The sequence below is a fragment of the Ceratotherium simum genome, chromosome 11 (assembly GCF_057802395.1).
Source record: "Ceratotherium simum simum isolate JZ-2026a chromosome 11, ASM5780239v1, whole genome shotgun sequence".
NCBI lineage: Eukaryota > Metazoa > Chordata > Mammalia > Perissodactyla > Rhinocerotidae > Ceratotherium > Ceratotherium simum.
Window position 1 is genome coordinate 27,413,527 of NC_141910.1, and position 72,089 is coordinate 27,485,615.

The 72,089-nt window shown below is 35.4% G+C and overlaps 1 long non-coding RNA gene across 1 annotated transcript; it reads right to left on the minus strand.

The window, feature by feature from the left end:
• Positions 1 to 7,070: 7,070 nt before the first annotated feature.
• Positions 7,071 to 36,046, minus strand: LOC147915961 (uncharacterized). The gene is made up of 3 exons (XR_015553569.1): positions 35,877 to 36,046; positions 34,974 to 35,152; positions 7,071 to 7,848 (listed from the first exon to the last, which is right to left on the minus strand). It is a non-coding gene; the product is annotated as an uncharacterized LOC147915961 (long non-coding RNA).
• Positions 36,047 to 72,089: the final 36,043 nt, after the last annotated feature.

A 72,089-nucleotide genomic window follows, 5' to 3' on the forward strand; every position in this document is an offset into this window, starting at 1 on the left:
AGCAGTATGGTGCCGAATTTGTTTCAATTTCTCTTCACATACTTCGATCTATAATTGCCAGGAAGTATTATTCTCTATAGAAATCAGTGTTGAGATTATTTGTACATGAATCTTATTCTTCGTAGTCATGGGTATGGTGTTCATTTCTTGCTCTAATTATCTTATTTTTTCATTGGAATGTTACTTCTGTTGCAATTTTTCCATTCAGATCTGTTAACATTTTTTTTTTGCTAAGCTTTTAATGATATTATTAAAAATAAATTACAGTTTATACCAAGTAATGTGGATAATGCAAATCACTCAAGTCTAGTTTCTGCCAAAGACCATGATTCACTTTTTACAGAAGATCACTCTTGTTTCACTTTTTTTTCCTATTGCATCTCATGTCTTGTCTAAAATAAATCTAATTGTTTTATTTTGGTGATTATCTCCAGAACTACAGATTGGAAAAAGAGAAGCAAGCAAAAAAATGCTTAGCACGACCAGCCAAAGATACTCCATTTTGCAAGACTATATTGCATTGTTGTTATTGGAGAGGAAGGAGTCACAAGTTAAATTTTTTTCTGCTCTTACTCAAGTGTTTCCACAGCTGAAATTCACCTTTTAGTTCAAAGCAGTCACCTACAAAGGGATTAGCAGCACAGTTCAAACCTTCAGACACAGTTGCCTTTCGTTTCAAAGATGCAGGGCAAGAAATGTGATAAAGAATTTCTTCTAGGCCTGAAAGACATAGTCAGAAGAACAAATGTTTGGGTTATGGGTTGTACGGTGCCAGCACTACGTGCCAGATTCCGAGTGATAGAGGTGCCTGAGTGTCGTCTAATACATTTATTTTGTGCACGTGTGTGATATGCAGGGCCCCCTGTATCACATGGCGCAGAGCAGGGGGATCCCTTGAATGGGTCTAAGGATGGTACTGGTTGGTCTAATCTCACTTCTTTATGCCAGTCCTTTAGTTTTTTTTTTTTTTTTATTTTTTTGTTTTTTGTTTTTTTTTTGTTTTTAATAGTTTACTTCTTTTTTTTTTTTAATTTTTTGTTTATTGCAGTAACATTGGTTTATAACATTGTAAAAATTTCAGGTGTACATCATTGTACTTCTATTTCTGCATAGATTACATCATGTTCACCACCAAAATACTAATTACAACCCATCACCACACACATGTACCGAATTATCCCTTTCACCCTCCTCCCTCCCCCCTTCTCCTCTGGTAACCACCAATCCAATCTCTGTCCCTATGTGTTTGTTTATTGTTGTTATTATATACTACTTAATGAAGGAAATCATACGGTATTTGACCTTCTCCCTCTGACTTATTTCACTTTGCATTATACCCTCAATGTCCAGCCATGATGTCACAAATGGCTGGATTTCGTCGTTTCTTATGGCCGAGTAGTATTCCATTGTGTATATATACCACAGCTTCTTTATCCATTCGTCCCTTGATGGGCACTTAGGTTGCTTCCAAGTCTTGGCTATTGTGAATAACGCTGCAATGAACACATGGGTGCATGTACCTTTACAAATTGGTGTTTTCAAGTTCTTTGGATAAATACCCAGCAGTGGGATAGCTGGATCATATGGTAGTTCAATCCTTGATTTTTTGAGGAATCTCCATACTGTTTTCCATAGTGGCTGCACCAGTTTGCACTCCCACCAGCAGTGTATGAGAGTTCCCTTCTCTCCACATCCTCTCCAACACATGTTGTTTCCTGTCTTGTTAATTATAGCCATTCTGACGGGCGTGAGGTGATATCTCATTGTAGTTTTGATTTGCATTTCCCTGATAGTTAGTGATTTTGAACATCTTTTCATATGTCTGTTGGCCATCTGTATATCTTCTTTGGAGAAATGTCTGTTCAGGTCTTTTGCCCATTTTTTAATTGGGTTGGTAGTTTTTTTGTTGGTGAGATGCATGAGTTCTTTATATATTTTGGAGATTAAGCCCTTATCAGAAGTGTGGTTTGCAAATATCTTCTCCCAATTGTTAGGTTGTCTTTTCGTTTTGTTGATGGTTTCCTTTGCTGTGCAGAAGCTTTTTAGTTTGATGTAGTCCCATTTGTTTATTTTTTCTATTGTTTCTCTTGCCCGGTCAGACGTGGTGTTTGAAAAGATGTTGCTAAGACCGATGTCGAAGAGCGTACTGCCTATGTTTTCTTCTAGAAGTTTCACAGTTTCAGGTCTTACATTCAAGTCTTTAATCCATTTGGAGTTAATTTTTGTGTATGGTGTAAGGTAAGGGTCTACTTTTGTTTTTTTGCATGTGGCTATCCAGTTTTCCCAACACCATTTGTTGAAGAGACTTTCTTTTCCCCATTGTATGTTCTTGGCTCCTTTGTCAAAGATTAGCTGTCCATAGATGTGTGGGTTTATTTCTGGGCTTTCGATTCTATTCCATTGATCTGTGTGTCTGTTTTTGTGCCAGTACCATGCTGTTTTGGTTACTATAGCTTTGTAGTATATTTTGAAATCAGGGAGTGTGATACCTCCAGCTTTGTTCTTTTTTCTCAGGATTCCTTTAGCTATTTGGGGTCTTTTGTTGTTCCATATAAATTTTAGGATTCTTTGTTCTATTTCTGTGAAAAATGTTGTTGGAACTTTGATAGGGATTGCATTGAATCTATAGATGGCTTTAGGACGTATGGACATCTTAACTATGTTAATTCTTCCAATCCAAGAGCACGGAATATCTTTCCATTTCTTTGTGTCTTCTTCAATTTCTTTCAGCAATGTTTTATAGTTTTCGGTGTACAGATCTTTCATCTCTTTGGTTAAGTTTATTCCTAGGTATTTTATTCTTTTTGTTGCAATTGTAAATGGGATGGTGTTCTTAATTTCTCTTTCTGCTACTTCGTTGTTAGTGTACAGAAATGCAACTGATTTTTGTATGTTGATTTTGTATCCTGCAACTTTACCATATTCGTTTATTACTTCTAAAAGTTTTCTGGTGGATTCTTTAGGGTTTTCTATATATAAAATCATGTCATCTGCAAATAGTGACAGTTTCACTTCTTCCTTTCCATTTGGATCCCTTTTATTTCTTTCTCTTGCCTGATTGCTCTGGCTAGGACTTCCAGTACTATGTTAAATAGGAGTGGTGACAGTGGGCATCCTTGTCTGGTTCCTGTTCTTAGAGGGATAGCTTTCAGTTTTTCACCATTGAGGATGATATTAGCTGTGGGTTTCTCATATATGGTCTTTATTATGTTGAGGTACTTTCCTTCTATACCCATTTTATTCAGAGTGTTTATCATAAATGGATGCTGTATCTTGTCAAATGCTTTCTCTGCATCTATTGAGATGATCATGTGATTTTTATTCTTCATTTTATTAATGTGGTGTATTACGTTGATTGATTTGCGAATGTTGAACCATCCCTGCATCCCTGGAATAAATCCCACTTGATCATGGTGTATAATCTTTTTAACGTATTGTTGTATGCGATTTGCTAGTATTTTATTGAGGATTTTTGCATCGATGTTCATCAGTGATATTGGCCTGTAATTTTCTTTTTTTGTGTTGTCCTTGTCTGGTTTTGGTATCAGGCTAATGTCAGCTTCGTAGAATGAGTTAGGGAGCTTTCCCCACTCCTCAATTTTTTGGAAGAGTTTGAGAAGGATAGGTATTAAGTCTTCTTTGAATGTTTGGTAGAATTCACCAGGGAAGCTGTCTGGTCCTGGACTTTTATTTTTGGGGAGGTTTGTGATTACTGTTTCGATCTCCTTACTGGTGATTGGTCTATTCAAATTCTCTACTTCTTCTTGATCCAGTTTTAGAAGGCTGTATGATTCTAAGAATTTATCCATTTCTTCCAGATTGTCGAATTGGTTGGCACATAGCTTTTCATAGTATTCTCATAATCTTTTGTGTTTCTGAGGTGTCTGTTGTAACCTCTCCTCTTTCATTTCTGATTTTACTTATTTGTGCCTTCTCTCTTTTTTTTTTGGTGAGTCTAGCTAAAGGTTTGTCAATTTTGTTGATCTTTTCAAAGAACCAGCTCTTGGTTTTATTAATTTTTTCTATTTTTTTTGGTCTCTATTTCATTAATTTCTGCTCTGATTTTTATTATTTCCCTTCTTCTACTGATTTGGGGCTTTGTTTGTTCTTCTTTTTCCAGTTCCTTCAGGTGCATTGTTAGATTGTTTATTTGAGATTTTTCTTGTTTGTTGAGATAGGCCTGTATCGCTATAAACTTCCCTCTTAGAACTGCTTTTGCTGTATCCCATAAATTCTGGCATGTCGTATTTTCATTTTCATTTTTCTCCAGGTATTTTTTGATTTCTTCGTTAACCCAGTCGTTATTCAGTAGCATTTTGTTTAATCTCCATGTATTTGTGGCTTTTCTGATTTTCTTCCTATAGTTGATTTCTAGTTTCATACCGTTGTGGTCAGAAAAGATGCTTGGTATTATTTCAATCTTCTTAAATTTATGGAGACTTGTTTTGTGGCCTAATATGTGATCAATCCTGGAGAATGTTCCATGTGCCTTTGAAAAGAACGTGTATTCTTCCGTTTTTGGATGGAATGCTCTGTATATATCTACTAGGTCCGTCTGTTGTAGTTTGTCGTTTAAGGCCAATGTTTCCTTATTGATCTTCTGTTTGGATGATCTATCCGTTGGTGTAAGTGGAGTGTTAAAGTCCCCTACTATTATTGTGTTACTGTCTATTTCTGTTTTTATGTCTGTTAATAATTGCTTTATATATTTAGGTGCCCCTACATTGGGTGCGTAGATATTTACAAGTGTTATATCCTCTTGTTGGATTGTTCCCTTGATCATTATGTAATGCCCTTCTTTGTCTCTTTTTACAGATTTTGTTTTAAAGTCTATTTTGTCTGATATGAGTACTGCTACCCCAGCTTTCTTTTCATTGCCATTTGCGTGGAGTATCTTTTTCCATCCCTTCACTTTCAGTTTGTGAGTGTCTTTAGGTCTGAAGTGTGTCTCTTGTATGCAGCATATAGATGGGTCTTGTTTTTTTATCCAGTCAGCCACCCTATGCCTTTTAAATGGAGCATTTAGTCCATTGACGTTTAAAGTAGCTATTGATAAGTATGTACTTACTGCCATTTTTTAACCTTTTTTTTTTTCTCAGTGTTTTAGTAGTCCTTCTCTGTTCCTTTCTTCTTCTATACAGAATTGATGGTCACTTTAGTTTGACCTCTGTCTGAAAGCTGTACTCTTTAACTCCCTCCTCCCTCATGTTTTTGATATCATATCTAACCTCTTTCTTGTGCATTTGTATCCATTACGTTCTAATAATGGAAATAGATAACTTTTCCTATTTGTGGTCTTTTCTTTTCCCCTTAAATCAGTCCCTTTAACATTTCTTGTAGCACTGGTTTCTTGGTGACAAACTCCTTTAATTTTTGCTTATCTGGGAAAATTTTGATCTCTCCTTCCATTGTTAATGATAACCTTGCTGGGTAGAGTATTCTTGGCTGTAAGTTTTTTCCTTTTTGCACTTTAAATATATCGTGCCATTCTCTTCTAGCCTGTAAGGTTTCTGCTGAGAAGTCAGCTGATAGCCTTATGGGCTTTCCTTTGTATATACCTTGACACTCTCTTGCGGCTTTTATGATTCTCTCTTTATTTTTAATTCTGGACATTTTGACTATCATGTGTCTTGGTGTGGGCCTCTTTGGGTTTATCTTGTTTGGGACTCTCTGTGCTTCCTGTACCTGGAAGTCTGTTTCGTTCCTTAGGTTAGGGAAGTTTTCATCTATTATTTCTTGACATAGATTCTCTGCCCCCTTGTCTCGCTCTTCTCCTTCCGGGACACCTATAACACAGATGTTAGTGCGCTTGATGTTGTCCCAGAGGTCCCTTAGACTGTCCTCCCTCTTTCTAATTCTTTTCTCTTTTACCTGTTCACCTTGGATAATTTCTTCTAGTCTTTCGTCCGGCTCACAGATCCGTTCTTCGGTATCCTCTACTCTGCTTTTGAGTCCCTCTAATGAATTTTTCATTTCCAGTATTGTATTCTTCATTTCTGATTGGTTCTTTTTTATATCTTCCATTTCTTTGTTGACATTCTCACTGAGTTCATCTATTCTTCTCCCCAGATCAGTGAGCATCCTTAACACTCTTAGTTTGAACTCTCTGTCGGGTAGGTTGCTCATTTCTGTTTCACTTAGTTCCTTTTCTGGGGTTTTGTCCTGTTCCCTTACTTGGAATGTATTCTTTTGCCTCTTCATTTTGCCTCTTTCCTTGTGCTTGTGTCTATGTATTAGGTAGGTCAGCTACGTCTCCTGCTCTTGGATAGGTGACCTTATGTAAGTGATGGCTTAGGAGGCTTCCAGTGTGCTTCCCTCAGTTCTCAATGTTCCAGGGGTGACCCTTATGTGGGCTACGTGTATCCTTCTGCTGTGGCCTGTTTGCTCTCCCTGTAGGCGCCCAGGGAGGCTGAGTTATGCTCTGGCCAGCTGTTGTAATACTCAGCTGCTTGTAGTTGTTGTGGGCCCTTCAGTCTCTTTATCAGGTATGGGGAGCCCCAGCACAGTTGGCTGCAAGTTCTAATACCACATTTGTGTTGCAGTATTTCTTTTACGTGAGTAGGCCCCCAGTGTGGCAGGTTGTTAGGCTCAGGGCCTTACAATTGCTGTAAGCCTCTAGCCTATTAGGTCTCTTGTCAGCTCTCTGAGGATTGCAGCTGGGTGGGGCTGGCCTCAGGCACAGGAGCACCCAATTGTTTCAGGTTTTGGAAGGTGGAGCAAACCTCCTGTGTGGGTCTTTGAGAAGCACAAGTCTTCTGGGGCTGAGAAGCCCTGCCGCCCACAGGTCCACACACACAGTCAACACAGTCCTGCCCCGTGTGAGCGCCCCGACCTCCCGAAGCGGACCCAATCTCTCCACGGTGGGAGCCCCACACACCTTGCCACGGCCCCACACTCTCTACCAGCTCCTTGTGCACACCCTGCCCCGCTCAAGTCGGCTCAGTTGCCAGGCTGCAGAGAATCCAGTCACCAATCTATGCAGGCCCACAAGGTGCCTGAGGGCTTGTTGTTGGGTGGGGCCAGTCTCTAGGGTGGGCTGCCTGCCCTGGCTGAGCTGGATTAAATCGGTGCTCTAGCGGGTGGGGCAGACCCTGGGCTAGCAGGCCTCAGGGAGAACTCCAATGGTGTCTGTGTCAGCATGCCCACATCAGGCCACAACAATGGCCGCCGCCAATGTCCCAGTCCCTGGAGAGGTCTCACCCCTCACCGAGATGCACTCAGGGCCTATTAGGTGAGTCTCTTGTCACCAGAGCACTGTACACCTTTCTTTCTGGTGATTTTAGGATCCTTCCTGAAACGGGTGAGTTTGCGCACGGGCCCTTTAAGAGCCAGTTTTAGTTTCTTTGTGAACCGGGTTTTCTAGGGGTGCTCCCCAGTGTTTTAGTAGCAGGCACAGTCAGATATTATGCCGCTGGTCTCGATTGTGCTGGGTCCACAAAATGCCCACAGTGGGGGCGCTCCCCGGCTCAGGGCCCCGCGCCTCCAGGGAGGCTGCGTACCTGTGAGCTGCTCCCGGCGGCCGTGAAGCTGGCGGCTTGTGAAGGCGGCGTTTTTCCTCTCCAGAAGGGAGCCTCTGCCTCTTCCACCTCAGTTAGGATTGTCCGTTGTTGCAGGAGTTCCTCTCATCCAGTTTTCAGTTCTGTCTCAGGGGTAATTTTTCCACGAGTAGTTGTAAATTGGCTGTGTCCACGGGAGGAGGTGAGTTCCGAGTCTGCTTACGCCGCCATCTTGACCAATCGATCCAGTCCTTTAGTTTTGATGATGGCTATTGACGTCTTCTATTTTCAGAGCTAACCATTGCCAATTTCTTCAACTCTTCTGTTGAAAATGCTCGGGTTATACCATCACCTGGAATTTGAAGTAAGTAACCGATAATTACAAGGCTCCAGGCATTAGCACAAAATTTAAGAGGTCTTTTCTTTTGTTCAACTTTTCTCTTCACTTTCAAATTCTTTCTTGGTACCTCCCCAGATTCCCCCTAAATCCGTGAAGCCTTGTCCAAAGAATGTTTCCCCTTAGTCAGTGGGACTTATTAGCAATGCATTGTTGCTAGCACGGTCATCCAGAGGCTTTATCTCTCAGAAAGGGAGACACTGAATCTGTGTTATAAACTCTCCTTTTATTGCATGTGGTTGATCCATCATACTGGAGCTCCTTGTTGGACCCTTTTTCTACCTGGTTACTATGCTTAGCTACCTGCCAATTCCTTCCTGCCCTTGATACAGTTTATTCTTTTTTCCTAACTATTTCATAGGTCTCTTTCCTACTTATACACAGAGAAATACATGTCCAAACTTAATAGATAGAAATATAACTAAATAGAAAAAGCGTAATGACTACAACAACATCTTTCTTATTCGATATACTTTCCAGATATATCCACCGTTCTGGCTCTCTTCCTCTCTACAGTCTTGGGCTTTTGACATCTGTTCTTTAAATGTGGCTGTCAGAGCTTAAGCAACTTCGGACATTGAAATTCAAAATAAATTGGGAGCTAAAATCTATTTCTCTACACCTATGTCTATTTTTGCAATCTCCAAACAAATTAGCTTTATGGAGGTAGTAATTCCAAATTGTTGCTACTATTAAGTTTATGATAAAAAACTGGTAGAACATTTTGCCTTTTCATACAAATTGTTAAAATATATTTATTCATTGAAGTTTGGGTGTGATTACAACAAGAACGTGGAGAGCATAGTGTAAATGAACTAATATCAAAATCCGAAGTTTAGATTGGTAACGGTAAAATTCTGTATTAGTTCAGAGAAGTAAATGGGATGCCTTCCACCAGTCTCAATGGGAAACGTCCTGAAGGGAGAAAGCCAAGTGTCTCTTAGTGTGAAGTGAAGGGCCATCTAAGGAAGAGACAGAAGATGTAGGGGGAGTTTGTGCATGACGAAGAAAGGAATCCTTAGGTTGAATGGAATTTAGACTAGGTAGTATGTCTAAAGGAGAAAGGTAAACAAGACAGAGATAGAAGTTTGGGAAAAGATAGCTATCAATGGTGGTTCTTATGTTAGGCTGGCCAGGATGGGTGACTGGATGCAGGAGACTATGAAGGAAGTTAAAGACAATAGATATATTAGCAAGAAGGGAGGAACCTGTGGATCAACCGGTTCTAACCATTTCTACAGTGCCTATGGTGATACGCAAATATATTGCATATGCAAATTTGTATCAGTATATAAAAGTAGGCAGGGATTAAATCGGATTTTCAGATGATATCCTACACTAAGCCATTTCACCTGTCATGAAAATACTTCATTTAAACCAGACACATCCAGAAATCCTTTTATAATATTGAGATTTATCATGACATCATTTCAAACAGTGGAGAAATTCACAATGTTAGTTTTGCATATTATATTAGCTTTTATAGCATATTTCCTTATCTCATCAAGATGATGCTGTTACATGTGAATGGGGAAATCCAGGATATTAAAGGAAAGCCACTAATCCAAAAGTTACTCTAATATTGGGTTGTGGTAAATACTACTGCATAAGCCCTAGAGGCACAACAAACTAGATTGAGTACACTGGCTTAGGTGTTTTTGGATAATAGACTGGCCCTAGTTTTCTTACTAGTATGCCAAGGAAGAGTATATGCTATTGCTAGCATTTCCTGCTGCACGTGGAGTAATACTACAGAGATAGTTGAATAATCCATACACAAATTAAAAGGGACAGCAACTTGGTTATTAAAAATAGACGCTAAAGGTCTCTGGGACTTGTTCTCCTTGTCAAGATTGAGGAATCTTCAGTGCTGGCTCTGAAGTGCCTTCTAGTCCCATCTTATATGACTGTAGTTATTCTTATTCATCTCATGTCTTCAGATGTCTGGTCTCTTGAGTCTTAAATGATGCTGCATAACTGCTTTCTTGTCAGATGGCACAAAAACTCATTCTTCAACAAAAGGAAAATAAACTGCTTCTGTTCTACTCAGACTGAATACCAGAACATTTATCTAAATCCACTTCATAGAACATCTGCTTGTAATAATGTATCTAGTGGTGAAGACCTGGAGGCTATTAACGTAAAACCCAATGCTGCCCTCTTCTGTATTTTCAGGGACAATAGGGGTCCATAAAGTGGGCTGTTAAAAAATTTTTCAAGCCTCTATCATGCACATCTGAATGCCTGTTATAGCCTTATTTATCTCATCCTTGACCTGTTTGAGAGCTGTACTCTTCCTTTGAGATTTAAATCATATAAAGACCATTTGTAAAAAAGAGTTTACAATCTGATTCATAAGTGAACCAATGACTTAAACTCAGAATATTGCCTAAACTGGTATTCTTCTTTTATTCCTTTATCTTGCCCAGTGATTGTCTACCATGGGTGACTTTTCCCACAAGGGGACATTTGCAAATGTCTGGAGACAGTTTTGATTGTCACATCTGGCAGGATGGGATAACATACAGCTAGTGGGTAGAGACCAGAGATACTCCTCAGCATCTTAATAATATATAGGGTACCCAGGCATATATAAACTCACAACAAAAAATTGTCTAGTCCAAAATATCAATAGTGCCACTGTTGAGAAACCCTAAGCCAGCCCTTTACATTTCTGCTCAGAGAGAACCACAAAACTTATTTCTTAAGTGATGTAGCTCTTCTTTGCCCAACAATCTTGAACTCAACTTTGTTTACTCAGTTATGGTGGTCTTTGTATTTTGATTTGACATGAGGCATAAACCGAAAGGATATTTAGTAAGATACTAGTTTTTGTATCAAAATCAATCAGACTATTTGTTTGAATGAAGTGACAAGCTATTTAACTGGTGTAATCCATCAACTGCTTAAAATGGTGAAGCCAGTTACCCCATTTTGTTATCACACATGGCAGGACATAGTATGAAGTGAGTTTTGGGTTTCTCTTGCTACTAAATATGGAATTTCTGTGACCATCAAGGAAGTTTAGGATTGTTCTAGTCACATCCAGGGAAAGGAAGTCTTAGGCCCAGTATAATCTCTGTGATGTCTCAGAATCAAAGCTCTGCCATCACCATCTAGGCCCTCATGGGATTTATTTTTGAGACAAAAACTCTTCTTATCTTTGAATTTCAAAAATGCTTTAAATCCATTTGTGTGGGACTTCTTTCATAATTTTCATTTCACTTACTCCTGGTCATTTATTCTAGGTCATAATCATTCCCCAAAATTTGTTCTTGTTTTGTTGTTGTTGTGTTGTTTTGTTTTAATTTTTGTTTTCCTTTTCTGCAGCTGGATGGAAGGCCTTGCCTTTTAGCTTTTTATCTGTCTAATTTCCAGTCTTAAGAACTTCAGCTCAAGTACGACAAAATTTTCTAATCTGATACTTGGCCGTTTCAACATACACAAGATTTCCCTCTTAAACTGTTTTTACAATGGCTCTCTACTTTTGAATAAGGGACAGGATCTAAGTCACTTGGAGGTGAGGAGTGTTTACACGCTACTGCCTCCATTTCTTGCCCTGCTCTCCCACATTGTGCATTCTGACACTACCCTAGACCCTCAATGAAAACCATTCCTCTTTAGAAACAATGGCCCGTAGCACTCTTTTGAGAACACATTGTTTTATAGTATTCTTACTTTCTGTACACATCTTCCAGATCACACTGCAAGTGTCAGAGATTTTATCCTATACCCCTTGGTAATCTACATCTTGCCTAGCACAACTGTGCTAGGACATAAAAGTATCAACGATAAATACTTTGTTGAAAATCATAGTTCTAGACAATGAGGTCCCAATCCAAAAAAACCTTTTGAACGCATTAGGATGAGATTTCCAAACTTACATATGTGCAGTTAAACAGCTTGGCTCATTTTAATAAAAGAGCTTTATAGCCTGACCCAGGATGAGAAGATGAATGTGAAAGAAAACAGTTTAGGTTTGATTGCATTAATATTTTATTGGAAGCAGATAAGCAAGTTGTAGATTGATTGTAAACAGCATACAATCAGTGGCTATGGAGAATTTCGGCATCCAACAAGCTTTTAGCTTCCTTAAGAAGCAGGAGCAAATTTACAGAAAAATAATTCAAACTTTTAATTTCCTAATTTAAACAGTATCACTCACTTAAGTAGCTTAGCTGATTATAGTTATTAAAACATGCCGTGTATTTAGCAGCAACTTGCAAGTTCTCCTGTGGTCCAGATTACTAATAGATTCAATGATGCCGTTTTTTCAATATTAATGTTAAGATTTTTAGTACATGAAACCACTGACACTGAGACCAAGCATTTTATCTAAGGAAAAGAAAAAAGTGCTTTCTCCTTTTCTCTCTGTCAGTATGACAAGAAACAAAACAATTATTCATGGCTATTACTTTAGTTTGCCTTCAAACATATTTGCTACTTTAATTAGGCCATCATGAATTAATAGATGTAAATGCAGTTTATAACCAAAATGCTGGCTCTTTGTGGAATAATAGTGCATTGCTTGAGGCTCTGAAGCAATGCTTTTACTGCTCCCTGTGCTTTATAGAGAAACAATGATTATGCCTTATTTTACTCAACTTAGAAAACCAGATCAAGGTGGAGACAGGGTGCTTTCAGGTCAGTTCATGTCAGTATTTACTGAAAGCCTGCTCTATGTCGGGGACTGTGTAAAGACCAGGGAAATAAACGATGAATGAGATGCCACGACTCTCAAGGCGGGCAGACACTAGAGCTGGGATACAGTATCATATGGAAAGAAACAGGATAAGAATTGATAAGCAGGCAAGGAGAGGCCAGAGGTGGTTAAAAGAGGAAAAGTCTTTTTTGAGCTGAGGGGAAGTTTAATTTTTTTGCTAACCCCAAGTCAACTATTCTTGAAAAGTGTCAACTATTTCTCAATCTCAGTCTCTCCTTGCCATAAAATTCTTACTCACTATTAAAGGCATTAATGGATATCAGGAACCATTATTATTATTATATAATAATATATTATACTATATATAATACTATATATAATAATATTATATAATACTATAATATATTATTATTAGCTTTTACATTCTTTTTTTTTCCTCCCAATACTCCGCTACTTTTAAACATAAAATAGGAGATTATTCTTTCCTTCCTTCTCTCCAACTCCATACCCCAACTCTTATTCTGAGATTTGGTTGCTCAGATCCCTGAGTTCCTACCCATCTTCTTGACATACTCCCCTCTCCCACCCCCCCTTCTCGCTGTTATCAGGTAACATCTGGTACTCTCTTTGAAGTATGTTCTATATTCTGGAACTTCTTATATCCAAACTCCCAATCAAAATATCTCCCTACCATGCCTTATTCCTTCACATCCCAGTGTTCCGCTAGGTGAAAGTTAGATAATCTGATGTCACAATTGGTGCTGATACATTAATCAATGTTCCCACATGACACATATCTGCTCTTTGAACCTCTCTGAAAAAAAAATTCTATAAGTAGAAATTCTCCAGTTTTGGGATTTTTTTCCCAGTAAGGGTATCTGGGCCCAGATGAACTCATCATATAATATTGTTATTCCTCAAGCCCATCATATAGTCAGCCACATGTCCTATATGCAATTACATCTGTTATCTAAGGACATCATGTATGTGCCATTCACACCAACAAGGAACTGAATGTATTTTAGCACATGAATGAAAACTAAGGTAAAAACTATTCATTCCAAATCTGTTCACAAACCTCAGCCCTTGATCATATCCAACAAACACATCAGCAAAGAATATTACTATGACATATCATTACTCACAAATATACATGTATTATACCACATCCTACCTTAGTTTCAAAAAAGCTATTTAAAATGTTCAGTAGTATGTGAAATAACTTTCTCTCATATACTGTTTCTCTCTCTCTCAGGATTTCAAATGTCCCAGAAGGCCAAAATATAACATATTTGTCTGCCTTGTATTTAGCAGTTATAATCAATTATTGTTATTACAGTGAAATCAGAGGGTGAACAGTTTCTAAGATATGAATTATTTTCTATCTACTTGAATTCATGGAGAAAACAGTAGGCATCTTCCAGTAATTTTCTGTGCCTTAAAATTGGGACTTTCTACGCAAATGTAAAAAATATAATTAGTTTCTTTAAGGCATAGTAACACAACGTCTCTCATTTTCAGACTTTCTAGAATCTTCTAGATTAGCAGTTCTTAATAAGCACGTTAGATTATCCTGGGGAGCTTTACAAAATTATCATGTCTAAGCCGCACTTCAGACCAATGAAATCAGAATCTGGGAGTGGGACATCAGCACTTTTTAAAGCTCCATTGAGGTCAAGAACTACTCTTCTGGAGTGAAAACAAGATCAATCATCCTGGTGGACATGCTGACCTTGGGCATGTGAGAAACACTGACACTGAGGAATGTGCAAGAAAAAAATCCCAGCTCCAGATGAAATTGCAGATTGGTTGTACCACCTGGTTTCTTGGCCTCAAGCATCTTACAGTGTTGTGGGGATGAGAAAACTATGAGAGGCCAGGTGCCAAACACAAGGGTTTGGCAGCAGCATGGTTAAGTAGTTCATTAACTAATGAGCCGAGAACTTGTGAGGATCAAGACAGTGACAGAAAGGAGCAACTAATGCTGCTCATGATCAAAAGCCACACCCTTAGCGACCCACAGAATGATGGGATTGAATACTGATTTTTAGGATAAATTCACAGAGTCAAGATCAAATGCAAAGGCTTTTGACTTTTTTTCAAAAGATTTGAAAATCATAATCAGCCTATGGGCTAAATAGCACTGGGGCTAAAATTACCCTGTTGACAAATGTGGTTGACAGTGAGGTCCTGAGAGAAGGTATGTAACTCGTCCAAGATTACACAAACAGTGATAAGCAGCACTTGAAACAGATTTGCTAAATCCTACTCCTACTGTATGTCTACTATGCTATTCTGATAGTGAAGGAATTGATAGACCTAATTTCACTATGTTAGAAGAGAAAATGTAATGTGCCTCACTTTAACTGTGTCTAATAAGTACTTAGATGAATATGCTTATTGGTATAAAATCTAGATTGTCCATCTATGTTTAATATTAGTATTTCTATAAAAGAAGTACTACAAAATCATAAAGCAGGCAAGTAAAGGATAAAGCACCTAGGCCTCGAATTGGTGGTAAATAAATGTATCTCTTATATAGCGGTGAAGTGCGGACATTGAGTTTATAAAATAGTAAGTCTAGATCTAGATTTTACACTAAAGAAAATCTAAAAGCACCCATTTGTTTTCCTGAATTATGCATGGGAGATTGGGATTTCTGGAATACTCGGCACTGATTATTGCTAAGGAATGCTATAGGCTTAACTGTACTATTAGATGAGATAAATCGTTCTCAGAAGGGCAATGACATATACCCCATCCTGCCAAACTCAATGCTTTCTTTAAATAGGTTTGGTCAAAGTGTATCAAGATCATCCATTTCACTTGGTGTTATCTACAATTGTCTTATGCCCTGCTAGCACTTTTAACAATAAATCTGAGCTACAGATTGTCAGTATAAAGCATGATCTTTTATTACTCACTTTTATCTTTTAGATTTCTTTTATAGATGAACCTTCTTGATAAAGAAACAGAAGTTAGAGCCCAAATGACATAGGTGGCACTAGTTAGATGTCTTTGCTCTAACCTTCAAGGGATAGAAGTGTGTTTAGGAAGTAGCTCCAAATTTAACATTCCCTATGGTGTTTATTTTCTAATTAGAATTTCCATGTCATATATATATCTTGAATACAAAATACAAAATTTCTTTATATCTGTGATAAGACAGATGTTTTTTTCTTATTAAAAGTGAACAAAGAATTAAAAGGACTTCCAATTTCCAGTCCAGCATGTAAGAAGCTTGGAAGTCACCACTCTATCCTAACAACAAGTAAAAATCTGAACAAACAGAAAAATCGACAACTCTTCTTAGATATGTAAGAGAAGTGAGGTCACAGTGCCCACAACTGCCTCCAAAATTGGAGAGACAAAGTGGCCAATACAGGGAATCACAACTTACCAGAGCAGAAACCCATGAGGATAAACCTCCCGGGGAACCAGTGCTGGGATAGGGACACCTGAGCTGTAACTGAGTAATTGTTGGAAGCTCAGTGTGGACAAGTTTGAGGTAAAAACTCCAGAGGGACCTAATCATGGGGTTGGGAGGAAAGATGTGCAAACTTTCCTGAGTTTTACTTCCTGGAGCTCTAGCAGGTTCTCATAGTGAATATCAGAGAAAAATCTCCTTGTACTTCCAGAAGAGAGAGGGTAAAAGGAACAATTTTGAAGTAAACCAGAACATTCTGTTCTTCTTACAAGTCTGCCCTCAGGAGAAACTATTTGACCAGAGCCTAACATGCTGGGATTTTATCAGAGCCTAACTGACTTCATGGAAGGGAAATATCTAACTCCAATTGGCTCTAACCTTTCACGTGGAGGAAAGTAAATACCCAACTCCAGCCCACTCTAGCCATTCTGTCCCACCTAAAAAGGGGGTGGGGAAACAGAAGCACTTGTGAAGTTCACAGTCCAGAGGCACAGGCTCACTAAAGGATTGAGACAGAATAGTAGGATTATAGAATGCTTCCCCTCCCCTCTCACCTTACCACCACCACATTATTAAAGGCCTATTTGTAGCAGCTCCTTTTACCCAGTACATTATGTCCAGCTATCAAGAAAAAATTACGAGGCATACTAAAAGGCAAAAAACAAAACAAAACAAAACAGTTTGAAGAGACAGACCAAGCATCAAAACCAGACTCACATATGGCAGGGATGTTGGAATTATACAACCAGGACTTTAAAACAGCTATGATTAATATGCTAAGGGGTCTAATGGATAAAGTAGACAGCATGCAAGAATGGACAATATAAGTAGAGAGATGGAAATTCTAAGAAAGAACCAAAAAGAAATACTAGAGATAAAAAACACTATACAGAAATGGGAGAATGCCTTTCAGGAGCTTATTAGTAAATTGGACACAGCCGAGGAAAGAATCTCTGAGCTTGAGAATATCTCAACAGAGACCTCCAAAACTAAAGCAAAGAGAACATGGACTGAAAAAAAACAGAACAGAACATGGAAGAACTGTGGGACGACTACAAAAGATGTAACATACATGTAATGGGAATAGCAGAAAGAGAGGAAAGAGAGAAAGGAACAGTAGAAATGTTATAAACAATGACGACCGAGAATTTCCCCCAAATTAATGTCAGAAACCAAACCACATATCCAGGAAGCTCCAAGAATGACAAACAGGATAAAGGCCAAAAGAAAATTACATCTAGGCATATCATAGTCATACTAAAGACCATTGGAGAAGGAATAAGTGAAGACAAAATAAAATCTTTTATTTTTCTTATTCTTAACTGCTCTAAAAGATAACTGTTCAAAATAATAATAGCAACAATGTATTCAATTATGAATTATATATGTGTTAGGAAAAAAAACAGTTTTCCTTCCTGTATGTCTTCTTTATTATTTACACAGATCACTTCACTTCTGGTCACCAAATACGTGGTATTTGTTCTCCCACCAAGCAATTCTCTGTGACACCAGCTGGGTGTCCTACAATTTAACTCAATCTCCAGGTAGATAGTGTCAGATCTCACAGGTTAAGGGCTCAGTCCCACAAGACTGTCCCTGACTTCAGATGCCAATCTTAAGTCCAGGTTGTCACCTGTGCTTTTGACTGATTGATTGTAAATGAGAAATTCCCAAAACCCCCTCCTCGGGTTCAATTAATTTGTTAGAGAGCTCACAGAACTCGGGGAAACACTTACTTAGGTTTACCAGTTTATTAAAGGATATGATAAAGAATACAGATGAACAGCCAGATGAGGAGATACATAGGGCGAGGTCTGAGAAGGTCCCGAGTGCAGTAGCTTCTGTCTCCATGTGTGCCACCCTCCTGGCAAGTGATGTGTTCACCAACCTGGAAGCTCTCTTAACCTTGGACTTTTGGGGTTTTTACAGGGCTTCATCACATAGGCATGATCAATCATTAACTCTATTTCTAACCCTTTTTGCGTATCTGGAGAATGGGGGATGGGGCTAAAATTCCAAGCTTCTAATCATGGCTTGGTCTTTCTGGTGACCAGCCCCCATTTAGGAGCCATCCAGGAGCCCACCAAGAGTTGTTTTGTTAGAACAAAAGACACTCCTATCGCCCAGGAAACTCAAGGGATTTAGGAGCCCTGTGTCAGGAATTGGGGTCAAAGACCAAATATTAGAAAAAAAGCTGCTCCTAGTGCTCTTGTCACTTAGGAATTTACAAGGATTTCAGGAGCTCTGTGCTAGGAACCAGTGGGAGAGACAAATATAATACGTATATTTCCTATTATCTTACAATACATCCATATATGTTTATGTATGCTTATGTATAAGTAAAATGATCAATAGCAATGATCCAAGGGATGGGAGGGAGGAATTAAAATTATTTTGATTAAGATTATTTTGTTATTATAAGGTGTTTGTACTACCCATGAAGCAGTATAGTGATATCTGAAAGTGGATTTGGATTAGTTGTAAATGTATATTGCAAACTCTAGGACGACTTCTGAAAAAAATTAAAAAAAGAAGTGAAACTGATATGCTAAGAAAGGAGAGAATATGAAATCATATAACATGCTCAATTACAACCACAAAAGGCAGAAAAAGAGTGGAAGACCACAATAGGAACAAAGAACAAGGGCAACAAATAGAAAACAGTAACAAATATGGTAGACATTAATCCAACTGTATCAATAATCACTTTGAATGCCAACGACCTAAATGCACCAATTAAAACACAGAGATTCTTAGAGTGGATCAAAAAACAAGACCCAACTGTATGTTGTCTACAAGAAATCCACTTGAAATATACAGTGACTTATAGATAAAAAGTAAATGGATAGAGAAAGAGATACCATGTTAACACTAATCTAAAGGAAGCAGGAGTAGCTATGTTAATTTTAGACCAGATTTAAAAGAAAAGAAAGTTATCAGGGATTAAAAAAAAGGCATTAAATAATGATAAAGGAGTTAATTCTACAACAAGAAATATAAATCTTTAATGTGTATGTGTATAAAAACAGAGCATTAAAATATGTGAGGCAAAAACTGATAGAATTGCAAGGAGAAAAAGATGAATCCACAATCATATGTGGAGACTTCAATACCCTTCTATCAGAAATGGACATATACAACAGGCAGAAAATCAGTAAGGACATAGTTGAACTCACCAGCACTATACATAACTAGATATAATTGTTGAAATCTACAGGCTACTTAATCCAACAGCAGCAGATTATACATTCGTCTGAAGCTTACATGGAACATTGACAAAGATGCAACACATTCTGGACCATAAAACATACTTTAACAAATTTAAAAGAACAGAAATCATACAATATTTGCTCTCAAACATTAGACAGTGGAATTGAGCTATAATTGAATAACAAAAATGTAGCTGAAAAGTTGAGTATACTTGGAGACTAAACTACGTAGTTCTAAAAACATGGGCTAGGGCCGGCCCCGTGGCTTAGCGGTTGAGTGCGCGCTCTCCGCTGCTGGCGGCCCGGGTTCGGACCCCGGGCGCGCATTGACTCACGGCTTCTCCGGCCATGCTGAGGCCGCGTCCCACATACATCAACTAGAAGGATGTGCAACTATGACATACGACTATCTACTGGGGCTTTGGGGGAAAAAAATAAATAAATTAAAAAAAAAAATTAAAAACATGGGCTAAAGAAGAAATATCAAGAGAAATAAAAAAATATTTTGAACTAAATAAAAATAAAAATATTTTCAACTAAACTTATCAAAGTTTTGAGGATGCGGTGAAAGCAGTGCTTAGAGGGAAATTCATAGCATTCAATTCATATACTAGTGGAAAAAAAGATCTAAAATCAATAATCTAAGATTCCACCTTAGTAAACTAGAAAAAGAATAGCAAATTAAGTTCAAAGTAAGGAAAAGAAACAAAATAATAAAAAGCAGAGCAGAAATCAATGAAATTGAAATTATGAAATCAATAGAGAAAATCAATGAAACCAAAAGCTCTTTGAAAAGATCAATAAAATTGATAAGCTCTAGTTAGCCTAACTATGAAAAAAAGAGAAAGAACACAAATTTCCAACATCAGAAATGAAAGAGCAAACATCCCTACAGATTCCATGGACATTAAAAGGATAATAAAGGAATACTATGGACATCTCTATGTCCACAAAGTTGATAAACTAGATAAAATGGATTAATTCCTTGAAAGACACAATCTGCCAATATACAAGAAGAAATAGTATGAATAGGCCCATATATATTAAAGAAATTGAATCAATAAGTAAACACCTTCCAAAACAGAAAGCACCAGGTCCAGATGGGTTCACTGGTGAATTATACCAAACATTTAAGGAAGAATTTATACCAATTCTCTACAATATCTTTCAGTGGATAGAAGCAGAGGAAATACTTCCTAACTCATTCTATGAAAGCAGCATTACCCTAACATCAAAATCAGATGAAGATGTTATAAGAAAAGAAAACTATAGGCCTATATCTCTCATGAAAATAGATGCAAATATCTTCAACAAAATATTAGCAAATAGAATCCAACAATGTATGAAAACAATTATACACCACAGTTAAGTGGGATTTACCCCAGGTATGCAACCTGGTTCAACGTTTGAAAATCAATTACTGTAATCCACCATATTAACAGGCTAATGAAGAAAAATCACACAATTATATCAATAGATGCAGAAAAAGCACTTGACAAAATCCAACACCCATTTCCGATAAAAACTCTCAGTAAACTAGGAATATAGGGGAGCTACAGTATTCAAGCCATTATAGAACTGGCAAAAGAATAGACAAATAGATAAATAAAACAGAATAGAAAGCCCAGAAATAGGCCCACATAAATATAGTAACTGACCTTTGACAAAAGAGCAAAGGTGGTACAATGGAGCAAGTGTAGTCTTGTCAACAAATGATGCCGGAACAACTGGACATCCCCATGCAAAAAACAAATAAATCTAGACACAGGCCCTATACTCTTCACAAAACTTTACTCAAAACAGATCAGATAGCTAAATGTAAAGTGCAAAACTATAAAACTCCAAAAACATAATGTAGAAAAAAATGTGGATGACCTTGGGTATGGTAATGATTTTTTAGATAAAACACCAAGGGCATAATCCATGAAAGAAATAATTGATAAGCTTGGCTTCATTAAAATTAAAAATTTCTTCTATGCAAAAGGCACTGTCAAGAGAATGAATAGACAAGCCACAGACTGGAAGCAAATATTTGCAAAAGGCATATCTGGTAATGGACTGTTATCCAGAATATACAAAGAACTCTTAAAGGTTAACAAATGTAAAACAAACAACCAGATTAAAAAAATGGGTGAAAGACCTTAACATACATCTCACCAAAGAAGATATACAGATGGCAAATGAGCATATGAAAAGATTCTCCACATAACATGTCTTCAGAGAAGTGCAAACTAAAACAATGAGATACCTTTACATACTTATTAGAATGGCCTGAATCCAGAATACTGACACCACCAAATACTGGTGAGAACGTGGAGCAATTGAACTCTCACTCCTTGCTAGTTGAAATGTGAGATGGTAATAGCAACTTTGGAAGACAGTTTGGCACTTTCTTGCAAAACTAAACATATTCTTACCATATGATTGGCACTCCTTGGTCTTTACCCAAAGGAATTGAAAACTTACATCCACACAAAAACCTGCACAGGATGTTTACAACAGCTTTATTCATAATTTCCAAAATTTGGAAGCAACCAAGATGTCCTTCAGTAGGTGAACGGAAAAACTGTGATACACTAGACAATGGAATATTATTCAGTACTAAAAAGAAATGAGCTATCAAGCCAAGAAAAGAGATGGAGGAAACTTAAATGCATAATACTAAGTGAAAGAAGCCAATCTGAAAAGACTACATGCTGTATGATTCAAACTATGTGACATTCTGGAAAAGGTAAAACTGGAGACAGTAGCAAGATTAATGATTGCCAGGGATTCGGGGGAGGAGGGATGAATAGGTGAGGCACAGAGGACTTCTAGGGCAGTGAAACTACTCTTCTAGATATTATTATGGTGGATACATGTCCTTATACATTTGTCCAAACCCACAGAATGTACAAAACCAGGAGTGGATCCAAATGTAAACTATGGACTTTGGGTGTCAATGTAGGTTCATTGATTGTAACTAATGTACCACTATGACGGGGGATGTTGATAAATAATACAGGAGGTTATGCCTCTGTGAGGGCAGAGGTATGGAAAATCTCTGTACCTTCCTCTTTATTTAATTGTGAACCTAAAACTACTCTAAAAAATAAAGTCTGTTAAAAAAAAGCGAATAAAAATTCATGAACTTCTTTATGAAATAATGTCAGCATTTTGAGGCCAAAATTACAGTGGCTAAGTGAAAACAATACTCTCTCTCTCTCCTCTTTTAATTTTCAACTCTTTGCTCCCACTACCTCTTCTAAGGCAAGGGAGACCCAAATGCAGCATTTACTACCACTGAGCTTAATTAGATACATAAGGAAAGATATGTAGTGTTTTGATTGATCTGCAGACCATATACATAAGATTGAGCTGGGTACTGGGAAGTGCATTGTCATGAATCAACACGTTTCATAGGTTCAAAGAACATAAAAGGCAAGAGTTTTTTAGAGAAATCTGAATAGCTGAATCCTAAATAGAATCCTTTGCCAGTGCTCATGGCTCTGAGGACTTTTCTGGTCTCACTTAATTTAGAGTTTATAAGCCTGAAATCAAGAAAATCTTTCAGGCCAGTTCTCTCCTTCAGTGGTTTTAAATGTGGTTGCAGGCAACCACTGGAGTATATGAAGACTTCCCCAGGGGTTCATGGGCATGAAGAGTTTTAAGGAATTCCAAAATTCCAAATTTCCAAAATTTCAACTCCCATATGTCTCTTTCCTAAAACTTTTCTGCCTGAGAATATGCCTATTGTCAAGACATGGTATGAATTCTCTTTTCTGATGGCTTTTTTTCAACTGCCAAAACAGAAATATTAGAAATATTGTTGTTAGTATTGAGAAAGTAAATAACTCTAATGATTAACAAATCATTTTGCATGGCGGGTTGTTTCAATGTTTTATTTTCAACAAAAGTGATGCAAGATTTAAATTGAGCTCTTGGCACATACATCATTAAAAATCATTTTTGATGATGGATCACTAATGATATTTGGCATAGAACTCCGTTACATTCTTATCTACTAATTTATGCTGACAAGATTTCCAAAGTTTATAAAAATGTAAGAAATATAAAAATGAATATTTAGCCATGTGGTATTCAAGTAAAAATTAACATCTGTCCACAGATACATGTAATCAATTTTTTATAACTCTCCATTCACCTCATAAAGGGATGCATTTCCAGTACTATTTTACTTTTATGTTAAAGGATTTAAAAATTTTTTATGTTTCCATTATTTGAGTAGATGTATTCTAATATTCTATGATGAAACAATTCATAAGATAATCATTTAAAACCTTTGGTTCACACAATTAACATATTAAATTTGAGTTTATATACATGTTTTTGTTGCAAAGGAATAGGATAGAATGATCAAAGATGACTTTCAAGGTCAAAATATGTTAGATTGGGGTAAACTTCTGTAGACTAAGTGCAAAGGAAATATGTTAAAGAAGAAAATAGAGCAGTGTAAAATATCTGATAGTTAAAACATTTTGTTTAGACATATTTAAATCAAAAATATTAGGCCTCAAAAACTATGGTATTATTATGCCACAGGATATTTTTTAAATGACTGATATAATATTCTGTTTCAAATTGTATATGCCTTCCAACTATTTAAAATTTTAACAAAGCATTTTGAGCCATCTCAAAATGTATGAGTGGGTACATACATTTTCAAAATTATTTTAAAAGGTATGCAAACAAAAAGGAGGTTTCAGATTCATAAAGTCCTGAGTAATGTGGCCTCCCCAAAGATCTGTTCACAGGCCAACCAAGCCATTGTACCAGAAACTTCCAGAGGAAAAGGCACAATTTGAAGATAGCTAGTTGAGTTGGCTTGCGCTGAATGGAAACAAATCTCAATCCCCCTTTCCTTAGCTAGACAGCTCTTGAGGGACACATGCAAATTTGTCCAAACCCTCTTCAATGATTCAAGATTCACAACGGAGGAGAATTCTGCAGGATTCACTGCTGTCCATATGTTTGATGGTTTCTAATAGTCAGATGTCAAATGAATCAAATCAGTGAACCTGATTCGAATGGATTTCAAAGTCTTGGCAGACACTAGATTTTTTTTTTCTTGGTGAAGGAATATGTTTAGTACGAATAGAATCATTTGGGGCTGAGAAATTTCTCCAGCCCTCACTGAAGCTCTATGCATGGGGCATAGTGTAAGAATGAAAAAAACCAGAGCTCTCGTGATCCCATTTGGAGGAGATGCTGTGGCTTAATCACCATTTTATTAGATTATTTCCTAGAGCACTCTTAATCCAAAATGATAATAAAAAGAATTTTCCATAATTGCCCTATAAATCAGATTTATTGGGTCATACTCAAGAACAAAGTTGAAAAAAATCAACCTTTATGGAAATTTTATCTTATTAACTTATACTAAGGAATGTGAATATACACAATTAATCTTTATATTATCATTGTCATGATTATTTTATATCAATGATCCTTCAGTGAAAATAATTCCTAATACAAAGATTAAGAAATCTCATAAGAAAGCTTGAGATATATTAAAACTTGTACATTAAATAAGAAAACTGTGTTTCAGACTCTAAATGGGTTAAATGTGATTCTTTATTTCTAGATGTTTGGATTAAATACATTGGGAAGCTCATTTTAAAAAAATATTTTAAGAGGAGAGCCTGGACAAGAACTTCTACAGAATTTGTTAAACATAAATCTCCAATGTAGTTAGATTACTCTGGGTCAGTAATGACAGAAAACTAATCAAGGCAAACCTTCACAAGGAGGAAATATAGATTGATAGATTAGATAGATTCATAGATAGTATAGAGAGAGACAAGTATGTATATATACCGTTCATTATACAGCGCTGGGCACTGAATGGGATGGCAGGGGATTCAAATAAGTCAGAACTGAGATTTCATTACAAAATTTGACATCCACCAGATCTATTCCCAACCTCCCCACTCCCACCTCCACGGGGACTATGGAGACTCTTATGACAAGAATCGCAGTCATGTCTGAAGATATAGAGGTTTGCAACAGAATTTATTTTGATGAGAGACAGAAGGGATTCCTTAGCAGAAGATTTGTCCTAATGTTACAAGGAAACTGCAATAAACAGCAAAATTGACAGCATGTTTAGTGGTTCCTCTTTCTTCACATGTCCCAACTTTGCTAACCTGGTGGTAAACACGTGCACTTGAGAGTGAATGAGTTACAGTAAACTTAGAGAACTTTGGTCCTTGGAAGCTAAGCACAGATGATGGGCTAAATAAGCATAATTTAGAGAAGTCAGAATTGCTTCTCTAGTCGATTACTCCCAAGAGTGGGGAGCACCAGAACTCTGCTCTGAGAAAGATGGGAAGGAGCCATGAGAGAATGAGATATGGGGGTGAATATAAGACCGACAGTGCCACAGAAAGATGACAATGTCTTTTAATGGTGGAAGGCACGCATGACATAGGCAGTAGGGCCCAGATAAAATCCCAGAGACAAAATGAAGAGGCTGAAATACTCCCAGACGCACAGAGGGGAAGGAACTTCCAAAGAGAGTATCCGAAGTACAGCCGTTATCTGATAATTAATGGAACTAGCAAAATTCTGCTCTAAATGTTTATGTGACCTTATTTGCTAACTGCTTAACCTTGTAATTCCTACACTTTTATCATCATAGTAACGAGGAAAGGTCAGAGAAAGTAATTACTGTGAATAGACACAGTGAATTACAAAATTATGTATGTGCTATTCATATTATTCCGACTAACCTAGATGATGTGCAAATACAGACCCAATAGTGGATAGGGAGAGTGGGTGCTATTTCATTTTGGAGGCTATAGAGGAAAATAAAGACAAATTTATGAATATTTCTGATAGTTAAAAATATTTAAAATGGCTAAAGATAAAGGTAGTTGATAACATCAAGTATTGAGCAGCTCTGTGGATGACTGCCGAGGTTCTGAAAGCTTTTTATTTAGATGTCATAATTCAGTCAAACCACAAATAGTCACTTTGCATCTGTGATGTGTCAGGCACAGTGTGTGTGCACTGGCCATACAGACACAAACAAAACTGACAACAATCTCTGCCTCCACGGAGCTTACATCTTAGTGTACTTGAGAACACCTTGGAGGACGTTATCAATGCATCCTCAGTGAAATAAACTGCAGCATTGTGAAAACCAATAAAATAAACTCAACATGTACTGAAACTAAAGGAGGGCATAAGTTTTGAAAAGATCTCTTATCCGCAACTATCTACATTTTACTGGTTGTGGAAAATTGAAATTCTTTGGGGGTTTTAGTGGTTACCATGGGAACAACAGAATCAAAAGTAAGGCTTTGTGTTTCGTTGTTCATGAACCCCACAACTCTCAAATTAGGGCTCTCTTTTAAAACTGGGTACATGGTTTAGCCTTTAGGCTTAAGGAGACCATTGCCTTCTCCCAATCCAAATTTAAATTGTAGGAATCCTATTCCCAAGGACAGAAGTTCCTAGAAGAGAATGTATCCTAAAAGTAAAAGGAGAGAGGTCTAAAAATTCAGAACCATTAGCATATATAGCAGTGACTCTTTTTTACTATTGAGCATTCTGAGATATAGAGAAAAAGGTAGAGATAGGAATCAGAAGGTAGGCCCTGTCCAAATTAGCCACTCAATAAGCTCAAAAGAAGTCAGAAAATGCAAAACATGACTGGTTGTGTTCCAGGCAGTGGGTAGACAAAGCCACGATCGAGTCTCCTGTAAGGAAAGTAACCGCATCCAATATGAAAATGTGGCCCAGTGAATGTCCTGAGCCTTGTTCCATAAAACAAGCTGCTATCTCTCTTTTGGGATTGGAGCGTTCCTAAAGTGGTGGGCTGAGAATCCAGAAGTTAGAAGAGGAGGCAAGAGAGTCCCCAGCCCCACAAGCCGATATTTGACAAGTGCAATAGTTGTTCCCATGCTGAGAGACAAATCACCTGGAGGATTTTTAAACAAATACAGATGCCCAAATCACACTCTAGCACTAGAGAATCAAAATATCAAGGGGTGAGGACTACACATCTGTATTTTCAAATAGCTTATGGGGAGATTCTGCTGCTACAATCAGGTTTGTAAATCACAACTCTAGAGAGTTTGTGAAAAATTAGTCCTAACTTTCACATCTCCTTATTAGCCTGACCCACAGGAGGGAGTGCAAGGATGAGAGGTGAGCGAGGTCACCCTCTCTCCTGTGAACCCTTGGAGACAGGCGAAGGAGACCCATGTCAGCAGATGCCTAAGGCTTAGGTACCTGCATGGGCCAGGTCCTGCAACAGCAGTCACTGATTCCAACCACTCCTTTGTTTTATACTCTGATCCACGTTTTGAGGGGGTTAAGAACCAAACTACACAAAGCAGAGACTAGGAAAGAAATCTGTAGTTTTTACTAGCAGAACTCTACCCAATTGTAAGATTTAGTACCCTTAGAGCTAACCAGGCTTCCAAGAATAATTGTCTCCATATGCTGACTTCGTTCCCTCAGCTCTTGAAATTCATGTTTACTGTTAAAATATTTTATTAATGCACATCTCTCTAAGTACTGGTTTTAAATCAAATCTACTCTGCATAGTGCAGTTTTATTAATTTAAAACTATGATCCTGTAATTATGCTCTGAGTCCTTTATTTTATAAATCAGTTTAACCAAGCCAACTTTAAAGTTAATATTTATTATATGATATTGTCTAAAATGTACTTTGTTTTAACAGAAAGAGAACCAAACTTAGAGAATCTAAGACCTGCCTCAATTTTTTCCCCTCCCAAGACTTGTAAACATAAGACAACCGTTTCACCTCTCCAAATAGTTTTGTCACTTGTAAAATGGAGTTCATGTACACACCAACTTGCCTCTCAGGATTGTGTGAAAAATATAAATTCATTATAAGATAATATAAAGCACAATATAATTATAAATTATAAACACTTGGTTATTATCATTTAAAATAATTAAGCTCAAGTGTGGGATGAAGTTGAACAAGTTTGGGACTCATAACTTGGTGAAGGAATACATGAAAAAGAATAAGCTTGTGATGAAGATACCGAGGACTTGTGTCTTTCTACTAAGTGTAGTAATAGAGTTATTGAAAACACCCTCTTCCATGACATGTGTTCCTATTGTACCTGCATAAGTGTCTAGTTTGCAATTAGAGCAAATATATCTACCGAGGTTATCATCTCTTCTATTGTGTCTGGGGCTGTGGGTGGGAGCAGTAGAGCAGTATTTCTTGTTCGGATGTTGTGAAGTCTCTCTCTCAATCTCAAGTTTTTTGGCTTCCCTCTTGAAGGGTACGAAAGCAAACATCACCTCTTTTCTTTCATCCTGCAGGTACAAGCTTTTCTTTCAAATGTGATGGGAATGGCTTCCTAAGAGCAAAATTCCAACCTGTACATTTTTTTTAATTTACATTCCATTAAAGGCCAGCGGTTTGAAATTAGTAGATTTTACATATGTTAAAACACAATATCTCAATATGCTTTTTTCAATTAATTGATTGCACTTTTTAAACGAGCTGTTAATAATTCAAATTGATGTTTATTGCCCTTGATAAGGTAGTAAATTGTACTTTTAAATCTTGTAAACTTGTCTCATCTTCCTGTATATCATTTTCCTGTTTGTACAAAATTATCCTCCCATTTAGCCATGTAAACTTCTAAGTCATTTGAATTTTAGCTCTCTCTTTTCATTTTCCTCCTTTTTTTTTTTTTGTGAGGAAGATTGGCCCTGAGTTGACATCCATGCCCATCTTCCTCTACTTTATATGGGATGCCGCCACAGCATGGCTTGACAAGCCGTGCGTCGGTGCGTTCCCAGGATCCGAACCCGCGAACCCTGGGCTGCCGCAGCTGAGCACAGGCACTTAACTGCTTGCGCCACCGGGCCGGCCCCTTTTCCTCCTTTTTTTAAACTTCATCTGTTGATTTGGATATTATAGGTTCTATTTTTAGTAATTAAAATTTCACCATACATATTTAACTGTATGTATTTCTAGAGTAATGTAAAGTTTTTCACCAAGGGCCTTATGCTTAACTATCCTTAAAATAATTCCACTGCCATCTTGCAAATCGTTGTCTGGAAATTTAGTTCCAGCATTTTAAAAGATACCTACAAATGAGCCACATATTACAGTCGACAATAAGCATTCTCCAAATATTTTACTGATGAATTTGCTCTCCATTGCTTCTTACAGTTCACTTTTCTATGGATTTAATTTTAATGCTGAATGTATCCTTGAGTAGTCCTTTCAAAGCTCATAGAACTACACTGCACATTCAAATTTCCATGGATTCCTATCCGGTTTCCATACCTACCATTAGTGATGCCAATGTCTCCCTCAGTCCCCATTGGCAAGTCTCAATGATTCTATGTATGCGTCTTATCTTCAATCTGCTCATTTATTTCCTTGTCCACTGTCATCTTCCTCACCTGTCAACCAAGACCTAATGGGGTACTTAAGTGAGTTACCTACTTCCTCTTGCCCTCGGAAAATCCACTCAACAGCCAGTATGAATTTTTAAAAAATATAAATTGGATCTTGTTGTACCTTTGTTAAAATGTGTAAGTTGTTATCACTCTTGGGATAAATATAAAATTCTTAACATGACCAATAAGCTCTTGTTGACTCCCTCCTTGAGGTTTTTCAGCATGCTCTTTTCTTTGACTGGATGCTTCCCCCTCTATTCCCAGCCTGACTAACTGCTACACTTCAGGGCTCAGGTTAAATGACTAAATGACTTCTTTTCATTCAGTCATTTATTCATCATTCAACAAATATTTCTTGACTTTTTACTATTTATAAAGCCTTGTCCTAGGCACTGGGATAAAGTAGTGGCCAAACTAGAAGAGAGAGGAGAGAAAAGAATGCAAATGTGTATATCTTTACCTTTATCTATATATATATTAAGTGCTGTGAAGTAATTTCTAAGAGAAGCCTTGTCTGATACCAATCTAAATTGGATTTTCCCCATTCTCCTTCAAAATAACCTAGTTTATCTTCATTTTTATTTTTGTAGCATTTATAAGAATATATAATAGTGCATTTATTAGCATAATTTTTGCGAAGTGGATGTCTTTTGACTATGCTATGATCCCTGTGTGCTAGGGAATATGCTTCTTTTAGCTCTACTCTATCTTTGTCCTTACAACTGAGCCTGGCATACGCTAGACATTCAATAGATATTTGTTGAAAACTGACTAATGTTTTTTTTTATAATATTCATCTTTGTCTCTTATGAACATTCAGGATAAAATTAATAAAGATGAATCTGTCTCTAACCTAGAATATCTCCTGTGAGCACTTAGGATAGAATTACTACTCTGGATTAGAGACGGATTTCCTGATACCTCACTGTAAATAGTAAATGTATTAACTCCTCTTCCTCTATCTTCAGGCAACATGATGAGAGCTAATAGGATTTTTTTCCTACTTGAGTGGCCCAATCCTGTATAGGTGAGAGATAAACTAAAAGGCTTTTTCTCTGTTTATAAAGGAGAAGGAGACAGCTGTCTCCCTCCCTTCCTGAAAGGGTCTTCTTTGAAAAGGCCTCCAATCCTTTGGTATGTAAATAAAAATCTCTCCAAAAGCCAGATAGTCCCCTGCGTCTGGGGCTTTATTCCTTCAGAAATGTCAATACCTGGGGAGATAATGCTCCAGTCTCCTTGGCGCCCTGCACTTAACCTAGGGACCTATTCCAGGCTGTAATCATTAGCCCTTTTGGGGAAATATGAGAAGTCTTATTATCCTTTTAAATCAGAAAAATTTATTAGACACATAGCTATAGATCTAGTTCTTATGGTATGTGAAGAGTGAAATGATTGCATGTCTTAGAAAGCTAAGGATTTTTACAGAAACATTGAGAAATCTAGGGAAATTTTATTTCCCCAAAACTAACTGAATACATGAATGAAACTAGGACAGTCTTATATGGGGTGACCTTCCAGATGTGGACTTACTTCAAAATTCTCACCATGTTTTTGGTGGGACACAGTCCTTCATAATCTTTCATATGCCTACCAGTCTCAATGGGCATACCAAGAATGTAAGGCCCTGATGGTATTTTACCTGGGCCATTTCTCAGGATTGTGTTTACAGAGAGCAACCTTAAGGGATGAGGTAACATTTTTCTTTGGGACAAAGAGCAAGCTTGCTTATTGCTTGCTTTAGATTGGTAAATTCTCTATGCTCAGTATTTTTCTCCTGTAATACAGCTCAGTGCATGAGCAGCATCTATCTGGGCCCTCTGCATTGGCTCCATTGGGCTGATGGGAAAAGGAGAACCAATGCAAACTTGGTGCTCATGCTTCTGTGAGTCATCAAGTCCTTTACCTCTGACCCAGGAGTCTCATGTCTTCTACCAGCGTCCATGAAACAGTAACAACAGGCTAACTCATTAATTAGCTCATAAGGAGAGTAAATTCAAATCCCAGGGCCTGACAATTTACTTCAGTATCCAGTTGAGAAGTAACAGGAGGTTGAGTTGACTGTTTAGTTTAACAATACTTTGGATGTTCGCTATAGTTTCTGGATCTGCACAAGAATAACAGTGTTCTTTCTCTTTTTGGTGTCTCCTGCAGATCATTCAAATTAGCCCCAGTGAGGTCATCAGAGGCAGGTGACACTCCATACTGGGTGATATCCACCTTTAAGAGATATTTGCCTTCACAGTTAGTGCCTGCAGTAGCTGTCAACCCACTTCCACTGAGCATTTAGGGACACTCTACAAAAGCAGAAGGGTCATTGGAGTGGGCATGCAGCATTTCTAGTAGAGACATATTATAAAGCTTTACTGAAATTCTCAAAATTTCCGAAATATACCATGCTGTTTCATTCCCCTAGGATTTGGCACATTTGTTTTTATTTACCTCAATCTATCAGCTTTATACTCATCATTTGCAACCAATTTGAGTATTAAACTTCTATAACATCTCTTCTGACTCTCCCCTATAAAGCCCAAATTAGCTCCTCCCCATTAGTTTGTTCATCCAGTTAGTATATATCTCTATTATGCACTTGTTAAGCCTGAAAGATTTATTTCATGGCTAAGAAAGAGGAGGAATTACTAAATGATACCAAAAAAACACTTTAAAACTTTGAAAGCCTATTTATGCTCATTGAAATATTATCTACTACATACACAATGTTACACATTGAAATAGAATTTATATCTGAATGTCTAGAAATAAAAAAGCATTTGATTTCTGTTCCCCTCACCTTCTTTTACAGGCTAACTTGTCTACTATATTGGATCACTCTCAGTTATGTTATAGACTTGGTTGACACAGACTCAGTTAATGTTAAAAGGGTAGGGAAAGGTTGAATGGGTCTGGAATATTACCCAATTTACAACTAGCTTATTCTAAATTATTCTTGTATAAAGCAGATTCTAATCTGAGTTTATATTAACACAAGTAACATAAAATTGGTTCTAAAATTGAACTGTTGCTAGAACCACAAAAAATTTAAAAAAGGAAAGTGAGGAGAGATAAATTGGAGTTGGGAAAGACAAAAATAATTTTCAAAGAACAAATTATTTGAAATGTATTTTGCTTTCAATGCTTTATTTTATGGTCAGTTTCCAGCTTCTTTAAAAAGAAAATGAAATGAAAATGAGGAAAGTTTCATTACTATATTTTAGGGAGAAACATGGACATTTGATGTCTTAGTTGAAAAGACAAAATAAGCACTAAGTGAAACTTATATCTATCACTAGGTTTATTAGTCCAAAAAACTGAAGCAAGTTGGATGATTTTTTTCAACTCCTTAACTAGGACAATATCTCATTTGATCACTTTTCATCATCTGCATTTGAAGACTTTATGCCAGTCAATAAATTATATAAGACATTAAGTAGAAGTAATCAATTTGATTATGTATGAATTTCAGGGAATATAAAATTAAATTCTCTAATGTTGTCATGGTATTACCATTCAGTTTTAAAAAATAGCAGTAGACTTAAAACAATTGCAAAGAAGTCATGTGGCCGCTGAGTAGGTGTGTTCAGTTTTTAAGAGGAAAGTGTTATCGGTCTGAAAGAGTAAGGAAAAATTCCTTCTAAAGCATGACAATTATGCCGGTAGCAGTCAGCAACCTCATTCAGCCATCCATTTAGATTATAAATATTAAGCTATTCAATGACACAAATCACAGAAAAGAGCTAAATTTTAGTTGGCATGTTTGAAGGTGCTTATTACAGTATTTTAAGTATTTAACTAGATAAATTAAAATGAACCATGCATGGACAAAAGTAAGAGTGTGTCATTATAAGTAATTATTACAATTCATTGCATATGAGGCCTAAGGGAGAATCAAAGGGACAGAAACAAATAATTTATCCATCATCATGGAGGAAAGTAACTATCCTTATAATTATATATTTTGGGTATCTTATTCATGTAAGTACTTAAGTTATATTTAAACATTTATAATGACAATATCTCAAAAATGCATCACATACTTCTAAATGGAAGATAATGTCTATACTTGAATGTTCTCTTGACAAGGATATAGAAGATAACAATCAAATACTTTACTCTCTACAAATTGGCCATTGTTATTAGCCTATTAGTTTGTATCAACTTTCCTAATTCTAATTTCCTGTATCTAATATGGTGTGACTGAGAAACCAGAAAATCCAAGGTTCTATATTAAACTTTACTAAAAACAATTAATTAAACATTTGACAATATTACATGTAAATAATTTTATATCTATAAACATGTAGATGTACATATAGTTAGGGTTATTATATTCTCAAAACGTCAACAAATAAGTGTTCATGAAAAAAAAAAGTTTGAAGGCCACTAGCCTACAATATGAATAAATCATTCCCAAGTATGTCATAAACACCGCAGTGGTCTGTCCTCAACACATTGCTTCAACTCCTCTTAAGCTGTTCTCCTACCACCCCTACCTCCCATCCCCATTTCCTGTCAGAGGGCTACTCTATATTCCCTGAATATTCCAAGTGCTTCAATGAGGTGTGGGGAGTAAATGATTTCCTCCTCTTTGTTTACTCTACAAAGTCTGCACAGTGTCTCTTCTGTGGACTAGCTAAGATAATTTCTAAATCTCATCTCCTTGGGATGCTAACTCTGATTCATTCGTTAAAGACTTCTTGACCCTCTGTCTTCTATACATATTAATACAATGTAAAATGCAATAATACACAGTGTCAGACTAGGTAATTGAGATAATAATAGGAATGTTAGTCCAGTCAAATAATTTTATCTTAATTAACAGGTTATGCTCACTTTGTGTATGTAATTATATCCTCACGACTGGCTGAAATTTCAGAATTAATGTTTCATAATTAGTGAGAGAAGTGTAGGAGCTGAAGAAATCATGATTTGAAAAACACCTAAAAGAGATAATTCAATGGTCTAAGTAAGGATATTGACTAGTTTCCATGTGTTTACTTTTTTGGGGGTGGGGAAGAGGGAGATTAGCCCTGAGCTAACATCTGTTGCCAATCTTCCTCTTTTTGCTGAGGAAGATTGGCCCTGAAATAAAATCCATGCCCATCTTCCTCTATTTTATGTGTGGGATGCCTGCCACAGCATGGCTTGATGAGAGGTGCATAGGTCTGCACCCAGAATCTGAACCTGTGAACCCCAGACCCCTGAAGCGGAGCATGCAAACTTCACCACTACACCACTGGGCTGGCCCCACCATGTGTTTGCTTTTAAGGGAACATTGTTTTCCTTATTCCTGGTCTCCCCTAGGAGAGATTGCTCCTAAGCCCATTCAAAGCCTCCCTGCCCCTTTCCTTGGTCTGTCCCCAGGGAGAGGCAGTGACTGACCTGATTTGTAAATTAGAGAAGAACAAACTGGGAATGATACAGATATATCCAGGTCCACATTCCACTTGGATGAAGCACGAGTTGAATTATTCCTGCAGAGGCGGCTCTTCCCATGGTATGGTTGCCCTCATTCAGTGCCCAATTAGGAGGCCACTTGGTTATATGCTCTATCTTGGGCTCTACCAAAAATAAAGGTGATATTTTGGTCTCCAATCTGGCTTACTGTTTGTTTTATTTGTTTGAAAAATTCCTCAGAGACTCCAACCTTTATTAATCAGTCTTTCCAGATTTTCATTCGGAGATCATAAAAGCAATAAAATAATCTGTTTATTTTTATTATTTTCGGTGAGAAAGATCTGTCCTGAGCTAACATTTGTTGCCAATCTTCCTCTTTTTGCTTGAGGAAGATTGTCCCTGAGCTAACATCTGTGCCAATCTTCTTCTATTTTGTATGTGGGAGGCTGCCACAGCATGGCTTGACGAGCAGTGTGTAGGTCTGCCCCCAGGATCCAAACCCCAGGCTGCCAAAACAGAATGTGTGAACTTAACTGTTATACCACCAGGCCAGACCCAAATAATCTGTTTTTAAAATGCTCTTCTGCTTTAAAATTCAACGTTCAAGAAGCATAAAATTTTATAAATTTCAACTTTTATTTATTTGTAATATTTCGTGTTCTGCATTTCTAGGATTTAGGCAAAGGATATATGTACTTTTCTGATGACAACTTCCGTTATTCTTTTCTTTCTCCTAATCATTTTCCTAAGTGTTGCTTAAACTTTTCTAATTATTAAAGTATCAACTACTGTACAAATTCTGGGTACCCATAACAATTTTTAGAATCAAATATCTGGAAAAGAAGCCTTAGGATTATCACATTAATAAATACCCCAAATGGTTCTTACCTTTTGCCTAGTGTGGACAACCCTGATCCACACAATTGCCTTGCTAACTGAAGACAGAGTAGCCCTAAGGCTGGCAAAGACCACTGCTGCTTGAAGTACAGTTTGAATATACTGGAACAACAAAATTAGGTAGATTGATGAGGCAAGATTCATGGATCTTTCCGGCACAGCCGTTCAAAGTAGACGTTATTGACCAACTAGAGATCATCTTTTTGTTAACTACGTAGCAGCTTGAAAAAACTTGAGCAAGAAAACATAGATGAATTAATATAGACATTTATAACTTCAATCAATAAATTGCACACCTTTGTATCCCCAGAGTCTGGTTTTTCTGGTGTCCCATCACTGAAGTGTAGATAGCTGACTTCTCTGCCTCTGTTAACTAGTTAACCATCATAGAGACATTTTTTCATTGTCCAAAAACAGAGCATAATGCTTTACTCTAATCACAGAAGTTCATGTGCATGTCTTTCACACATGATAATGGGAAGGAGTATAGAGGACCCACTCACAAATATTTCTGGATTCCTTCTCAAGCTTTCAAGATTTCTGGAGTAAAATAACCCTAACATTTTCATAACTATTATAGCATTTGTGAAACACACAGACATACAGATACATGGACATGCACTTTGGACATCCTGATTAATAATGTTTAATTTCAAATAACCGTCTCATCATTTATAGTAACCAAAATATCTATTTTTATGGCTAAATTACAAACTATTTTAAAAGCTGTACATATAGAAGCTAAGATATTCACATCAAAATATTCTCTTCCTCCCCCTCCCTCCCTCTTCCTCTCTCCTTCCTTCCCTCCATCCCCTCTCCCTCTCCCTCTCATTTTTAAAAATCTTTCTAATGGCTCTGTATTTTCACTAGCAATTGACTTTTCTTGCTTTCAGTCCCATTTCATCATTTCATTCTGATTAATGCTTGTCTTCTTTTAACTCTTCCCAGTTTTATTTCTAGCTGGTTATTGCAATTTAAAGAATGTGCTGATATTATTCCCCCTTTAAGATTCAGCCCGTTCCTTTTCTTCCAAAGCTTTCTTAAATCATATTATGTCACAGTAATTCCTCTGGTGTTTAAGTAATAGCACATACTGTATCACCTACCTATTGCTGCATAACAAATTACTCCAAATCATATTGGCTTAGAAAACACATATTTCTAGCTTCGTATGTTCTGTGGGTCAGGAATCCAGGCGTGGTTTACCTGGGATCTCAGATTCAGAGACTCTTACAAGCCTGCAGTCAACATCTCAGCCAGGTCCATACTCATCTCAAGATTCAACTGGGGCAAAGTCCTCTTCCAAGCTAACTTCAGGATTGGCTGTTGTCGTGATTCCCTTCCTTGTGGGTTGATTGACTGAGGGGCTTCAGTTCTTTGCTACTTGTTGGCTGTAAGCTGCCATAAATTCTGTGCCATGTGGACCGCTTCAGAATGGCAGCCCACTTCATCCAAGTGAGCAAGCTGAGAAGGTGACAGAGAGAGAGAGAGAGCACGCAAGAAAGAGCACCAACACGAGAGAGAGTACTAGTAAGATGGAAGTCACAATTTTTTAACTTAATCATGAAACATAAGAAAATCAGTTTTTCTGTATTCTGTTCATTAGAAGCGAGTCACCATGTCCACCCTATACTCAAGGGGAGAGAGTTGCATAAGAGTGTGAATACAGGGGGCAGGGATCATTAAAACCATCTTCCTCTCGTCCAGCATCCATTCACTTACAACCCTGAGGATTTCTTTACCTGTCATATGTATCATCATATGACCTACACTTTAATTTTTTTTCTTATTTTTATTTTCACTTTCCCAGGAGATGGCAAGTTCCTTAATACTTACTTTCCTTATTACTTTATGATAGGGCCGGCCCCGTGGCTTAGCGGTTAAGTGCTCGCGCTCCGCTGCTAGCGGCCCAGGTTCCGATCCAGGGCACGCACCGACACACTGCTTCTCTGGCCATGCTGGGGCCAAGTCCCACATGCAGCAACTAGAAGGATATGCAGCTATGACATACAACTATCTGCTGGGGCTTTGGGGGGAAAAAATTAAAAAAAAAAAAAGAAAGCAACTTTATGATATATTGCAATTGCTACATTTTATTTTACTCAAGTCAGTTAATTCAACTCTCCTGTGTCTCCCTGGAGACGGAGAAGGGACTTAGATAGGACTCTTACTTACAATGCTCATTCGCTTTGTGCTGTGTGTTCTACAGAACATAAAATGATTTTGTCCATCGTGTTTAGAAAGTGTGCACACAAATTTTTGGAGTATCGCATTGTATATTTCAAAACAGACAGAATGGTAGTGTTTGTTATTGTTTTTGTTGATTGTTTATATTGGGAAAAAAATGGGTTTCCATCACAGCTAGAGCTAAACCTATCATCCTTTCAACCATATACCATTATAACTGAACATAATTTCTAGAGTTACAATTCTGGATTAAACAATATTGTCAGTCCTCAATAAAGTTTTATATAATGAATTTTCAGACTATAGTTCTACAAATAGTCAAGATCCATGCTGTATATGACATCTTGGAGAAGTGGTTTGCCAAGTCTTTACTCTTTTTTACTCATTACGATTCCTTGGATGGAGACTCTTATTTTAGCCATCTTCTTCACTAAAGATTATAGATTAGGCATGTCTTGGTCTGACTGAAGCCAATAAAATCAAATAAGTGACAGAATAATTTGATTTAGAAATTAGCAATGTCTTTTCTTCTATTGTACCATCATAAAACATATAGAATTATTTTTCCAAACTTTCCAGAGAATTACAATTTTTATTCATGACAGAAATGTATATGATACATTTTTTCACATCCCTGCTAACAATCAGCATTAATGCAATCAACAGTCTAGTGGCTTTATGAATGTAATTATAGGTTTAATTTGCATTTCCCTCACTAATGGAAAAGTTGCACATCTTCTCATATATATATTTACTCTTCTGATAATTATCTTTTCGTGTAATTAGCCCTTTTTTCATTGTGTTTCTTACCAATATGTAAGATTTCATACATGCTTCAAATATTATGTCAGTCTCAGTTTTCCATTTATTTGTTGCAGCATCTGTCATGCACACTTTTGGGAGGGGGTTGGTAATACAATACATCTATCACTTCATAGTTTCAAGTTTTTTCTAGGTTACTAAATATATGTTCTAATTTTTTTTAATTTAAAATTTTTAGGAGTCCAAATTTCTATTCTATCAGTTGGATAGCCAATTGTTCCAACATCATTTATTAAAGGAATTTTTTTACAGGTTTAAATACCACATATGTTTGTATTAGATTCCCATAGACCAATTATAGATTATCTATTACCTATTTTGTTCCCCTGGAAATGAACAAAGATTTGACAGTTCTTGAGTCAAACTTTTGATTACACAGGTGTTAATTTAAGGTTTCATATATTCTAAGACCAGGCCTTTTCATTACTTCTCATTTTTACCTTTTTCTTTATTTTTATTTATACTTCTTTTGACTATACACTTTAACACCATTTGTATTGTTAAACACATACACTTGATTGGATTTTAATTGTAATTGCATTAATTATATGTATTAATTTAAAGATCAATAATATTTTGATGATATTGATTCTTCCCTTGTAGGAATATGTCATATTGCTCTAATTGTCTAAGGCTTCATTTCCTTTAATAAAATTGTATAGATTTTACCATTTATCCTTTTAGATCTATCTTGTTTATTTTACACTTAAATATTCATATCTTTTATTGTTATTGTGATTGAAGTAACTTCCACTTCTAGTTGATTATTTTAAGTAGAAGCTAAAAAATTATTGATTTTTGTGTATTTATCTTATATCCACCTGACATAAATTTCTCTTTTTAATTCTACTAACTTTTGCTGACTTCTAAAGGATTGTGTAATTATATAATCATAATTTCTACTGAGAGGTAATTATTTCATTAATATTTTTATAATGTAATAGTTTCTTTATGTTAACACTTTTAAAATGATGCCTTTATTTTATTTTCATATTGTGTTAATTAGAATCTCAAAATGTTGATTAGTAATTATGCTAGTAAGTATTCCTGTCATTCTTCTGATTTAAATAGTTTGGCTTTAGCATTTTGTGTTTATGATGTTATTTGCTGTTGGTTTTGGGTGTATAATTTTGCATAGGAGAAGAATTGAATGAGGGAATTCCCCTTCCTTTACGTCAGCAGAAATTTCACGGCCACCTAGAAGGAATTTACTTTTCAATTTCCACAGGTCACTTTGAGTTTGAAAACTTGAACAATCTGAAAAGTTTGACTTAAACTGATGAATATACACAGAGCTACAAGTATATTTAGCAGAATGTGGTAACCAAAAGGAGGAAAAACAAGATTAATATGTGAAGTATGTGTTTCCACTGATACTGAATTGTTGTTAGAGCAAGATGACAATTTTGTTTAGTTAGAATAATAAGTACTCAAAGAGATCCAATAAATAATAAAATATGTTTTATGGGTGCGGGGGGGCATAATCAGTGGAGACATCCAGTTTCAGCTGCACTATGTAAAGAGCTTGGAAGTCATACTCCCCTCTTTAAAACAAGAAAAAACTTAACAAACTAAAAATCAATGACTTTTCTGTGACCCATTAGAGAAATGAGGTTGCAGGGCAAACTGCCCACCACCATGATATCTGGAGAGACAGATGAATTGAGAGAGTCACAGCTGAGATCTCTTTGTCTAAAGCAGAAGTCACTGGAGCTATAAACTAATAGGAACATTTAAATGGTAAATATTTATTTATTTATTTTGTGAGGAAGACTGGCCCTGGGCTAACATCCGTGCCCATCTTCCTCTACTTTATATGGGACGCTGCCACAGCATGGCCTGACAAGCGGTGCTTGGGTGCATGCCTGGGACCCAAACCAGCAAACCACGGGCCACTGCAGTGGAGCGGAGCGCATGCACTTAACCGCTTGTGCCACCGGGCCGGCCCCCTAAATGGTAATTTTAATGAATATCTGCATACTAAGAGTAGACTAGGTCAATAGAAACGTTCTAAACTCAAATACAAAGAGAATGGGGGGAAAAAGACCCAGAACATCCAAGAATTCGGGAAAAATTTAAAAAGATACACATAATTGGAATATCAGAAGGAAAATAAAGAGAGAACACAGCCGAAGAAATATTTGAGGTAACAATGGCCAAGATCTTTCCAAAACTAATTATAGACACTAAACTACAGAACCAGGAAGCTCAGGAAACACCAAGCAAGAGAAACACAAAGTAAAATAAAATAAAAAGAACAAAAATCTATACCTGATCATATCACATGCAAACAGCAAAACTCAAAGACAAAGAGAACATTTTAAATAATGCCAAAGGGGGGAAATTTTACCTATTGTGGATTTAATGTGCTCCTCAAAAAGGTATGTTGAAATTCTAACTTCTGGTACCATTAAGGTGACCTTATTTGAAAATAGGGTTTTTGCAGATGTGCTCAGGTTAAAATGAGGTCATACTGGAATAGGGTAAGACCTAATCCAATGACTGATGTCCATATAAAAAGAGGCAAATTTGGGTACAGACACACAGAGGAAAGAACACCATGTGCAGATGGAGGCATCTATAAGCCAAGGAATTTCAAAGATTGCTGGCAATCACCAGAAGCTAGAAGAGAGGCATGGGACGGACTCTATTTCAGACCTTCCAGAAAGAATTAACCGTGTTGATGCCTTGATCTCAGACTTTTAGCCTCCACAACTACGAGAGAAAAAATTTCTGTTGTTTTAAGCAACCCAGAAAATGGTAATTTGTTATGGCAGCCCTAGGAGACTAATACACATCGAAGAACACAGGTAAGAGTTATAGCAGACTTCTCGTTAGAAACCAAGCAAACAAGAAGTGAGTGAAATAAAATATTTTAAGTGTTGAACAAAGAAAACCATCAACAAGGAATCTGTATCTAGTGAAATTATCCTTCAAAAGTGATGTAGAAATAGAATTTCTCAGACAATCAAAAATTGGGAGAATTTATGACTGGCAAATGTTAAAACAAGATCTTCAGAGAGAAGGAAAATGATATAGATCAGAAACTGATGTTCATAAAGGGAAAGTGTTGTAGAAAGAATTATGACGGTAAAATGGAATATTCCATTTTCTTATTCTTAATTGATCTAAAAGTTAGCTGCCTGTTTAAAATAATAATAATAAAAATGTTACTATTGGAAAAGTGAAATGAATTACATCAGTATCAGTAGGGATGGGAGGAAAGAATCAGCAAGTAATACAAGGTACCTGTAGTACACCTGAAGCTCTATGGTGTTATTTGCACATGGACTTAGATTAGTATAAGTGTATATTAGAACCTCTAGGGCAATCACTAAATTTTTATTAAAAATATAACTTAAATGCTAATTGAGGAGATACAATGAAAACATATAAGATGCTCAATTTACACCAGAGAAGAAAGAAAAAGTGGAGAGGGGATAATACCAGAGAATAAATGTAACAAATAGAAAACAAGGGGGCCGGCCCTGTGGCTTAGCGGTTAAGTGCGCACGCTCCGCTACTGGCAGCCGGGGTTGGGATCCCAGGCGTGCACCAACGCACGGCTTCTCTGGCCACGCTGAGGCCGCGTCCCACATACAGCAACTAGAAGGATGTGCAGCTATGACATACAACTATCTACTGGGGCTTTGGGGAAAATAAAGGAGGAGGATTGGCAATAGATGTTAGCTCAGAGCAGGTCTTCCTCAGCAAAAAGAGGAGGATTAACACAGATGTTAGCTCAGGGCTGATCTTCCTCACACACACACACACAAAAAAAGAAAACAAGGTAGATATTAATCCAAATATATCAATAATCACTTTCAGTGTGAATCATCTAAATATGGCAATTAAAAGAAAAATATTGTCAGAATCAATTATAAAAAATAAGACTCAACTATATTGTCTACAAGACACCCACTTGAAGTATAAATATTTAGATAGGATAAAAGTAAGAAGACAGAGAAATATATACCATGCTAACACTAAGCAAATTTAAAAAGCTAGAATACCTAATTTCAGATAAAACAGACTTCAGAACAAGGGAAATTATCAGGTATAAACAGAGTCATTGCACGACGATGATACAGTATCAATTATTTTAGAAGACACAACAATCCTTAACATGTATGTACCTAACAACAGATCATCAGCACACGTGAGGCAAAAGCTGTTAGAAATGCAAGGAGAAATAGACAAATCCAATACTACAATAAGAGACTTCAACACATCTCTGTCAGTAACTGTTAGATTGAGCAGCCAGAAAATCAGTAAGTATATACGTGACTACGAATGTACTTGATCTAATTTAAATTTATAGAATACTTCACAACAACAACAGGATATACATTCTTCTCAAGCTCATTTAGAACATTTATCAAGATAGATCACATTCTGGGCCATAAAATACACCTGAACAGATATAAAATAATAGAAATCATACAAAGTATTTTGTAGCCCACTACAGAACTAAACTAGAAATCAATAACAAAAAAATAGCTGGATAAAGTTTCTTAGAATTTTAAATATTTGAAAATTTTAAAAATTCTTTTAAATAACATATGGATCAAAAAAGTCTCAAGAGACATTTAAAAAGTATTTTGATCTAGATGAAAATGAAAATGCAACATAGCAAATTTTGTGGGATTCAGCGACAGCAGTGCTTAGAGGGAAGTTTATAGTATTAAGTGTATATATTAGAGAAAAAGAAAGCAGTAAAATCAATAACCTGAGCTTCCACCTAAGGAAACCAAAGAAATGAGTAATTTAAGCCTAAAGCAAGCAGAAAAAAAGAAGTAATAGCAATTAAAGCAGAAATCAAAATTAAAAACAGAAAAACAATAGAGAAAATCAACAAAACCAATAGCTTGTTCTATGAAAAGATCAACAAGATTGGCAAACTTCTAGTAAGGATAATCATGAAAACAAAGAAAATATACACCAATTAACAATATCAGAAATGAAGGAGGGGTCATCACTGCTGATCTCATATATAGTAAAAGGATAATAACAATATGCTATAAACAACTCTGCCCGCAAATTTGATAACCTAGAGGAAAATTACCAATTCTTTGAAAGACACAAATTATCAAAACTCACACAGGGAGAAATAGGTAATCTGTATAAGTGTATATCTATTAAATAAACTGAATCAATAATTAATAACCTTTTGTAAAAAATCAAGCTCAGATGGTTTCACTGGTGAATTCTAATAAAGATGTAAGGAAGAAATGATATCAATTCTCTGCAAGATCTAGAAAATAGAAGTAGAAAGAACAATTTTTAATTTATCTCATGAGGCAAGAATTATCCTAATGCCAAAACCAGATAAAGGCATTACAATAAAGAAATATTACAGGCCAATACCTCTCAGTAACACAGAAGCAAATATTCTTAACAAAATATTAGCAAATCTAATCCAACAAATAAATAAATAAATAAATGTCATCACTACAGTTAAATGAGATTTATCCTAGTTATGCAAGTCTGGTCCAACATTTGAAAACCAGTCAATGTAATCAACTACATCAATAGACTAGAGTAGGAAAATCATATGATCACATCAATGAATGCAGAAAAAGTATTTGACAAACTCCAACATCTATTCACAACCACCCCCCAACAGACTTGAAATAGAGGGGAACTTTCTCAAATTAATAAATATCATCTACAACAATCCTACAACTCAGAGGATAAAATCTAGATGACATTAGGTTTGTTGACGACTTTTTAAATACAACATCAAAGGCATGATCCATGAAAGAAATAATTGCTAAGTTGAACTTTAATAAAATTAAAAACAAGAATGCGAAGAAAAAGGAAAGATAAGCAACAGACTGGGAGAAAATATTTGCAAAAGATACACCTGATAAAGGACTGTTATCTAAGATTGTAAAGAACTCTTAAAATTTAACAATAAGAAAAAAAACAACCTAATTCAAAAATGAAATGAGCCAAGTCCCGAACAGATACCTCCTCAAAGAAGATATACAGATGGCAAGTAAGCATATAAAAAGATATTCGACATCGTATGTCAATAGGGAGTTGCAAATTAAAACAACAATGAGATACCACTATACACCTATTAGAAAGGCCAAAATCCAGAACACTAACAATACCAAATGCTGGCAAGGATGTGGACCAACAGGAACTCTCATCCATTGTTGGTGGGAATGCAAAATGGTATGGCTACTTTGGAAGATAGTTTGGCAGTTTCTTACAAAACTAAACACATTTTATGATACAATCCATCAATAACACTCCTTAGTATTTACCCAAACGAGTTGAAAACTTATGGCCACAAAAGAAACTGCACATGAATGTTTATAACAGCTTTATTTATAACTGCCAAAACTTGGAAACAAGCACGATGTCCTTTGATAGGTGAATGAATAAATAAACTGTGGTACATCCAGAGAGTAGAATATTATTCAGTGCTTAAAAGAAATGAGCTATCAGGCCATGAATAGACCTAGAGGAACCTTACGTGCATGTTACTAAGTGAAAGAAGCCAATTCGAAAAGGCTACATACTGTATGATTCCAACTATATGCCATCCTTGAAAAGGCAAAACTATGGAGAATGTAAAAATATCAGTGATTGCCAGGGGTTGAGGGGGAGGAACGGATGAATAGGTAGAGCACAGAGGATTTTTAGGGAAGTGAAATATTCTGTATGATAATACAATAGTGGATACATGTCATTATACTTTTGTCAAAACCCATAGAATGTACAACACCAAGAGTGAACCCTAATGTAAACTATAAATTTTGGGTGATGATATGTCAATGTAGGTTCACTGCAACAAATGTAACGCCATGGCGTGGGCTGTGGATAATGGGGGAGGCTATGCATATGTAGGGGAGGGTGTAAATGGGAAATCTCTGTACTTTCTGCTCAATTTTGCTAAGAACCTAAAAGTGCTCTAAAAAATAAAGGGTATAGGGGCCAGCCTGGTGATGGCATAGTGGTTCAGTTTGCACACTTCGCTTTGGTGACCTGGGGTTCACGGGTTCGGATCCCGCACAGACCTACACACCACTCACCAAGCTTTCCTGTGGTGGCATCCCACGTACAAAATGGAGGAAGATTGGCACAGATGTTAGCTCAGTGACAATCTTCCTCAAGCAAAAAGAGGAAGATTGGCAACAGATGTTAGCTTAGGGCCAATCTTCCTCACCAAAAAAAACAGAGGGTACATATAATTGGTGAGAAACTGGACAGATCATGAATATATCAACATTTCCTGAGGAAAAGTAGAAAACTATTAAAAAAATCGGCTAGGAGGTGGGTAGGTCGTTTTAAGAAAATTAAAAAAAACACATTAGCAATTGCTTTACTAATGTATGATACAATTCAACATTTATGATATAAGATTGTTTTAAATGAAACAAAAATGTATAGTGCTTTTTGGCAAAACATTTCTACACAACGTTCCAGTTTGAATGTACACATATAACAAATACTCTATTAAAATAAGAAATAATATTTGGGATATTTGAGTTAGAGATTCCCTTGCAGACTTGTTTTCTGAATCTGTTGGAGGTAGCTTTCTCTTCATGACCCACGTATATTTATGGATTTAGCTGTTTAAGTTACCCGGACTTTTCCATCAGCAACTTATTAGGTTCAATAAAAAAGGTAGTATTACATAACTGCTACCAATTTGATGCTACCTGGTTAGAAGGTACTGGGGCTAAAAATATGTAGCTCTAACAGGTATTAGACAACCAGCAATCATAGGCATTATAGATCAGAAAAGCAGATTAGCATCATTAAATTTGGTTATAAACTGTTTGAGTATTAAAGATGACAATAAAAACTTGTGTAGCCAATTATGAGCTGTAGAAAAATTTTAATCAGGCAGAATTAACTCAACAGTTTGAAAAAAGGATTGCCTTAACAATTTGTAGATTCCAAGGCACATTAATTTCAATTAAAAAAACATGGAGTACAAATAATTGAAGGCAAGAGAGATTCAGTTCATAAAATTCTGTACTTTTCCCAAAACAAAGGGGCTGGATGAAAAGCTCAGGATTAATTTAATACCCACAGTAATTCACAAAACCTATCCTAATAAATTGAATTTTATTTAGACTCTAGTTTTTCTTCTTTATTAACACGTTATTGGATCAGCTTATGTTAAAAAATGCAAGTCTTCTATGTACAAGTAAAGATGTATTTAACTATTTCACTTTTTAAAATTATAAAAACAATTCAATTTTGTACTAATAGGAGGGGTAAAAGAGAAACTCTCATGCACAAAATTTACAAAGAGGTTGTTTATTGCAACATGATTTATAATAAGGGAAACATGAAGAACAAAAAAAAGCTAATGCCAAACAATATGACACAGTTAAATAAACATTGGCACTATTCTAAAAATCATTCAAAATTATCTAGAATCCTTATTGATCTCATAAAATGCTCACATATGACGTTGAAGTTTTTAAAAGCTTGCTTAAAACCATACACACACACACACATACACACACACACATAAGTAATGCTGAGGGATAAAGGGGGGATAAATAATTTTAAAAACGTGTGACATATGCAGAAATAGAAGTACAATGATGTACACCTGAAATTTTTACAATGTTATAAACCAATGTTACTGCAATAAACAAAAAATTAAAAAAAAAAAAAAAGTGTGACAAACCACCCTTGTCTACAAAGGAGGGAGTGTTGAGATTTTGTTGACAGAAGCTTAAAATTGTTGTTTCATTATTTTTAAAGTTGCCACTCATGTATACACGTGCTTTATAATCTTATATCAAAAAGTAAACCAATGATATTCCTTGTACACCAAATTATTGGTCCGTTGATCACTCAAACATCAGTTTGGTTATCTAGGTCATTAGTAAGTAAAGAGTGAGCAACTGAACAAACCTGTAGGTCCCTTGTCTATTTTATCACGGTACTTCAGTTTGAAATGACAGTAATACGTGTTTTTATAAGTAAATGACTGTCTTCCAAATGGGATACACTAAAGGCATAATAATGATAGGCTCCATAAAAGTATACAAATAGCACAATTTTGGAGATTTACTAACTCACAAAAAATCAGGGAAACTCTAACGTGGAATATATATGTCAAAGCTATAAATGCTGAGTATTATTTTAACAGCAAATTTAATATAGTGAAATGAAAATGTTTCATCTCTTAGTCTCAGGGCCAGTGTCAAAATGTAAAAGGGAGTTCACTATTTAAAAAATAGTGAAAATTGAAGAAAAATAACAATAAAAGAGTCTTCCCTAGGCTACACCAATGATTCTTTTATTTATGTGTTTTGTTTAATCATACCACTTTTTTAGCTAGTTGAACTGTAAAATAGCAAACACTGAAGCACAAATCTTATTGATTCATCAGCACTCTATCATTTCCTCTCTTCTACTTAAAAAATAAGTTCTAATTATGTGTGAAAAGTTTTTTTTATGTGAGGAAACAGTTTCCTAAAATGAGTGGGCAAATAACAGAATATTCTATTTTACCTAATTAATTAAACTAATAAATTAAAGAGATTGCTATATAGTCTGATGAGTGATCATTGAATAGCATCAAAGAGAAAAATACAATTTCTCAGAATGTTGGAGTCCTTAAAAACCTGAAAAACGAATAATTGATTTTTTGTAGTTGCATTGTATGTTTTTTCAGCAGATAAATCACTCAAGGTGGCAATATTTTCTTAAATTTCAGTCTTAGAAAAGAAGCAATATTTTAAAACATGAGACAATGGAAACTTTATTACAAAATGGAAAGATTTATTACAGAAAGTGCTAAGGAGATGCAGAATAAGTCTGTCTCTTTAATAAAATGCTCCATCCATCATCCAAAGTACACAATATTTTACTTTCTTTCATGCCAATACATTTCTTGGGCAGTGTCGTAACATAGTGATAAAAGGACTGCCACGGAAATGAGACAGCCTTGCCACTTACTAGCCTAGTGATGTGAGCAATGCTTTTGGGTTCTCTCAACCCTAATTCCCTCATCAGTCAAATAGGAATAACGAGACACAATAATAACCTGTACAGGGTTTTTGCCTGTAAAGCATGTACCATCTCGTCTAGTCTTTTCCACTTATTTTTATTTGCCTTTATTTCACATAGAAATACCAATCACTTTTGAGGGAATATGTTGTTAATGTAATGAAAAAGTAGCTACTTATTTGTAGTCAGCCAGCTTGCAATACTATTTTCCTAACTCATACCCAGTCATATCACAGCATCTTGTTATTCTGTATTTACCATCTGTCCTATTGCTGGATTAAGACACAGGCAAAGTAACTACAAATGTTTTGGAGTTTTTTTCCTACCACGATTTATTTCAAAGGGAAATTAACTGTACCCAAGATGGTACAAACATTTAAAGGATACAGAATCTGTCCACAGTTTCTGATTATTAACACTAGAATTCAAGAAAACTCTAAACAATTTTAGATTACTTCAAGCTGTGCAACTACATATCTTAAAGGAAATAGATGTTATACAGATGAGAAAAGTGAGCCCAGATAAACAATGGGATTTGGTCCAGGTCAAAGAGCTTTTAAGAGGCCTCAACAGATGTAAACAAATGCTATCTCCTATAATCTACCTGCAGAAAAGCTGATGTTTACAAAATGATGCATCCTGGAGTATTATAAACAAGATAAAATTCCCAGCTGATTCACAATAATTTGACATTTTAAACTTGTCAGAATGTTGAACAATGTGAGTATGTGATTTATTGTTTTGGAGCCTTCTCACATTAGAGGAATAGAAAGACTCATCACTCAGAATGCTGTCAGACTTCAACAGACTTCCGCTTGTAATTTTCCACTATAAGGGCCTGGGGATTTCCCATGCTATTTTGTGTTCTTGAAAACAAATTAATATATCAAATTGCTTCTTCTCTTTCTACACTGGATTTCTATTCATTCTTTTTCTAACAACCTTTTTTGGGTAACAAAAGATAAGGCAAATATCAACACAGCACCTAACTAAATTGATCCAGAGTCCAAATTATTTGATAAGACCTGAAGTAACGAAAATTTACTTTAATAGATATTGAGATAATTATTTTATTATTATGAAATTGTATTCACTATTATTCATAGGGTCTTTGATCAAATATGCTTTAGGGACCAGCTGACAGTAGAAAACTGTATCCTTTAATTATAAGATGTGAAGATCAAATTCGATTATGTTAAAAAAAATCCTCCTATATATAAAGTTGTACTTTTCAATAAGATGCTCTGTTAAGGAGTCAATATTTATAGAATATTCTTACAAATGGCTCTGCCATCAAAGTAGTTTGAGGGAGAAAGAACAAACTACTTAATGCTAAATTTGCGTGGTATTCAATTTTCTTCTTCAATGAGTGACCATGTGAACAGAATAGATTTGATATCACTGAATGACTTTGTAAATTTCAAAATAATAAATAAATAACCCCTAGAGTTTGCCTGAAATCCATTTAACTAAATTATTTCAATGTCTTGAGTTCCAAACAATAACACTAAGATTCCCATTTTGGATTATTTTTTTTTCTAAGTTTCATTCTAATTTACCATAGTCTAAAGGGTATGGAGATTTTCTTTATTTGTATGAAAACTATCCAATGTAATACCTCAGGTTATGATTTTGGATAAGATACATTATATCCTGTTAGGCTCTAGAACTAACTCTATGAAATGTGGTATGATGGCTCAACATCTGGCAGACCACATGGCTAAATCCAGGGTTTCTAATGTGCTTGAAATTCATTTTGATAAAACAGCAGCATGAAACGGTACTGTTTCTGTATCATTCTGTACCTCTTTCTGTCCCTTTCAGTCCAAGCAGGCAGCATTTTTGCTGGTATTACATTCTCAAGAACCTTGATGGTCTCCCCCATATGTCATGAAGATTCATTCTATTACGTAAGAGGCTTCACCACATATTGATTCCAAGCTTAAGAAAATTTTTTTAAGCTCTCAGTTATTCCCAGAATTACTGCTTCTGCTGTAGCCTCTTCCCCCTCACACACAAGATAGTAAAATAAAGGTAATTCTCCTTATGTGAGATAAGTACTAAAAGGCTAATTTAGAAGCTGAGAAATTGGCAGAATTTAGACTCTTAAAATAAATGGATGTGCCAGGATTGAACTTTTTTCTTTTCTTATTTTTTTTCTTTTTTTTAAATCTGGGAACTTATTGTTCTAAATACCTCAGAAGATAACACGATGAGTAAGGTATGGTTCCTCTTCTTAAGGAACTTACCAACTCACGGGGAGAAGGCAATATGGAGAAATAACACACAAATTACTATAGGTACAAAAAGTGTTTTGAAAGTTCAAAGAAGAGAAAGATGTCTTCTGAGGGATTAAAAAAGACAGCTTAAAGGAAATACTGAAGGTTGGATAGGATTTTGACAGATGGAGGTGGTAGTGATAGGAAAGAACATTCCAAGTAGATGAGATGGAGAGGTGGGGAAGTTCAAGGTAAGGAAGCAGTAGTTGGTATAGAATATATATAGGAGGGCAGTGAGTTTAGGCTAGAAAAATAGGGTGAAGCTAGTGTTAGAAGGCCTTAGATGGCAGGATAAGATGTTTATGATTGATGAGTAAGTCATTAAGTCTCCAGGTTACTGTTCAGGAAAGTGACATGTCTGAGCTCTGATTTAGAAAGATTAATCTAGAAGGAGGATAGAGTAGAGGAGAAAGAAGTTGGGGGGACTAATTATTATGAAACTCTATTACTTAAGATATGAGGTCATTAGAGGGTAACCAAGAACAGAAGCTTTGTGCTAAGGCAAAAGAATGAAATAAAGTTTTAAGATAAAATAACCAGTTTTCATTCGTTAATTGATTCATTCATTGATTCATTCATTGATTGATTCATTCATTCATATATTCCAGTCAATGACTATTTATTGAATGTCTACCATGGCCAGACACTGGTACTGTTAGGTGCTGAAAAAACAGTAAAAATAAGAAAGGCAGAACCCTTCCCCTCAGAGAACTGATAGTCTAATGAGGATTGAACGTTCTTGACAACAACATGGCAAAAGAACCTAATGCCATTATGTAAAGGTAATTGTTAGGAAACAATTATTCCTAATTGTTAGGAAAATGTATTTTTCCCAGCAAACCTACCCGGAACCCACTATTAAGGACCCACTCAAGCCTTCCTTCATCCATTTATGTAACAATGATTCCAAAAGGAATCAAAATCTCTAACAATTTCCTATTGGTGCTGTAATAAATTATAACAAAATGAGTAACTTAAATACACACACATTATTTTACACTTCTGAAGGTCAGAAGTACAAAATCAGTCTCATTGGGCTAAAGTCAAGATGTTGGTAAGGTTGGTTCCTTTTGGAGGCTCTGGGGGAGAATCTGTTCTTTGCCTTTTCCAGCTTCTAGAGGCTGCTGATATTCCTTGGCTTGAAATTGCATCTCTCACCTCTGATTTTGTAGTCACATCTCCGCTTTCTGTCCCTTTCAGTCCAAGCAGGCAGCATTTTTGCTGGTATTACATTCTCAAGAGCCTGATGGTCTCCCCCATGTGTCATGAAGATACATCCTATTAGATAAGAGGCTCCTCCACAGATCTTTCTGGACAATCCTATCACTACACCAAGCTTCTGCTGAGATTACTGAGGAAATTTATGATTCATGTGACTTATCTGTTCAAAAAATCTTCAGAGTGACTAAATCCTGTCATCTTTTGATCCTTTTGATACTAGCAAAATGTTGTCCAGCCATATCCTTGGCTTTCTCCATAGAGTATGCTTTCCTGACAATAAATCCCCTAATAATAGCATCTCTTGAACTCTGGATAATCTGAGAATTTCCCAAATCATCAATTCCTGATTCCTTTTTGCTTAACAGTTTATCTCTGAATTTTTATCTTTCACATTTTACTATAAGTAGCAAGAAGAAATCAAGCCACATCTTCAACATTTTACTTGGAAATCTCCTTAGCTAAATATCCAAGTTCATCACTTACAACTTCTATTTTCCATACAACTGTAAGATACAATCAGCTAAGTGTCCTGCCATTATGTAATAAGAACACTAGTTCCTCCAGTTTCCAGTAAAATTTCCTTCGTTTCCTTCTGAACTCTCACTAGCAGTTACTTTAATGTCCATATTTCTGCCAATAGTCTGTTTATGATGATTTAAGTATTCTCTAAGACAAGATAGGTTTTCTCTACTGTGCTCCTCACTTCTGCTGAGCCTTCACTAGCAGCACTTTAATGCCCATATTTCTACCAACAGTCTGTTCAAGGAAATCCAGGCATTTCCTATAATGCTCCTTCTTCCAGCTTCTACCCATTACCCAATTTTAAAGTTACCTCCACATTTTTTGGTATTTGTTATAGTAGCACCCCACTTTCAGGTACCAAAATCTGTATTAGTTTCCTATTGCTAATATAACAAACTACTACATAAAAAGTGCTGATAGGGAAGCCCTGGGAGGGGGGTGTAGGGGAGGTCCTGAGAGAGAGTAAACCAGATTGTCTGATGTTTAAATCATAAGGCAGATCTCAGTGCTACTGCAGAACTTAGGAGTCAGTAGTAATGATGCGTAAGCACAGGATGTACAATGAGTCACTGGCATAAGTTACAAATGCATTATTAGAGGCACATGAGACTGTTTGTTACAAAGGAATCCCTCAACCAGCCTCATATACCCCTCAATCGGTCTCATACAAACATTAGGGAAACTTTAACACCCCTACTGAATGTGATTCCATAAACTGAGTTTCTTTTTACATTGATTTCTTATGTTCTATAAACTTTTAAAATATTAAACGTATAATGAATCATTGAGAAATAATAACTTGTGAAACATTCAGCAGTAATATATAGTAAGAACTTACTTCTGAAACAATGCAGGGAAAGTTGGTAGAACTTCACAGTGGACATTAAAGCTAATTAATTAAAACATAGTAATTAAATTCTAACTTTACAATTTAAATAAAGCGGCTAATTGGAAAAAAGATAGCAAACAAAGAGAAATGTAACTGCATACTAATATACCTAGGTTAATACTCTTGCATAAGACAAAGGCATGCAATTCAATATAGAAAAAATTCTGGAAATATAACTCAGAGCTACAGTGGAAAAGTCATGTTAAAAGAAGATCTAGTGCAATAGGGAGATTAAGAGGTCCTTACTGAAAAATCTCAATTCCCACTGAATTGTTGAAGAGTACAGTGAGAGGTATATTCAGCAGTTACCAATGCTAATTAGCAACAAGTCACAGATTTTAGAGGTTAGAAGGCTACATTTTCCTGAAGATTATGATTTATAACTTTCAGAGAATTTTTAAATGATACTATATGCATTTGTCTGAGGCTGACTAACTCATTTATAAATATTGAAATTTTACATAGAAACTAGAAGACGTTTTTAAAAACTGATTTTAATTTCACCTTTCAACAAATGCTACTTTGGAGGTAAGGTCAGCAAAATACTTTATTTGCTTTACCTTCCCTCTCTGGGGCCTGCTCTACCCCGAGCATCCCTTCCAGCTCCCAACACTGAGCCTAAAATCCTTTGCCAATGCTTTTGCTGTTGTTGTGTTGAAGGCAAGTTAGAAGAAGGTGAAAATGGAGACTGGGTAAACACTATGACAGAATCACAATATCAGATCATGTCATTATAAAATGCTTTATAGGGAGGAGGTGCTTAACATTTGTTGAATGGTAAATTTACCTTCTTTCTCAACAATTTTTGGGATGTTTAATCTACTACCTAAGTTTTAAATAGGCATTTGATACTTTACATAAAATGTAATGAGTCATGGAAGAGATCTCTCTCATTTCTCTCATTCTCTGCATTCTCACATCTACTCCAATATTTCAGCCCCTCATCTTCTCTTGACTGACCATAGCAATAACCTTCTAATAATTTTCCCTGACACCAGCCACTAATGTCCTCAATATATCCTCTACATGTCAAAACAGCTAAATTTCAAAAATGCATAGCTGGTAAAAATAGCTTCCTTGCTATAAATATCTAATGCTTAGAGAACCGTGTTTAAATTCCTAACTAGAACCTGACAAGGCCCTACAGCTAGCCCCAACCCATTTTTTTCAGCCACACATTTATTTTATATGTATATCCTGTTGGTTCTGTTTCTCTGGAGAACCCTGACAAATACAATTGCTGAGAGAAGTTAAAGAAGAGATGTTGGGGGTTGAACTGTGTCCTCCAAAAAGATATGTTCAAGCCCTAACCCCTGGTACCTATGAATGTGACCTAATTTAAAAATAGGGTCTTTGCAGATGTAAATCAAGTTAAGTCATATTGGGTTAGGGTGGTCCCTAAATCCAATGACTGGAATCCTTATAACAAGAGGCAAATTTTGACACAAGCACACATAGGAAGAATACCAAGTGATGGTAGAGGCAAAGATTGGAGACATGCATTTAGAAGCCGAGGAACACCAAAGATTAATGGCAGCCACCAGGAGCTAGGTGAGAGGCATGGAACAGACTCTCCCACAAAGCTCTCAAGAGGGAACCAACCTTTCTGATACCTTGACTTAGATTTCTAGCCACCAAACTGTGAAAGAATAAAGTTTTTTTTTGTCACTCAGTTTGTGGCGGTTTGTTAAGGCAACCTAGGAAACTAATACAAGAGGTAATAACTTTTAAGAAAATATTTATGTAACACTTCCTGAGTTTTCTTGAAAAGAGTAATTTGATTTTCAGATTCTGAGAGATTAGTCTACTATACATTTAAGCATTGTGTTTTCATCAGAGTTAGGGGCAATAAAGAGTCAGAGACAACTGTAATCTTTTGAACACATACACTGACGTATTGAACCAAATGTTTATTCTAAAGATCTATCATCCTTTGCATTTGTTACCAAGAAAGTAAAAGAGTAAAATATACAGTAAAGTACACCTATTTTTCGCCTACTATTTTCCATGGGGTGCGAGACAGTGTCAGGTACGTCAAGATGAGTTTATTGTAATGCCTGGTAATTAAGATTAATCACTGGAGAAACTCGAAGTAGTTGGCAAAAATCTATTACATTTAACATCAAAATGCATTAATCAGGTTATTCCTTTTCAGATCATCCCTTCTCAAATGGATTTTATTTATATTTTTGGCATTTTGATCAAAGCATCTAGGCTGACTAAGGAGATGATTGTTACTTGATTGTGCCTTAGCAGAAGAAAGCAAGTTTTCCCTTAAACATACCTATATTGATCCTCCTTAATGGCTTAGTCTTTCTATCTCTCTCTGTCTGCTTAACGAGAAATTGGATTTGTCTTCTGGAGCTTATTTCCACGTTCCTTCAGGAAGTATACCAAATCTGGAAAGGAAATTGGTGCAGTCATTCAGGTAAAGGTACTTCAAGGAGGCCTTTGGGTGAAAAAACCTGGCTTGATTTAGGGAAGGTGGACACATGGTATGGCTTTAGTTCTGTTCATATACTGCCAAGTTCTTTCCACATTTGGACTTGCACAGTATTTACCTGAAATGCTCTTTGCCCAGATGTCTGCATACCTGGTTTATTTTTGTCAACAAGTCTTAATTCAAACTTCACCTTAACTGACATAACTTTTCAACAGTTCTACAGATTAACAATTGTACCTAATATGAAGTGAGAATTACATCTGAGAAGTTATGATAATAAAGTAGTATCTCAATCTTTGTAGTATACAATCAAAATTTATTGAAGGAAAATCATGGACTTATAAATACTTTCCTCATTAAAGGGAAAAAGAATAAAAAATATTAGTTATGCATTCAAATCATTCAAATTTTAAAATGAACAATAAACCAATCCAAAGAAAGTGTAGAGCAAAAAAATGATGAGGATAATAGTTAATATCATTCAAAAGGCATAACTAGTAGGATATGTAAGTAAATTCTTCTGACTAGAATAAATAAAATCAGAGAATGAGACAGAAAATGAATGAATGAAATACCATAGAATCAATAATGAGAAGGGATATCTAAAAAGTATATGAATGAGATTTTTAAAATATTAGCAAGTATTATCTATATTTTACATGTATATTATAAACATAAATACATTATATTTTGCCAGTTGCCAAGATAATAGAGCTATTCAAAATTGTGCGGGTACAAACCTGAACTATAGACAGCACCTATAGGGTGTAACTCAGAGGAAGTCCCAAAATATTACTGCTGCATCTGCTATAGTGCCTGAAAAAAACTCCCATTAATCATTTATTTTCATTGAGGTGCTGCAGGTCTCTTTGGTTATGTTAAAACATAACCAATATTCTTCTTCCCTGGCTTCTAGATGGCTTTGGTACTGTGTTCTTTGTATAACTATTTCTAGAATGCTTTGTTTTTCCCTATCAACTTCTTCAAATTTCTCTCTTTGGGCTCACTTCTCATCCAGAATTAGATTTGTTTATGATGTTTTATAGTTTTACATGATCTGTTTTCTCTTTCTTTACTCAGGAACTGCCCATAAGAAAGGCTGCCATTTCTAGTCTGTAATACTTTCCCATCATTTAACAGTGATAAAGATCACTTTTGCTTCTAGGAATTTTCCAAGGAAGACTCTAAGATTCTCCAAATCCAAATTATTTATCCACATTCATATGAGAATTCAGACAAAATTTGGACTCAGGGAATGTGGGCCCCATTTTGTCCCACACCAAGCACCTTGCTTATCCTAATTATCAGCCAACAACCCAGTAACTCTAAACTAGCCTACAGAGTCAATGAACCCAAGCTTGTCTCTTTGAACATGTAAGTGATTTTCATCAATCCATCAAGCAAATTTTACTTACTGGATTAGTTCCCTACTGCTGGGTAACAAATTACCACAAATTTAGCAGCTTAAAACAACACCTACTTATTATCTCCTAGTTTTAGCAGGTCAGAATTCCAGGCCATTATATGACTGGGATCACTGCTCAGGGCATCATAAGACTAACATCCCAGTGTCCGCTGCTCTGAGTTCTCATCTTGAGGCTTTGGGAAAATATCTGCTTTCAGATTCATTCTTCAGATTGTTAGCAGGATGATTACTCTATGGTCATGGGATTGAAGTCATCATTTTCACATTGGCTGTCAGCTAGGGACTGCCCTTGCCTCTGAGGCAGCTCTCACGTCTTTGCCCTATGGCCCCCTCCATCAAGGCACTGGAGAACCTTCCTGGAATCTCTCTTATCCTTTGAATCTGTCTGATTTCTGTGAACAGCCAAAGGAAACCCTCCGCTTTTAAAAGGCTTGGGTTATTAGGTTAGGCTCACCTTGATAATCTCCATTTTGATTAACTCAAAGTCAACTGAATAAAAATCTTAATTACATCTGCAAGATCCCCTTGCCCTGTAATATAACATAATCAGGGGCTTCACTTAATTTACATAATCAGGGGATTTACTAAAAATCATAGGGATCATCTTAGAATTCTTCCTACTACACTAATTAACTTAATTATTATAGTTTTAATTAAATGGAAATTATAGAAATTTTGTTGTTGCTGTTGACCTACATATGCACAGAAAATAAATTTCACTAACTGAAGACCAAAGAGTCTAAAAGAAAGAATCAAATTAAAGCATAATGTGCATAGGCTATGAATTATGAATTTAAAAAATTTCCACAGCAGTATAAATGTATCAAATAGTGATATTTATGTTTTCGTCTATAACCTCACAGATTTTAGAAAATATTACCATTCATATATTCTTAATTGTTTACATAGTATATATGTATATATATATGTATATATAGTTTGAAGTATAGCTTCATTATTCTAAACTCTATGGTAGCTGCTTTTCTAAAGCATAGTTGTTTACTTCTAATTCAATAACATGCTTGGTGACTTTAATACTATCCGCTTGTCCTTTTCAATTTTCTCTATAAATTGCGCCAATTGTTGTAAAATGGAAAAGCATATGTTATCCTAACATGAAGGAAGTTATTTTAATATATTTAAAAAGATGAAATATATTCATCTGTGGAGATGAAGATACTACATTAAATTCTTGCTTATTAAAAATTTCACCTGAGCTTATTTCATGCCAGAACAAGTCACTACTACTTTACCGGAATATGTAGTCATTTTATGAATGCATAGTCACTTTTTATGAAAGAGGATATATTCTATACCTAGACTTGTAAGGAAAAAATAATCGATATTTTTTGCTTTTAATAAGTTAATTATTCCTTTTGTATTTATAAGCAATATCAAAGTTAATTTACAACTCAAATTTGAATTAACCATGCCTAATAAAATTGTCTACTGTGGAAACAGGTATGTAATTTCTGTGATTATAAAAAAAGAATTCTCAAGCCAATAAAATTTAATATAGTTAAAAATGAAATTTAACTTTAAGTGCCATGATATTACAGTCAAAAACAAAAGAAAGAAAGATTAGAAGAAACAATGTATAAATAGACTGGTTTCTATAGTTTCAAAACAATGCATTTCACATCCTTACCTCAGTTATATATTCTAATTTCTTTCATTTGATATTTATTCTCTCTTTATATACTATATACTTTATCTGAACCTGTGGAGTAGAACTAAAAGAATTGAGCCTTTCATTTTGTTTCTATCAGAAGCTAGAGTAGAATCTTGAACTGGTCACTTCATCTTCATACCACACTTGAGTTTCTTCAGCTACAAAATGATGGAAATTTACTAGATGAGTTCAACCCCTAACCTTTTTGGAGGGAGGTAATATCATCCAGAGTCTAAGTTGTCTATACAAATTTTCACACATAATAGCTAGCTTGAAATAAAATGAAACAAAACAAATAGTCATTGTTAATGAGTCTGTACCCATTAGCAATAGTTTCCTTTTTGGAGCGATAAAATTGTTTCAAAATTAGATGTGGTGATAGATGCACAACTCTGTGAATAGACTAAAAACCATTGAATTATATGCTATACATGAGTGAATTGTACAGTATGTGAACCAAATCTCAATAAAGCTGTTAAAAAAAGCAGTCATTGACTGAAAAGAAGAGACGAAAAGAAACCATAGAAGATCGAGATCTTGATTGAAGTTATTAGCACAATCTATAGTAACGAGATAGAAAACTGAAAACTATAACAAGAATTAAATGGAAATTCTATAACGTAGATAGGTTTAAATCCAGATTAGACATAGCTCAAGAGAGAATAAAAGAACTGGAAAATTTGTAAGACAAAAAAATATTCAGATTGAACTTTTCAGAGAAAAAAGAACGAGAAATGCAGAAAACAGAGTAAGAGACACAAGAGACACCATGAAAAGGTGTCACAGAAGGAAAGGAAGTAGAGAAAGTGTCAAAAGCCATATTCAAACAGATAATGCTGACAGTTTTCCAAATACAACAAAAGACAACAAGCATATGTTCAAGAAGTACTATGAATACAAAGTCAGATAAAAACAAATAAATCATACCAAATCACATCATAGAAAATGATGAAAAACAAAGACAAACAATCTAAAGCCACTGGGGAAATAAAGATGTATTACCTTCAAGATAGGAACAATAAATCAAAGAGTTTGACATATTAATGGAAAACAATGGAAGCCAAAAGAAAATGAAAGAACGTCATCAATGTGCAAGAAGAAATTAACAACAAAAATGCTATATTCAAGGAAAATATTCTTAAATAAAAAGAAACACTCTTCTGGAACAACAAAAAAAAAGAGCAAGTTAATTACCATCAGACTCTCACTGAAAGAAATACAAAAAGAAACACTTTAGAAAAAGAAAAATTATCCCAGAAAACAATGGAAATGCAAAGAGGCATGAACAGCAATACAAAGCTCAAATATGTGGGTTTATTTAAATGAATAGTAACTGTATAAAATATTAATAATAATAATCCATTTTTAAAGATCTTTACATTGTCTAGAATTTATATTATACTTCAATAATAATTTATTATACTATACTATATATTATACTAATTTATATTATACTTCAATAAAGCAATGATAAACACTGTAATCTCTAGGAAAATCTCTGAAAGAATATTGGTAGAATGTGTGACTAATAAATTAATGGGAGTGGAAATGCAATAATAAATAGTAATTAATACTTCAGAAAAGGAAACAATAGGAGAAAGAGAAACATAAAAGAAATAAAACAAGATTTAAACCAATATTAAACAAAATAGAATTAAAGAAAAATACATTGATATAAATGAACTAAATTTTTAAGTAAATTAAAAGTAAAGGTTGTCAAACAAGACATCCAATAGAAATATAACTATAAGCTGTTTAAAAATGATACACCTTGACTAGATGGGTACAGAAAAGTTGACAGTAAGAGTCATGAAACACTAATCAAAAGAAATATAGCTTCACCAATAGGAGACAAGCAGATAAAGAGTGACATATCCTAATAATAAATGTCAATACACCAGGATGTTATAACATTTTAATTTTATATGCACTTGTTACAAATAGACAAAAAAGTATTAAAGGAATATAATATTTGAAAAAAAGAAATACTAAATTTAACCTATTTGGCATATATGTAACTCTGTATCCATAAATAGAAGATGTACATTCTTTACAAGTACAAAAGAAAAATTCATCAAAATTGATTATATCCTGAAATAAAGTGCAAATATAAATAAATACTTAAGGATTAGATTATGCACATATTCTCAAATCACAGTTGAATTAAGCTAGAATTCAGTAGTACAGAGATAACCTTCTTTTCAAAATTAAAGAATGTATTATATTCCTTATATATTGGATATAGGAATAGAAATATTATATAAATATATAGATTATTTCTATATATAGAATACATAATATATATATAGAATATAATATATAATATTTCTACTATATATAGAAATAATGTATATTATATATAATATATATTATACATATATAATACCAAATCATACCAGAATATATATATTATATATATTATATATACATTATATATATTTATTCCTTAATATATTATAGTTTAACTCATGGTTTAAAATTAATTACAATAAAAATTTAACAATATTTGAACTAATGATAATGAAATAATATGTATATATGTGCAGCCTTCAGCCACAAACATGCTTGGAAGGAAATTGATAGCATTAAGTATAAAGAAGAAAATCTGAAAATCAGATTTTAATATCTGTCTCACAAAATTAGTCAAAGAAAAGCAATTAAACCCAAAGGAAGTAGAAGAAAATAATACAGATAAGCATGCATGGAAAGGCCCAACAAAGTCAGAATGGTTCTATAAAAAGACTAATGAAATTGATAAATCCCAGGCAAAATGGATCAAGGATAAAACTGAGAAGATACTATTACTAAGATCTGATAATCATTACTAATCCTACAGTTCTTGAAAAGAAAATGAAAGAATATTTTGCACCACTTTATGGAAATAAATTTAACAATTTAAATGAAACAGACAAATTCTTAGAACAACACAATTAACCTAATGTAAAAATATAGAAAAATTCAGAATATATGCCTATGTAAATACACATATATGTGTCTTTATGTGTGTGTGTGTATATATATATATATGATATAAAATTCACAATTAAAACCTTCCTACACGTGCAAACACACATCTTTAGGCCTGGATGACTTTGCAAATACATTCTTCTATGCATTTAAAGAAAAAATAATAACAATCTTTCCAGGGAATATAAAATGGCATTATACTTCCCACCTTATTTTATGAGGAAAGTATAACTTAAATAAAATCTGACAAAAGTTGCATGTATTTCTGGAATGTAATTCACTCTGTGAACAGAATAAAACAAAAATATTACATAAGTTTCTCAATCAACAAAGAAAAATAATTGAATAAAACAATACTAATTAATAAAAACTCATTAAAATAGACATAAAAGATAACGTTTTTAGTCTAATATAAAGTAAATATATTTACAAAAACTAAAATGTATAGGAAACATCATAATTAAAAGTAAAAGATCTATATCAATCTATAGACCACTGTAAAGACCCATTTGCTCCTCCCCTTCCCAAAGTGTTAGACTTAGACAGCTGGTCTCCTTTATGGTAGAGCCATCTGTTTTCATTCTAAGAGTAAGAAAACTTATGTTCTCCTCCGTCAAATGCTTGTATTCTGGTACGAACCTTTCCCCCTTTCTATGACCAGATAAAATTTACTTGCACTAGAAATATAAGGTTTCTCTCCCTCTCTCAGGAGGTGAAGGGAATTGGCATATGTGTATGCCAAACTGTACCTAATAGGTTTTGAAATGTAAATGTATAAAATGCTGAGAGTTTCAAATATAAGTATAATGAATCTATTCGTTAAAATTTTTTTTCATATATTTCTTAGTGTCTACACATTTTCTAGATAGTTTTCCTAATCATTAACACCTTAAATTATACTCCTAGGAAGCAAATCACCTTGTTTGTGTGAATGACTAACACAATTCTCAGACAAAAGTCAATGCCTACATAAACAGTTGATGAATGCATTCTAATCTATGATGGATGCAAAGCTGGGTTTTTAAAATATTTGTGTGTGTGTGAGGAAGATTAGCCCTAAGCTAACATCCTATGCCAATCCTCCTCTTTCTGCTAAGGAAGATTGGCCTCAGGCTAACATCCATGCCCATCTTCCTCTACTTTATATGGGACACCGCCACAGCATGGCTCGACAAGCGGTGTGTTGGTCCACGCCCAGGATCCGAACCTGCGAACCCTGGGCCGCCAAAGCGGAGCATGTGAACTTAACCGCTATGCCACCTGGCCAGCCCTAGTTTTTAAAAATTTTAATAAGCAAATTTACAGTGGATGCAAAATTGAGAGTTGTATGAAACTGTTAGAAGGCTTGGTTGTAAGCAATTAGACCAGCACTGTGTGAAGTTGAGCATGGAATAAAATGATTGAGGGAATGTATGCTATCTCACAGAATTGAAAGAACAGCTGAATAAGCTGGTCTTGGGTTGAAGAGCAACCAGGGGACAAGGGAGATGACCGAAGCTGGAGCTCTGAGACAGCCTTATGTGGTGCTGCCACCAGATAACAGGGTTCCAACAGCTTTACATGCCTTTGGGTCTTAGCTCAAGACTCAGAATTCCAACAGACAAAGACTTCTATGGTAGAAGGGTGGGAGTGTGTGATTGACAGCCCCAATAAAACCACTTAGAATGTGAAGGGGGAAAGGAGGGGATGGGGAGAAGGAAATTAAAAGAAGTATATCACATGATTTAATTACAGTTAAAAAATGGCATAGGTAGGCTTGAAATGGTAAACAGATCCAAGAAAAAATCTGGCAATAGTAAATGGGGATTTTTTTTTAGTTGAGTCTAAAATAAGTCAGGAAACTTTTCTAAACAGCATTTTGTGTGCAAAGAAACTGGTAGTATTAGTTAACTATGCAGTCACTGTAAGTCCAAAATTCTATATAATTGCAAAAATGTTCAAAATGCAAACAGTATGTTAAACTGTATTAAATGTGGCAAATTGTTCAAATTACTGGAAATAATTCCTGTCTTGACTAAATCGTACATAGAATAATGTGCTCAATTCTTGATGCAATATTCTAAGAGAAGCTCTCACATGATGGATTGCATTCACATAAAGTTAACAGGATGGCGAGTGGTCTTAAAACCAAATGAGATAACTAAAAGGACAAAGAAGAATTAACACGTAGGTGAACTTTGAAAGAAACGGTATCTGTCTAAAAAGACCTGTAAGGATGCTATGTAGAAGAAGAACTACATGAATTTGTTCTGTGTTGATCAAGAGAACAAAATTGGGACAAAGTTCTGGGAACAAATACTGTAGTTTATTAAGAGGATGATTTCTTTAAACGTTGTGCTGCTTCTTGCAGAAATGAATATCCTGTTCTGGGATTTAGTTAAACATGTGTTGGATGATCTTCTGTAGAAAGATTCTCTTAGTGTTAATACTATTTTGAGTAGGTTGGAGTAGATAATTCCCAAAGATCTTTTAATTCTAAAGTTCTCCAAATTAAGTGGTTTGTTGTCAAGAGGTGGTAATAAAATAGAAGATAAAATCTTCCACGTATTTACCCACAAAAATATGGGCAGAGTCAAATGCTACCCACTCTCTTTTTACATTTTATCATCTACCCAATTTGGGCTTTCCAAGCAGATAATTTATGTGGGATGGTCCTAAGCCACCAAAGGAACAAACGATCCAGGGACTATTCTTCCTCAGTAACATTCAGTGCATAGTTGGCAGGGAAAGGGCAGGGAAGATTTTATAAAGAGGTCTTTAGACAAACACAGCACAAAGCTCACTTGGCTACAAGTGATAAAAATGTAAAAAGGGGGAATGTGAATGAATCGGTAAACTGTTCTGTTTAAATGAGCTCCAGCTGCTTGCCTCTTCTATATCTTACGTATCGGAGTGTGTCAGTAGACCGAGCCTGTATCATTCATGCCTCAGTGGCGAAGGAAAAGGTCTTTCTTTAAAGAAGTGGGAAGTGGTATCAGTTTTTTCAATATCTTTGGTACCACATTATTGATTCTACTATCTAACCAGAGCCTCTGATTTGAATCGCAAAGTTATATCATATCATATTGCTCAAATAATCAGTAAGTATATATTAAATTCAGTGCTATAGCTTCTTTTGTGTGTGGAATTAGGTAAATTGAATTAACTGCAGAAAGTAAGTTTTAATATCTGGTGTGATTTGTGTGAGAACAGAGAGTTTCAGAGTCCTCAAGGTGTCACTTTTGTTACATTTCTTCCTTATGTTCATTTTAATAATATTTGCTCTTATAGTGTGTCTCTTAATACCATTCTGACAAGGAGTTTGTGTGCAATAAGGCTTTAAATCTCACAATCTCTGAAAAATTAAACAAATATTTCTCCATGTTATTGAGCAGATAAAACTACTTTCTAAAGGTCTTTATTTATTTATTTATTTTTTATAATTTTATTTATTTATTTTTTTCCCCCAAAGCCCCAGTAGATAGTTGTATGTCATAGCTGCACATCCTTCTAGTTGCTGTATGTGGATGTGGCCTCAGCATGGCCGGAGAAGCGGTGCGTCGGTGCACGCCCGGGATCCGAACAGCAGCGGGACGCGCGCACTCAACCGCTAAACCACGGGGCCGGCCCACTAAAGTCTTTAAAAGAAACAATAATAAGCAAAAGTAAATTACTCTTTCATAAGCACTGGTAATTTTGTAGGCTGGAATTTTTATTAAGTATGGATAATTTCTCAGTAACCAACCCATGCACTAAACAGCTCTAAAATAGACTAGTGATGACTGAGGACATTCATATGTGAAAAAAACAATTCCAGACAACATCTGATAATTACATATAAGATAGTGCTATGAGCATACTCTGGAAACTTTTCTTTCCAGTGCCCCCTAAAGAACAAGTGAGGCAAACTCAGTTACCCCTATTCCATATGATGAGGAGAAGCCAGCATGCCCAAATTTGGCCTCCTAGAAATTTAAGAACAGGAAAGCCTCTAGACTTTTTGCATTTCATGCTATGTCTTCACAAAATGCCATTTCTGTAGATTTTTACATAGATTGTTTCTTTTTGCCTTTTAAGTATTTCAAGTCCTGAGATATGCCCCCCCATTAAATGAAGCACTCAGGAAAATCTATCTTTATTTCATTATCTATTATATTTTTATCCTTAGCTCTTAGAAGAACATTCATGTATAAAAATTGCTTTAAAAATTGTTGAAAAAAGTTCTCCTCATGACTAAGTAAAGTGACCCAGTTTGTCTGACTTTCTGAAGACAAAAAAAGTTTTCCAATAATGAAAAAGAATGATTACACGTATTAAGGGAGAAGGTAGTGACCAGGAAGATCAAGAGCAAGAAATGTTTCAAAGCAAAGCAAAGAAAGGAAAACCATGAAGGAAATGGTAAGACATACGAGTAATAGGCCCAAATGATCTCAAATGCCTGTATAAAATAAGAATACATAGGAATAGATAAGGAAGAGCCAATATTAAAAAAAAAAAAAGAAAAAAATCCCTCATCTGAAGAAAGGCTTGAACCTATATACTAAAGGAGTTTACTAAGTTCCAGACTGGATTGATGAAATAATGCATGCTACCTAAACACATTTTGATAAAAATTCTGAAACTTCTGAATTCCTTGCTTAAATTTTGATAGACCTCGTCAAGGGAAAAATAAATGAGTTGAAATGCAGATCAATTGAATAATGTAATCAATATTCTTAACTTAACATATATAGGGAAATTTATTATCATTTATAGAGAGAATATACATTCTTTGTTATATGTACACAAAACTCTTACAAAAAATGACCTTGTAGGGCTGGCCCTGTGGCTTAGTGGTTAAGCGCGCATGCTCAATTGCTGGTGGCCCGAGTTCAGATCCCGGGCGCGCACTGACGCACCGCTTCTCCAGCCATGCTGAGGCCGTGTCTCACATACAGCAACTAGAAGGATGTGCAGCTATGACATACAACTATCTACTGGGGTTTTGGGGGGAAAAATAAATAAACAAATAAAATTATTTAAAAAAAAATGGCCTTGTATTAAACACAAAGTACACATTTAAAAGTCCAAATATGTGCAATTTTATAAGCAACATAGTGTGATGATGAGAAAATTATTTAGAAATTATTAATAAAATGTAACAAATACAATCAGTAATTTAGAAAGACACTACACAATTAGTATTGCATAAAAGGGAAATCAAAAGAGAATTTACAAACTATAAGAAAATGAAAAAAAGGAGACCTTGTAGTAAATAAATCTACGTGACATAGCGAATTATATTTAGATAGTAAATTTTGGCCTTAAATGTCTTAATTATTAAAGAGGAAATAATCTCTTCAGTTAACTTACACAGCAAAATTACCTTTAATATCAAAACCTGACAAAATTAAGGTTACAAAAGGACATACATTTTCAATCTTAATTAGAAATACAGAGATAAAAATTTAGAATAAATCATTAGCAAACAGAATCCAGTAATGTATTAAAGAAGTAATATGCTGACACCAAATAATTATGATACAATTTATGCCGAAAGAAAAAAATTCATATTTAAATGTGCCAAAAGGACAAATAATAAAACTTAGGACCAATTCTTGACTAAATGTCTAAGTATATTAAAGGAGGAAATATTTCCCAACTCATTTGATAGGACTATTAGCAGATTGATACCAAACCAGACACTACATTATAAGAAAAAATACTACAGACAATTATCCCTCTAAAGCACAAACATAAACATCCTTAATAAAATATTAGCAAGTCCAAAAATATAAAAGTATACTACCTCTTTTTTGTGTGTGTGAGGAAGATTGGCTCTGAGCTAACATCTGTTCCCAATCCTCCTCTTTTTTTTGCTGAGGAAGATTAGCCCCGAGCTAACATCTGTGCCCATTTTCCTCTATTTTATATGTGGGATGCCACCACAGCATGGCTTGACAAGTGATGTGTAAGTCTACACCCGGGATCTGGATCCATGAACCCCGGGCCGCCGAAGCAGAGCCCGCGAACTTAACCACTGCACCACTAGGCTGGTCCCAGTATACTACTTCCTCACCAAGTGAGGGATATCCTGAAAATGAGAGGTGTATTTACTATTTCACCATATAAACAGAATCAAGGTGAATGAACATATAATTATTTCCTTTGATGCACAAAAAGCATTTTACAAAATTCAACACTCATTCGTGCAAACTAAGAACAGAAACTCCTCAAGCTGAAAAAGATCATCTAAGTAAAACCCCAAACTAGTATTGTAATGGCAAAATATTGAATGCTTTCTACCTAATGTCTTAAACAAGGTAAAGATGTTTACCTCAACACTTGCCACTGCTATTCAACATCATATAAGGTCAATATAAGTGAAATAAAGCAAAAAAGAAAACAAGAACAAATAAAAGGCATGTAGATTGGGAAAAGAAAAAGTAAATTTTCTTTTCTTTTGTAGTTGCGAGTTGTGTATGTAGAAAAATTTTAAGGACTCTACAAAAAAACTACTAGAACTATTAAGTTTATTGAACAAGATAGCAAATTCTTCAAAAATTAACTATATCTCTATATACTATCAAAGAAAAAATTGTAAAATAAAAGTTGTATTATTTTAAAAGCCTCAAAACCATGAAACACTTAAGGATGCATTTAACAAAATATGTTAAAGAACATATGCAATATGTAAAAGAAAATTTGTACACAAATGTTCACAGCAACTTTATTTGTAATATCCAAGAACAGGAATCAAGGTGAAAGCACATCAACAGATTAATGGCCAATGTGTTTCAATGCTAAGTAGCAATAAAAATTAATGAATCGATAGTACATGCAACAATATCAATGTTGCTCAAAACATCATGCTGAGTGAAAAAAGCTGGATACAAAGGAGAACATAATATATGATTTCAATGCACATTTCTAGGAAATACAAACTAATGTAAAGTGACAGAAGTCAGATATATAATTGCCTGGGTGCTGGACAGAGAGGGCAGGATTGCCTACAGAGGCGTGAGGACATTTTTGAGGGTCCTGGAAAAATTCTGTATACTGATGGTGGTGGTGGTTTTATGTCTGTATGTGTATCTGTCAAAACTCATCAAATTGTAGACCTTATATGGGTGCAATTTATTGTACATAAATTATACTTCAGTAAAATTGATTTTCAAAAGTATAAGTAAAATAGAAATAAAAGAATACAAAATACAAACAGATAAATTTTAAAAAACAGTAAATATTATTCTAACTCTCAAAATTCTTTAAATTGAAATCAGTGACAGTGATGTCCACTCACTCATGTTGTTGTTAAAGATGAGCTGGAAGATTTTGGAAAAAGAAATGAGAAAAAAACAAAATCATAGACATAACATAGGAAAATTTAAAAAGATGTCTCTTTTTGCTGTAATATGATTATAATTTACAAAACTCAAGAGACTCTAGTAAAATACACCTATCAGAATTAATAATATATTTTGTAACCCAGTTAAGACAGCTAAATATAGGAAAATATTAGTAACATACAGCTCTAAGTATAAATTCCTATAAGTGAATATGAGAAATGTATTTCATTCACAAGAGTAAATAAAATATAAAAATTTATGAATAAATTTGTAAAGAAAATCATAGAGTCCTTATAGTGAAAAGCACACTACTCTAAAAAGATAACAGTACATTATCTGAACAAAGAGAAAGCCATACCATAATCTTAGGGGGAAAATGAATGCCCAATTTCAAAATTTATTTCCAGGATGCAGATGTATTTGTAAATACCTTTGATAAACAGTTTGCCACATCTATTAGACAGGATAGGTTTTTACAAAACCGAAAATAGGAAGTGCTAACAATAAGAGAGTACATAGCAACTGAAACTATAACGCATTGTTGGCGGGAGCAAAAAAACGGTACAGCTACTTAGGAAAACAGTTTGGTAGATTCTTGTTGTGAAAAATGTACTTACCATCCAACTTAGCAATCTCATTCTGATGTATTTACCAAAATAGAATAAAAACTTATGTTCAGGGGCCGGCCCCGTGTCGTAGCGGTTAAGTGCACGCGCTCCGCTGCTGGCGGCCCGGGTTCAGATCCCGGGTAAGCACCGACACACTGCTTGTCAGGCCATGCTGTGGCGATGTCCCACATAAAGTGGAGGAAGATGGGCACAGATGTTAACCCAGGGCCAGTCTTCCTCAGCAAAAAGAGGAGGATTGGCATGGATGTTAGCTCAGGGCTGATCTTCCTCTCAAAAAAAAACAAAAACAAAAACAAAACTTATGTTCACACAAAGACCTGTATTGTATGTTTAATATGGCTTTATTCATATATGTAAAAAACTGGAAACAACAAAAATCAACTTGGTAATGACCAAATGGTGGTCTGTCCATATAACAAAGCACTGCTCAACATTAAAAAGAACTGACACTTCTGCTTATGGGAAGATAGAGTGGATGTACTTTTCCTATTTCCTCTGCTAAGTACAAATAAAAACTCTGGGTATTATATAGAAAACAAACCTAAGAAGGCAGAAAGGTGGAGAAGAGAAGACAACAGGCGAAGGACCTCGGAAGCCAAGGACAGTATACTGGTGTGTTTACTAGGGTTTGTTTTTTTTTTTTTTGCCTCATATGTTCGAGACTAGGTTCTAGATAAGTGAGCCATCTAGAAATGCTAATGGGAAAAGACAAAGACAACAACAACAACACAAAAGCATGCTGTCTGTACCCAAAGGACTGGGAAAGGGCAACCTAGTAAGATAGAATACTTTGAAACAATAACTACTCTACTCCAGTCAAACAGCACAGAAAAAATTGTGAGCCCAACCCACCAATGCCAGGAGGTGGGAAGCCTAGACTTTCACCCTCACTACACTATGACAAAGCACCCGAGCTCTCCAGCCTTTGCATACCTTCAAAGTGGTGTCAGAGAAGACCGAGTGTGTCAACAGAGGCCAAGGGAGAAACCTGGACTCCCATTCCCATCTGGCAGTAACAAGATAGCACTTCCCTCTTTCCCTGCTGGAGCAAAGTCAGAAAACGTCAGGTAAAACAGAAAATCAGTAGGATCTAGAGTCTGAAAACCATACCCAAAATGTCCAGGTTTCAATAAAAGATCACTCATCATACCAAGAACCAGGAATATTTCAACTGACTGAGAAGAGAGTAATCAATAGAAACCAACACTGAAAATACAGGATGTAAGATTATCTAACAAAATTTTAAAGCAGTCACCATAAAAACGTGTTAATGAACATTTACAAACACACATGAAACAAATAAAAGTATGAGAAGTCCCAGCAAAGAAATAGAAAATATAAAGAAAAACTAAATTGAAAATTTATAAATGAAAACTATGGGGACAAAAATAAACCTCAATGTATGGGCTAAACAGCATAATGAAAGGAATAGTGGAAAGAATCTGTAAACTGGAAGACAGAACAATGGAAATTACCCAATCTGAATAACAGAGAGAAAATTGACTGAAAAATAACAGAGGCTTAGTCACGTTTGGGATTATAAGAAAAGATCTAACATTCCTATCATTGGAATTCCAGAATAAGAGAAAGACGGTGGAGTTGAAAAGGTACCCCAAGAAATAATACTAGAAATTTTCCAAATTTTGGAAAAGACAAACATCATACAGATTCAAAAAGATGAGAAAACCACAAACAGGTTAAACTCAAATAAATCCACACTAAGACGTAACATAGTAAACGTTCTGAAAAGTGAGATGAAAAAAAATCTTGAATGTAGCAAGTAAGAAACTTATAGCATAAAAACAATGTGAATAAGAATGGTTTTCTCATTAGAAACCATAGTG